This window comes from Passer domesticus, chromosome 4 (genome assembly GCF_036417665.1).
Source record: "Passer domesticus isolate bPasDom1 chromosome 4, bPasDom1.hap1, whole genome shotgun sequence".
NCBI lineage: Eukaryota > Metazoa > Chordata > Aves > Passeriformes > Passeridae > Passer > Passer domesticus.
The window spans coordinates 21,262,376-21,334,464 of NC_087477.1; the positions used below are offsets into that span (position 1 = coordinate 21,262,376).

The following is a 72,089-nucleotide window of genomic DNA, read 5'->3' on the forward strand; positions in this document are numbered from 1 at the left end:
GTAGAGATGGGAATATGTTTATGTGCAATTTTAATTCTGCTGTTTCCTATCTTGTAGCACATAGATTTTTTTTCTCAACAGTGAAAAGTTTGTTTAACATTTTTGCATCTGTAAATGTGTTTAGAATAAGAACTTGCTAATGTGTGTATGGGCAGGGAGCTGCTGGGGGAGACAGGCTGTGCCCCTGTAGCAGGTGTGCAGAGAATCCAATCTGGATAATTATATGTCCACATAATTTAAGGTTAATAGTTATTATTTACCCAGTGAGGTTTCAATGAATTTTTAACAGAGGTCATTGATGCTCAGTTAATCAAGGGGATTATTTGTGTTCCCACCAAAAGAGTGAAGATCATAAGTAGTTCTAACAGTGATTACCAGGACCTCAGGGCTTCATTTGTTTGCTTTACCTGATATGTGTCCTGTGAACAATGCAAATGAAGACTTAATTTTCAGTATCTGTGTATCTGTGAATTCTCTGACATCATACATCTTGGTGGTCTTTATTAATTTATATAATTCCACTAGTGAAATTTCACCAAGAGCAACTGAAAGGTTCTAATTATTTTGCACCAGATTTTTATCATATTCTGTGCTCATGTAATTAGCTTAGATTTACTCCTCTGTAATTGAGATCGTAATTTCACCCAATATGTTAATGACTTTAAAGTAATATGAAAAATAATGAAATAACTTAATGAATATTTTCAAATAGAGTCGCATACTTACTCATACACTCAGGCAAAATGGTGTTTGATTTGTTTGATGCAGGGGATGTACTGAATGTCCATGGGCAAAACTCATCTTTTGTTTCCCTACCTGCTGTCAGAAAGAATTCTTCATAGAGAGATAAAATGTGGAAGAAAGGAATAAGTAGATTATTGTTGACAATAATGAAATCAAAATTCAAACTGGAATAGAAATTTGGCAGCTGGAATTTATTTCAAGGAAAATAAAGCTGCCAGATCCCACCAGTTCACAAATGACAAAAATGGGAAAAAGTAAGCAAGATTACCCTGGGGGATAAAGGAACATTAGAGACATATACACTCTTTGGATGTACAGATGCTGAAATTCCTGCTCCCCATTCCAGGTGTTAAAAATGATCCAGTTCTAGTGAGTAATCATAACCACCAGTGACAGCAATGCAATTCACAGGCAAAATTCTGTAACCTGCCTGGTGCAGCAAAAGACAAAGTAGGACTAGAAAACTGCCACTTTCTTCCACCTTCAGAGAGATAAAATAAGTTTCAAATTCTGGTCCTTGCTCTTTGGTTTATATAATTTATTTTTTTCCTTTTTAAAAATCTATTCAATGGAAGGAAATAAAACTAGTTTGGAAAGGAAGAAAACAAATTTCAGAATTTTCCTTTCTATCCAAATAATGCAGTGTTACTGGTAGTTATGTCACTTTTTTTGTTCTTCATCTTTTCCAGCAAGAATATTGCACTCAAGGGAGGAGAACCTCTGATTTTAGTCCAAGTAGACCACTTACTTGTTGTATCTCCCACTAAATTGGGAAAAAAATAGATTAGAGGTGGTCTTGGAGGGGTTGTTTGTGTACAGGTGTCGCATCTGCTGCTCTTTTTTCAGGGAACTTAAGCATCTACCTTTTGAGGATGTCTGAGGAACTTTGTTTCAAGAAATCATAAGTTAATTATGTGTGAAAATACTGAAATTGTGATGATGTGATTACATGTTTTATATTAAATGAATTTGTCATATTCTTGATAAATAAGTTGATAGTTATGAATGTTGAACAAAATAAAGAGGTAGCTACTACATTTATTGAAGTATATTTATAAAGGAGTAAGTCCTGCTCTTGATGTCAAGGTGCTGTTTCACTTCTGCTGCATCTTGTCAGAGTCACACAGAAAGAAAATATTTTTCTGAACTGAGAGCTGAATCTGGGATGTTTGTAGCTCCCAACACAGGCCTTGTCCAAAGATTGTGGATTCTGTTGTCCTTCTGTTCTCGTGTGCTTCCTGATGCCCTAGAGAAAACAGAATTTTTCTGTTTTCTTCTTATTATTAGCTATTCATCCTTTGTGTGTGTGTCTATGTGTTGTGATGTTTTGAATTACATTTAGTATGAGTTCAGAGGGTGGCAGTCCATTTCAGGAAATACAATATAGTTTTTCCAGAAAAGTTCCTGATGTTTTCTTTTACTTTGCTTCCTTTTGCCCTATGGCCATGCACTCTATGTTATGGTGCAACAAGAATTACTACTTTGGATAGCTCAATGAATTAAATCAGTTTTTTTCTTTAACAGAAATATCCTTTAGAATCACAGAATCACATTTGTGGTTTCTTGTGTAGTTCCTAGAAGACTGGATTGCAAATCTATGAATCACAGTCGCCAGGTAACAGAAGTGTTTGGAAAATGTCCAGCAACTTAAAATCCTCCAATATATACAAATTAGAGAACAGAATAAAAAAGAAGCATGTTGATCAATCTTTGCAAAGATTGGTGCTGAATCTTCTGCTTTATTACTCCCACAGGATTATTTCACAAGACATCACTCAGGGTGATCTATTCTTTGAAACAAGAGGGCTTATCCCTTAGCCTTAACAATTTAACAAAGTCAAAAAGGGAGTCTGAGGTGGATCACCATTATCCTTACTGGGCTGTTTCCTTCAGCTTTCTTTCATCTCTCATTCTTCTACTGTGTGAGGCTCTGTAATTAAATTGCAGGCTTGGGAGTATCACAATTTGTGCTGCATTCACATTTCTGTCACAAAGTTGACACAGCAGGATGTATGGCTTAGCTCATGGACAATTTTCTTATAAATATGTGAACATTATGATGTTTGCAATTGCATATCTAAATTATGCACATAGACATAACAGTGACCATACACGTAAATGAGATATTTGCAGATGCAAATAGCTACTTATGCACATAACAGGCAACAGAAACACACAGTTGTTGTAATTATACTCATAAAATATATGAATGAATGAACAGGCATGTTATGAAAATCAGACTGCTGGCCAGAAAGATACTATTAATATTGCTACCTATCATGAGGCATGGCCTATTACTATTTGTAATGAGCTTTAACATTATTAAATGGGAGGTGCCAAAGATCAGAATTTTTTTTATCTGTGCCTGGAGGGTTAGTTTATTTCATACAACCCTCTGTTTGGATGATCTTGATAATTTACTAGTTTTTGCTTTGTTCACACTTGCAGAATTTTGTATCACAGGGCTGGAGAACTTGGGTATATGTGCATTGTTCTCTTACAGTCCTCAAAGGACTCCACAAGAGTGTGGAAATAAAATGCAGTTACTCTTTCAGTGTTTTTAAAACCTTCCCTGAGCCATGCTGTGCTCCAGCAGGCATGATGTGCCCGGATGTGAAGGATATTTTATTTTTTTTTGTACCTTCACAGCCATCCTTCAGGTGCTTCATGTACAGCCTAGTGGGCATGATGAAGTAGCAACAGGGGAGCAAGCAGAGCCAAAAGCAGGATGTCAGAAAGAGCTCTTTAAAGTCAATGTTCAGGTGGCTGAAAAATTGAACATCCTCCTTGGAGTTGTCTTTGAGGAAAAAACCCAAACCGGAGCACTCTGCCTAGGAAACCATGAAGCACTGCCAAGTACTGTGTCTAATTGCACAAGGGAGACCTGTCCACCCAAAGAGAGTGTCAGTTCAGGGAATTTAAACCATCTCTGTGCCCAGCTGTGTATTCTAAACAAGTACAATTCATGAGGCAGGACTTCCAGAATATCATTCTTCTCTCAGCCCATGGGCTGCTGTGTTCTACCAGAGAGTGATTAAGGATCAGTTATGCCTCAGTTGCTTCCATCGGGCCCATTTCTTTCAGCAGTTGCAATGAAAAGCTAAATATTTCTTTTGTCACATGTTCATTCAATAATGTCAAATCACAAGCAAAGATAAAAGCAATTATCCAGGAGAAAATAAGGTAGTGAAACAAATATTTGCTTAATAACATGAAGTTTTAATGATCTATTCTCAATTCTTTTGGATTAGGGCTGTATTTCTGGACAGACCTGCAGGCCTGCTGCTACACCCTATCTAGCTGACCTGCTAACTGCTTATGCTGGGGGAGGTGGGAAGTTTTTTAGCAACTCTCTGTATGGAAATGGTGTGTCAGAGGGATGTGTGCTTACATCTTTCCTAAGAGAAATTGAGGTTCACCCAAATCGTGACAAACAGAGCAATTTTTTTCCAGAACCATAATACAGATACAACTGTAATGATTTCCCCAATTACTAATGCCAGCAGGACTTTGTTTTTGCATTGAATGATTTGGAAACTTCCGGAGGACTTTGTTTTGGATTTGAATGTTTGTAGCTAGAAGTCTGTGAGAGATAATAGCTTACTTCTTTTCTGGTCAGTTTAGTTCAAATGTAATAAAAATAGTTTTTATAAATTAAGAAAGAAATATTTGAAATATTTGAAAACTGGAAAATATATACTTTTTAATAAATAAATATCAGTTTCCTTAAATTGTTCTTTAATGGAAAGCTAACCTGTATACTAGTAAAACAGTGGTTCATCTCTACAACATCTCCAGGCTATTTAATTGTAGTCTAGAAGTTGACTTTAATATAAATATATTTTTAAGATTTTTTAAATCCATTTTTGCAAGAAGATAAGACATACAGATTTAATTTGCTTTGTACTATCATTTCATTATTCTTTATATTAAAGTATTTCAGTTGCATGCAAGTAATTGAAGAGTATTATAATGGTCTAATGAATCTTAAATCCTGTTATAACAACATTTGGAGAGTATTGGGGTTTGTCTTTATTTTGATGTCTTGTTTTTTTTTTCCTTTTCCAGTGTCTGTGAGTGAACCTCTGAAGTCTGCACTATGTAGATGTAACCTTACTATTTTAATATCACATATAAAATTCTATTTCAGCTGATGTAATTGAGAGAACTTTTGGGATGAGGGCACTTGCATCCTCACATTAACTTGAACTGAGATATTAATAAGCGATCCCTATAAATAACATAAGAGGCAAAAATGTTTTAAAAAATTGGTAAAGATTTAGCTGAACCAAGTAAGAAGAATATGGTTTCTCAGTTTATCTCCAGAGAACAGCTCTTCATTTAATTTTGGAATATTCAGATGAATTTTGAATTGTGTGTAACTGTCTCCACAAAATACATCCTACTCATTGACGCTAATGGAATAATTTGGAAGTCTGAGAATCTTAGGTTTTTCTGATAATTTTATAAATTTAGCTTGTCTTGGGGTTTGTGCTCCCATTAGAAGTTATACAGTTACTAAAAAAAAAAGTGCAATCTTGTGATAGGAAATCTTCAGAAATTTGGGAGATTCAGATAAGCTGTGCACTGGCTCTCAGCTCATCAGAGCCCAAGTGAATCTTGCCAGGCTGGAAAGATCTATTAAAATGTGAGAAAGCTAAAAACTGTCTCTGATAATGAAAGCATAGAAGATGGAGGAAAGCTTGCAGTCAGTCCTGCCACTGACTCATTGAATGACCTTGGGTAAGTGTTCAGATGCTCAGGTTAAATGTGAGTAAAAATTATTCATCCTTCACAGTCACCTTTTTTCTCTTTCAAGCTAATGTAAAACAGTGTTTTCATCAGAGAATTTTCATAAATATAGCCCGAATTTCTAGCTTGGTGGTAGGACTGAGAACCTCAGTGCATACTTAATTTTAGGGGCTAGAAATCTCAAGCTGGTGCCTATCATAAGGTTTTACACAGCTGCTCCTCAGTACTCACAGGGCCTCTGAGGCTGAGTGCCCTAATAATGGTGCTGAGATCAGCAGTAGCAGGTTATGAGTGATTAGGAGAACCACCATTGTGCTACATATATTTATTTAAGTATTAGCTGCAATTTAATCAAGAATTGAAGAATTGTTAAAAACAAAACAAAACAAAAACCTAAGAGACCACAAAAACAAAACAAAACAAAAACCACCCCAGAAGTGGATTTTTTTAAAATCATAATGTAGATTTAATTTAGGAATCACTGTGAGATTTATGCCTATGTCTGCAAGTCCTCAGGCTACAAGAACCAGTGTATGTCTCTCTTGGATAAAACAGGCTAAAATGGAAAAGGGACATAATGTTAGTCTTTGTTCAAAGACCTTTTTGTTGTCTTATATATTTATTGCCGTATTTGACAATGAAGAAATTAAGTAGGTAACACATAAGGAATAAATTCTTTCTGAAAACTATTTAATCTTATGTCTTATGAATCAGAAAAAAAAGTCTGAGTACAAGCAAGAAATAAACAGCAGGATATGAATCTGGTAGACATTTAATGACAGAAAGCTATTTCAGAATTCTGTCTATTTTGCATAAATAATAAATACACCAAAAGTGTGTGTCCTAAACCCACTAACTGTATCCTGTGAAATTTATGAGCAACTCTTATTTCTACAGCTTAAGAAAATCACAAATACAAAATTCTTGTTTATATAATTTCATGAGGTGATTCAATTAAGGTGAAGTGTACTTAGTATAAAGATTACAAATATGCCTCTCTATGTACATGACACTTTTAAAGGACTATAACAAGATGGCTAAGTAGCAGACACAGCACCTCTTTGTCTGCATTGCAGCAGTAATTGGCTTAAGAGGCAGACAACAGTACTGAAGATTTGTCTGAGCTCCTTGGAAAATGTCTTCAGCCTTGGCAAATGTATTTGCTCCACAATTCATTTTGTAGGTATTAAGCTCAGTCCCATTTGCCTACCAAACCATCATCTCCTTAAGCAGATTATGGTTTATTGCTGCAAACACCAGCATCTGAAGGGGAAGGGATATTTCCATGACGTCACCCCAGTAGGTAGTGACATTTTGAATGCTTGATGACATTTCCTCTTGTAAATAGACAAGGGAAGTCAGTAGGTGCAGCATTACTTTACCTTTTGTAAAATGTCACTGCACTGAGAAAAGCAAAAGGACTCCTGTATATTATTTTATTGTTTCTGGGAAACAGAAGGAAATTACATCAAAAAGTTCATGGAATCCTATGTAATTCTAACACTATTTGGTGGGGTTGCTGTAAAGAAATATCATTGAACTTCAACTGCATGCATTGTTAGTTTTTATGATAAATAGCTTTCTTACTTAAATTCATGCCTCTTTACACTTCTAATGCTCCTTACTTTATCCTGTAGAAAGAATGTATTTTACAACCTTACCTTCCTCTCACATTTACTTAAAAAAAAAATTCTTCTTTTAACACCTAAAAATGTTCCCTTCCTTATCTCTTTTGTTTGTTTTCTAGCATCTGGACTGGTATGTTGATCAATAGAATAATGCTTTTCATTTTAGTCCCCACTTTTATGTCATCATTTGGGTCTCCTGGCTCTCACTTGCTTTCACTCAGCTGGCACCCTGGTACTCACTGAGAAGAGTAATGTCATTGGGGTGCTTGGCCTTAGCACTTTTTCCTCTCCTGTGGACATCTTGGGACTTCTGTGATTACAGATCACAGAAAAGAGAGTACATTTACTGTGAGTATAGTCATCCACAAGAGAAAACACATATGATCAGCAGTCTTATATTTTTCCCTGGAAAGCTGACCCCAATTTTCTGTGAATCCCACAGAAATTTAAGTCTGATATAAAAAGATTCCAGGAATAGTTTGTTGCAGTATTCTAAGTCTGAAATACTTCTCCTGAATGCCATCTATCTAACAAATCTGAGTTGCAGGAAACTGTTTTTCAGCCAGCTCTGTTTCTGCCAGTTGCTGAGAGCAGTTGGCACCATCTCTGTCTATCTCCTACAAAAAAGCAGCATGGAAAAAGATATAATCAGTATATTAATAATAATATTTATAGCTGAGGCTCATTAGATGACCATCCCCAATAGTTCTTCATCAAATTTGAACACAACCCCCAGATTATTCTGACCTTACAGGACCTCATGTATTTATTTAAGAAATACTTAAGAAATTTTATCTTCTAGGATCAGTCTAAAGAGTCACTAAGACAGGGGTGAAATATCCTGCATTTTCTATATCAACATCCATATGGAACAGCTGCACACTGCTGAGCCAGGCCAGCAGACACCCATCAATGGGTTCTGATGGTTTGTCCAGCACTCTTTCAGTCTCACCATTGCTCTTTCAGGGTCTTCCAAACCTCCTATTGCCTTGCTGGGCACCTCTTGAGGGTCTACTGCACAAACACTCTTTTTTTTTTTTTTTTTTTTTTTTTTCTTTTTTGAGCTGGTGGATCGCTCTGATGCTGTTGAGGACCAGCATTGAGATGCTCCCATGGACATCTCTGCCTACTCAACTCTTGCAGACAGACCCTATGTCATTGTGATTAATATTTCAAGTTCATTCCTTTATTCTGTATTAAAAGATCTTCTGTACAATTAATCAAAGAGACACCACACCCTTCTGCAGTGCCTTGCCCCTCACTGCCTAATCAATCCCTATGACATCAGGCTTTCTTTTACCAAAAGGTTGTCTCTGGAGGGAGGTTTATTTCTTGTTCTTGACAGATCAGCAGAAAGTGCTCCCACTTCTTATCTTGTTCTAATCCTACAACACATAGCAGGTGTTGAGTGTAGTCAGTTTGGTTGCTGCCTCGAGGCAAGATGCTGTCTTGGTCATTGCATTCCATCCTGACTTCAGCATGCACCCAAAGGCTACATCTCCCATAATTTTTAATTCTGTTTCCTTGATGACCTCTATAAAGTGGTGGTGCTGGTCCATCTGCCTGAAGGGAATTTTCCATCCAAAAAATCAACTTCTCTTAAATGGGTATGGGAGGGTCTTGGGAAAAAACAAAGCTGACCATCTTATGGTTTTATGGTTCTTCCTCGTGGTAAACACATTGTGGAATGTAGAGAAGTTTTTTTCTGTTTCTCAACAAGAAATTGTTCAGCGCCACTCACAGAAGACACAGGCAAGAAATCTCTGGGCTGTAATTTAGTACAGCTTAGAAGTCTCATGCTGATTAGCCCAATTTATCCTCATCATGTTAAAATGGCTGTGCCATCAATATCTAAAAGGGCACAAATCATCTTCCAAAGATGTGATTCTGTGAGTAAATTTTGCACCCACTCATTTTGAGGGGGTTGCAAATAGATTCACATGTTCTTCATAAAACCTGAGCAACAGCAGTATGTAATCCTTTTAAAAGAAGCAGGGAAGAAAAAAGTTGCCTCTAAAAAGGAAAAAAAGGCAAACTAATCTCTTGGAAACTCCTCACTGGAACATTGTAACATTAACTGGCAGTTTCCTCGATCCAGGTAATTTATTCATGAAACTTATGGAGGTTAATCAAAAGTTCATATAATTGTAATAAACAGAATACATAATGGACTAATCATGCAATGCAAGGCATTTTGCAATTTATTTGAAATATCAGATAAAAATAACTAAGAGGTGTGCCAGGAAGCCAGCAAATAATTTGGAAACTGATGAGCCTGGCATACCTGCTGAACTATGAATAGATAATGTAGTGTCTAAAAATATATAGACAAATATAATGAAGTACAAAGTCTTCCAGATGCTTTTTATTTTTTAATTTTATTTGAAGACTTTAATAATTATTTCAAAGCTTACATTGCTGCATCTTGCACAATCTGGGTTCCAGATATGCCTTTAGCAGCACTGGTTTGTGGATGGCAAGGATGGACATGAAGATCTAGAAATGCACCCACCTTACCAGGTATCAAATGGAAATGAAAATCAGCCACACTGGGATCTTAATATGTGAGCACAAAATGGACATTAATTTTTATTTGCTTTTTCTTTTCCCAAAAAGGATTTGTTAAAGATTAATAAGGAGAGAAGCTATGCTATGAAAAGGTTCAGAGTTCAGTGTAAGGTGGCTTGTGGTTATTTGTTTTTAATGAGAGAGCATGAAAAAATATATAGTGTGTGTTGCAAACACACAGATAAAATGTGTATTTTATCATAAATGCATGGGTTAAATAGATATCTATAAAATATCTGTAAAGTAGAAGTGTACATATGTGCAATGAGTACAGAGAGGTGACTGAACATGACAGAGTGACTGCCTGGAGAAGGTTTGAAGTTTCCATCACTGGTGATGTTTAAAATCCATCTGGATATGATTCTGCTCTGGGCCACCCTGCTTGAACACAATGCCCTCCAGGTGTCTCTTCCAACCTCAACCATTCTGTAATGCTGTGAAATTTTCATCTATGATAAAAATAAATTATTTGGTTGGATAAATACAGTATTTTAAAATGTGTTGTATGTTTTCATTATGTCAAACCCCAAATTTTAGAAATAGCTTCTTGATAATGATTTGGTTTTAAACATAAATTCTTCATTTTACATAAAACTTAGTAAGGGTGGGCCCTGAAAATCAAGGCATGCAATAATTAAATAATGTGCTATGTTGCAGAAGAAATATGTTCTCTAAAAAATAAAATTTCTGAAATAAAATGATCAGTTCTAAAAAACAAAACCCCAAGAAAATGATGCCAGTTACGGAAAGAGTGAGGAGATAGAATCCAATTTCCTAAAAAATCATAATTTTCCCAGGACACAAAGTTGAACAGCCTAATAAGGAGATCATACAAAAAGAAATATTAAACATTTCACAGGAAGGCATTTTTCAGACCTTGGTTGGAAGACTTTCAACTCAACAGTTTCTTTAATCAGTTTAGTCAATTATATGCAGGGGAATCACTTCAAAAGCACAAGAAAATTTCATGTTATGCCTTGTAAGTGATGAATAACTTCTAGACTCTGTTCCCTTCTTAAACCCATACAAAAAAAGATGAAAAGATTAGCACTTTTCATAGCACCCTTACTTTCCAAGATTGCTTTGAAAGCAGTGAGCAAAGCACAGTAGATTTGAAAACTAAAGAAGCTATTGTGCAGAAATTAATTGATGGCCTTGTTTTGACTGTGTTATAGCAGCAGAAGTAATGAGTATAGTCCTTGCTTCAGCGTTTTGCTTTCCAGCACATGGCAGAAAAGCCAGTGAGCTGAATCCTGGCAGGTAGATTATTTTTTTGGTAGCAGTCAGGCTTTTTGAAGTAAGTGGGTAAGCTCCTCTCCCAGGCAATGTTTATTTTCTTTCTAATAGGCACTTTTGCTTTCAGGCAATCAAATATTTTTCTGCTCTGTACATAAGCTCTTTCCTTTCAGGCAGGTAAACTTTTTTCTGCCCCTTATTTCCCCCGGTAACCAAACATAAGCTAAAAGAAAAGGACAGATAAAGTTGTTTGCCCATAAAACACTGCCACCTTCCTATCTTAGGAAGTTGTCTTGTGACCTACTTCCTTTCCACTGTTTGCTATTGAGCAAGGACAAAACCCAAATGTCATTTCACTACATAATCCACTGTCAAAACTGGCACTAGCCAGCAGGCCTGCTGGTGGTCACTCACAAATAATAACTGTGGAGCAGGCATCACAAATTAATTTTTTCCACAGAATATGGTAAGTCAGGCCTGAAGAGTATTGGGAAAGAAGGGTGGGAGAGCTCATGCTGTCTCTGTCATGTCTCATATACTCTTGAGACTTAAGTTTCCAGTACTTGTCAATGGCTTGTCAAGTTGGCATTCTTCAAAAACACACTGTTAATTGGTGTCACATAAACATGGTATCTCTGTTTTCTACAGTACCACTAGTGGGTTGGTTACTTACCCACTTCTCCATTAATGGTATTAATATACATATTCTAGATTTGTAATTATGATCTTAAATGCAGTTAAGGTTCTGAGTAGTAACTAATGCTTTAGAACCCTCATTTTTAACAGATTGTAATAGTTAAGCATTAAATATTGAAATCTTGAAAATACTACTTCTTTTATAGACTAATATACATCTTTTGACTAAGACCAAAGTGTACAGGATTATTATTTGAAGAGTCCTAAACATGTGCATCCTTCTGTTTATAAAATACATTGTACAGTAACAGTAAATCAAAATCCTTCTGAATATTGAGCCAAGAAAGACGTCTTGGCAATATCAAATGCTTTGGAAACTTCATTTGCAAGCCTTCATTCTAAATCATGTCAGAGTAGTAAGGAAAGGTGACTGTGTGTTTAGGAACACTGGAAGTATCTTGCTTTAGGATACTTCAGTTTACATCCACTGGAGGAGTCTAAAATTTAAATGCAGATGTCAATTTTGACATTTTTATATCATGTAATAAAATTCTTGATTCAGTAGATTTTTATTTTAGTGGCAGACAGAAGACAACTTTTTTTATCATAATTTTTTTTTCCATCTTTTTTTTTTTACTTTTTTCTGCATTTGAAGCACTCTTTAGGCTATTTACTAGCATTTGTTCCTGAAAGATCCTCTTTTTAGAGATTATGTAAACGCTTTTGATTGTGTAGGATCAACCAGCAGAATCCTATTCTCTGGTAGGAGATACATACCCTGTCATCTGCAGACTTTGATAGATGTCACTTAGTATCATGTCTCCATTTTCACATTTACACAAAAACCGGACAAAACTTAATTTACTTTATGGCTTTCTTGACAGGCATTTCCTTTGCAGCTCCACACCTCAACATATAAATTCATCTTAAAAGCAAGGCAGCATGCAAGGTGTCTGTCTGTAGGGTACCTCCTGTGATGAGTGGATGGGAGCAGTGCCAGACCCGACGGGCACGACTGGCTTTGTGCAGGATGAAATTATTATCAGCACTGCAGAGCTCCAGAGGACAGCTAGACAGCTGTGCAAAGGCCCTGGGTAACTTGCTGGTTGCCAGCAGCAGGGCAGAATATTTTCACAGTACCTGTGAAAGTACAGAAGATGTAGCACACCTACTGAAGAATACCATGCTTATTTAATTGACTTCCTCACCCAGTGAGTCCACTATGTCATTGGCTCTTATTCAGTGCCCTTAACACAAATCACAGACATCAGTTCTGTTTTGTCCTTAACATTTCATTCATGTGAAGTAGCTGCCTCTTGCTTTTAGTTGCTTGTTGCAATATTTCCTATGGCTGCAACAGGTGAAAATTAACAATCTGCTGGCTTTTGCAGGTGTTAGATAATGTCTCATGTGGACCTGGTACCTGGAGATAATTATACTCTTTAGTAGATTTACGTTGCCCATTTTACTTCATGTCACCTGGGGAATAATTATATGCTACCTAGCTGCCTTTTCATACTGTTTTATAAACTATTTCATTTATTTATGTACAATGGAACTGTGGGGACCAGTAACTTTTATTTCTTCCATTTATCAAAACATTTAACTAGCATACTCCAAGGTGAGTCATCATTAAATAATGGTTCAGGGCACTGCTGAGGTTAAACCTAAATCATCATAGTTGTTTCTCTTACTGCAAACCCCCAAAATCTCCCTTCTGGCAGTGCAAAAACCTTGACAGCTACGGGCTTAGGTCGCACCATTTAGTATCAAGGAGCTGTCAGATCTTGTTTTCTTTTTGCTGTTCTCCTCATTAGTTAAAGCAGATTCTTTCCTGCAACTGGTCTGCATGGTGCATCTTAGTCCAGCACATCCTCAGGAGTGTGATCCCAGGATGATCCACCAGAGTGAAAATATCAGTGCTCTGTCACAGTAAGCCAACTGTAACATCTTCCTGCATCCACTTACACAGACTGGCAGTTCTGCAAGTAGCTGTGTTAAAACAGAAGCTCTCAAATTCTCTTTTAGACTCTCTTTTAGACTCTCTTCTGTTGGTGCTGGACCTTGAGGAATTTGGGCTTTTCCCCATCCCAAATATGCACGTAGCATTTCCCTCGTTTGATGGAAGGTATCTGACAGTAGGTTCTTTCTGGATGACTTAAACAAATCAAAGACCTAGCCTTAATTAACACGTAAATAGAGAGAACTTCAGCGTATAAAACAATTTTTATATTGCCTTCATAATCTATTCTTAAAAAAAAAAAAGTGGACTTGAACTGCAGTATTTTTAGAGTATTTTAGAATATTAGACATTAAAAACCTTCACTGAGTTCCAGAAATGTGTCATTCTTCCAAGGTGAAGAGTGTACACATTTATAATTTTGGGCTTGTTTTATAAAAGGCTGAACAGATTTTTGGGGTGTAGATAGATTTTACATATAGAAATATGCGTAAAAGAACACTGCAGCACAAAGTCAAACACTGAGATGCTAGAAAATATCAGAACAAAAATCTACTATTCAAGGTATACCTAAGATGCATCTTACTTGTGGGGGTGTGAATGTAACATAGTTTTTCCTCTTGATCCTTGATTCATTCAGAATGCTGAGTGAACTATAGGAAACTGAATAAAGTATTTATAAAGTATAAGAAATATAAACAGCAGGTGTCACCTAGTCCACTGTGTAATCTTATGATTTATCCCAGCCCTGCTCCTCTGCATGTCCAAGCCTCTGAGTTGCCCTGGTGGGGCACTGTTAACTAAGACTCAGGGCACATTTATTTCAGCTTTCCATTTCCCATTTTTTCCTTGGAGCACTAGCAGTGTGGTTTGAGCATGACTTAGTAGAACTTCCTTATGCTTGCCAAAATTGTGGTTACTTTCCCTTTTGACCCTCCCATCACAGTTTGGGTTAGAATGGTCCAAAGACATGACTAATTTTCTATGTCACAACTCTCCTGTAATGAAGGGTCTCAGCATTTTATGGATGAGGAAATTAGGCTAGCAACTTTATAGCAAATAACTCATTTAGCATTACAAGTTGAAAACCTATCTTCTAGTATTTTGTTGTTGTTTTTAGATTTTAGAATACATGAAGCTGCTATTCATACCTCCTGATGAGCATCCAGGATCAAATAAATACCCTGTGATAATTATGAAAATATTACTGAATAAACTGAGAATTCATGGGAAAATGTAGAGATGTGTCTACAAACCACCACCTCCCTTCTTGAAGTGCACTTAATTGTTAAACATGTTGGGGTACACATGCCTTGCTATGAACACTGCAGCTAAGACACAGTTAACCTTGACTTTATGTCCTGGCCACCCAAAAAGTAGAGGGAAATAATGCCTGAAAGTCTCACTGCCTAAACTTTCTCCAGGTATGAGCACCTACTTGGAGTGTGTCCAGAGAAGGGCAATGGAGCTGATGAAAATCTGGAGTACAAGTCCTTATGAAAACAGCTGAGGGAGTTGGGGGTGTTCACCCAGAAGAAAAGAAGGCTGAGGGGAGGGCTTGTCTCCCACTACATCAGTTGAAAAAGATTGCAGCAACATGAGGGCTGAATATCAGAAAAAAATTCTTCACTGACAGGGGGATAAGACCTTGGAACAAGCTGTCCAGGGAAGTGGTACAGTCACCATCCCTGGAAGTGTTAAAAAAACATATAAATGTGGTGCCTAGGGACACAGTTTAGTAGAAATGTTATGCTAATGGCTGGACGTGATGAATGTGGATGTCTTTTCCAACTGCAATGGTTCTGTGATTCCACATTCTGAATGCAGTGATACGCTGTGGTTTTAGTCAATCTTTCCTCATTGTTTGTCAGGTGAGATTCACAGTACAATGCATTACAGTAACCCTCAGTAGCAGCTAAAGAACCAAAGTGTTATAACATTGTCTTGAACTGGCTCTGCTTTTTGTTGAGCAGAACTGATGTTCAGGGCAGGAAAATCTTCATCTGTGATTCCCATTGTAGTGTAGAACAGGAATGCACTAGCACTGTATTTTTAAATACATGTTTCACATGGTTTTGTTTTTAAAACAACTGAAAATAATAGCTATACAGTTACATATAGGCCAAGTCTAATGAAAAAATGGACTTGGAAATGTATATTATAAAGCAAATAAATTTTACTGGAACACCTCAAAATTGAAACATAGTATTTTAAAAAATAAAAATCATTGGATATTTTTTTCAAAAATGGTACTTTCCAATAATTTATAGTAGAAAACAAATACAATAATTTGGTTTTACTGCAGTAGCAACAAATTTGTATACTTGTTTCAATTTAAAATATGCTCTCGTTTCAATTTAAAATATCTGAGGTGGCATTCATCTCCTCAGGGTTTAAGCTGTCTGCAGAGATCCCCTAGAGCAGAAAGGCAGAGCTAAGCAGCCCCATAACATGATTTACCTTATGCTGAAGAAATAGGCCAGATTAAACACCTCCTCTAAGTGACTACAGCCTTAACTGCATGGTGTCAAGTTCAGCAAAGGTGTAGACATCCTGTCTATTTTTCTCTAAAGTCAGTTAGGTAAACCCTACTCCCAGTGTTGGTATACGTGTGGTTTAGAATTTATTTCTTTTTTTCATTTAAATTGCAGTTAGCTCTGTCTGAATAATACACAACTAGGAAGAAGACTTGCAGGAAGATGTTATGTAGGATATCAAAGTGGCCTCAAATGTCCTTTTGTATAAACAGCACCACTACATTAAATTGCTTTTGATCACAGCATGACATATATATGAAGAAATTATAAAATCCAAGCACTTGCATCCTTGGAGGGAAAAAGAGAAATAAGAAGGAAAAGTAAAAAAAAAAAAAAAAAAAAAAAAACAAAACAAAAAAAAACCAAACAAACAAAACTGCATAGCCAGGTCTTAATTTTTAACATTTTTCAGAATCTCTACTAATCCATAGATGCAGGCAGACTACGTGACCATTTCCACAGAAACCCACAGATCCACAAATGATCAAAGATCACTCTTAAAATGGGCTGGCACACTGATGATCCACTCAGCATTGGTCCACAGTCACCATATTTGATATATAAGGTAATGCCATCACTAGCAAATCAAACCTGCCTTGCCCACCACTTCTCACAGGCTTCTGCTGAGAGACATCTATGCTTTGGAATATCAGTTTCCACTGATGTCAATTAAAAAGCAAATATGAAAAGTAATATAGACTTGTTTGAATCAGATCTTTGACTTTAACATGAAAATGTTGTGTATATTCTCACATTCTCACCAGTTATTTGCCCCATGTAAAGCAATGCTGGTTAAATGGTTACCTGGGATTTTTTTTCTTTCATAGTGTTTCAAGTATCTGAGTTTTTACTTCTGTCACTGATGTACAAAATTGCAAATTGTCAGTGAAACTAAAGTAGGACTAGAATCACAACCTTCTCCTGTGGTGGGTGTTGCGGACTGCTTCAGGCTAACGTATTTTGAGACTTTATTGTTGAAAGAAGAACCACAATAACTTTTAAAATCACTTTCTGACTAATAATCTGAAAGACCAGTGATTTTCAAGGTCACATGCTCCAGATTTTATAACACAATTTTCAGGATTTCAAATAATACCATTAGAGAAAAAACAAAACCAAACACAAGTAAATAAACAAAAATCAAGCCAAGACTTGAAACTAGTCTCTTCTTCCCCCCCCCGCCAAATCCTTTCTAAGAAAAATTAGGATTTCTTTTTGCCTTACAGTTGGCACCCCAGCACTTTCCATTCAAACCACTCTACTTTCAGGCATGAATTACATCTACAGCTTAGACAACTCTTCAGCAGCACATTTAAGATTAAAAACATGAGTGTTCTCATTTTAAAAATATAAGTATTTGCTTACACTTCCTTATATTGTCAAGGAACAGTCTTTTTTGGAAATTCATACTTTCATTATAGCTAACAAAAGGATAGGTAAACTGATGAAAATTTTTCACCTTAACAAGTCATTCCTTCTCCTCCCAGACAAGGCAGCTGCATCACCTGGTGACCATAACCTTTCTCAGAGAGATGAACAATCTTACCACAGGTTTCCTTCCGGTACTTATGACACAACTACAAATCCACAGGGTTGTTCTGGAAGTTTAGCAGAGGGACTACATTGTTTGTAGAGGGACTACATTGAAGGTGATCAGTTTTAATTAAATGAAAAGTAACTTTAGATATGAATTTTGTGTCACTTATGCAATGTTGCTTTCAAAATGTGTGTGGTAGGTAAGGCCATGAATTTATTGTTAGCACTGTTGAAATAATGAGAGTTTAATTATTCCTAGTCCAGACAAAGTATGATAATACAGTGAGGAATTTGGATGCATATTTCTTTGTTTCTAACCCCTTTTCTGCTGCTGTGATCCCTTTTCTTCCTTTCCCTGGAGCCCGAGGTCAGGGGATTCCTGGTGGTGCTGTCAGTGAGGGTAGCATATGGAGGAATACTGGGTTGTTTATGTCATCAGTTTCTTCTTTTTCCCTCCAGCATCCATTCAGGGTAATTTTAATGTTTTTTAATGTACTTTTACACCTTCTTCTTTCTTCCTTGATCTGAAGCTCCATGTAACTTTTGACTTTGCTACACATATTGCCTTGTATTTTTGTTAGATACTAGTTCTTCATTCTCTTTGTTGCCCCTAAAACCAGATTTTTTCCAGCTCAGGGCTGGCTGCATTTCCTTAGGGAATCATGGATGAGTTGTTTATGGGTATAAAGTGTCTATGCCTCTTCCCCATCTCCATCTTGCCTTATGGCCCATTTCTAGATACAGATATTATGTGCTGCTGGACTGTGTGGTTACAGCAGCCAGGTACTTTATTTACTGCTAACATTCTTTTGTTGTAGTTTTTAAAATGTTATTTTTTATTTAATTTTATCACAGAGTAATGTCTGAGATGTTATGAAAGGTATATGCTATAGGAAATAATTAATGTGTCTTAAGTGTTTTGATCATTTAGTTTCAAAACAGACATGATCAAAGTAACCTCTAACCTGGAGGTGGTTTTACATTTTAGTAAAGAATCTGGGTATGTAAATTTGGATTTACGGTTAAACACCCTAATGAAAGTAGCATGATCTTCAGAGTCTGAATACAGGCTATTCCTATGTTACCCTGTCTCAGTGTCTTAGATGACTCTGGGCTTATTTTGTGTCATGACCAATAACTGTTCTCAGTTGTGGGCCCTGACTTGCCCATTAATGATAGCATTCCTTTCCAGAGGTTATGCACGTCTCAAAGTAATTGCTTTTGCAATTACTCTTGGGCTATTTTAAAGGATTGAGACTCGTTTCCAAAGAGAAAAATCAGGTAATTTTGAAGCGGGCAGTGGATTCAAGGTTGAATGAGAGCAACTAATGAAGATAATTAAAGACAATTTTTTTTTTCTTTGATGGTTTCAGGAGAATTTAACATTAAAAAAAGAGTAGAAAACTATGTAGATATACTGGGAAGCAAAACTCCATTGTAGTTTTCAATACTATGGAGCCAATACACTTTTCCAACTTCCTGTCATTTAAAATGGTGACACATATTTTACAAAATCATGTGCATTTTCCTGCAGAGTTACCTGTGTATCCATGGATCATTTAGCCTGCTTGCTGTAGATGGAAAAACACTGTCTTTTATCTTCAATAAGTTGTCTTAAACATGGTGGTAACCTTACCTGTGCATCAGTAGGCGATGATGACCCAGCCATAGAAATTGTCTGTCTCACCCTTTCTCTGTCAAGAGACTTTTGACAGGAACATAATATTCCCTTCAAAATCGGTTTGTTCCTTTGCCTTTTTTTCAAATATTCCATTTATTTGATTCTCCTTCTTCCAAACAGTCTTGAGCCCCACAGATTGATTAGATCCTAATTCTTTTGGCATGCTGTCAACTTGTCCTAGTCAGAATAACTATTAGGCCTGTGCTTTTGCTACTCCTCTGCAATTTTGTTTCCTTTTCTGTGCTTCACGTCTTTTCTTTGTGATTTTCACCTATTTTGCCTGAAGCTGTCTTCTGACAATATGCTACCACCTCTCTCTGTGAATTTGTTTTTTGCCTGCCCAAGTAATTTATTTATGTGTTAGCTTCCTCTTCACCATTATCCAGGCTGTTTGACTTTCTGTGAATTGCTTTTCAGAGTGCCTCCAATCCCTAGTATGTTATTAACAATTTGAAACAGAAGGGCTTTTGAAGCTTCTAATGCAACAACTTAATCATGCTGATGGTGTGTTTTTTAATGACTGAAATGCCTCATGTGCTCACACTGAGAGAACACCTTGCACGTGCCTCCAGCATCCAGGGTAAAGAGCACAGACTTCAGTAAGATTTAGGTTTTTTCCTTGGCAGTTAAATGACATATTTAGATTACATGACAAATTGAATAAAAATCAGCCTTTAGAATATTGTGTTTTGCTCCTATATTTTCATTTTATGTATTGGGGCATGCACACACATACACACACAAAACAAGTTAGAAAATAAAACCAAAAAAACAAAACCATATGACACTCTGTTCAATTGAAACAGCCCTTCAAAGCCTGGTATTTGGATGTGACAGAAATTTCATCCCATGGCTTGTCCCTAAACTCCAGAAATAAATGGAGAATCATATACAATCCAGGAAAGGGTTTCTGTTCTTTTTCATTAGTTCCTCTGTAGAAAGAAAGGCTGATGAAGGCAGACAGTAGAAATTCAACAGCAGCAAGATCAAAACAACCCTATCTTTATTCCCCCTGCACCTCACAGAAACTGAAATGCCAACATTGTATGGAATTGCTCACTCTAACATACATAATATGTTGATGGCATGCTAATTATGATTTCCTGGAAAACTGATGTTCCTGAATTCCTTAGGCTTTTTGTTACCAGAAATTCTAGTTACTAGCTGTCATCTGGAGTTTGGTTTTTGTTTTGTTTTGCTTAAAAAGGAAAACAAACTGGTGGGAGTCAGATTTCATGTGTGCTACTTTTCATGTAGAAACCATCTAAGAACCCACACATGGGAACATAATTTTAAACAATATTGGTAAGATTTGTATGGGCTTTTTCCAGCTTACCTATAAAGGGATTCGTCTGGGCCAGATGCTCTCTTTGTAATCCTGGTAAAGAAAATGAACAAAAAGTAATTTCATCTTCTGTATTTTGTTTTTCCTCTGTGGAATATGTCTGGAGAGACAGGAAAGGCTTGACCCTGTGGCAGGTGCTGGCCCAAAGCTGTAGATCATGAGACCAAACTCCTTAGAAGGCAACAGCCTGATGCAGACAAGAAATGTTTCCTGCAGCTTTGAAAAAAACATTTTTTATGAATCCTGTGTGAAAATATTTCTGACATATTGATTTTACCGATCAGGTCGTGAAAGATTATGTCCATTATTGTTGCATAAAAGGGTGAGAGCAATGTTTATCTCTCTCCATCGCCCTTTCAGGGATCTCTGTGTCTATCTGACAAACAGCAGTAGCAGCCAAGTGCCCAGACATTCATCGTGGAGTCTCCAGGGAGTTTTGGTCATTTGTCTTGAATATAGACTTCACTAAAATCTGTTGTATCTTTGTCACCTCCACGCTGGGCCCTAAAGTACTTTCTGCAGAGCTTATTGCATGGGGAACATTAAATTAGAACTCTATAAACTTAATTTACTCCCAGTGCTTCATTTGCTTCCATGTGTAATTCTTGATATTGATTTTAACTTATACTTAACTTTTATGGTGATAGTCATGCGTACTTAAGAGGCTGCTGCTTCTTCTCTGCTGTGAAACCTGACCTGACTATTAGATTTTAACCATTGGAAACAGGAAGGTTCCTTTCTCTGGAAGACATGTAAAGTATTAACATAGTAAATTGAAGCTCTCAAGACATTCTGCATAGCCTGTCTTCTGAGGTTTATATAGTGGAACTGGAAGACATCTGTAAAATGACAACCATTACTGGACTGATTTATTTATTTATTTATTCCTTTATCAATATTAGATTTTACTATTGAGAAATGTATTTTAATATGTATTCTCATGAATACACATGGATTTTACAACACACAGAAGACAGCAGACAAAAAAGCACCACTATTGCCTGTTCATGCTCAATCATTCCTCCTCCTGATGACAGTACGAAGAGAACAGTTGCAATGACCCTTTAATGACTTTCATCTATAGGCTTTAACTTTTCAAGCATATTTTGGAAGTTTCTTCATGTTGGCAATGTTAATACTTTGGTTTTCCTTCTAATTTTTTTTTCCAAAATTTAGTGTAGACATTGTTCAGACATGTTTTGATTCTGATAACTTTTAAAGTCATTTGATATGGATTTGACTCCATTCAAAGATTATTTTTGTAATCATCTTTCTTCAAACGAAAATTTAATTTTCTATTTTTAGAATGCAGACCACTGTGTGCCATTTAGGTGCCATCTGATGTTGAGCTTTAGCTCCAGAAGAGGAGTACAGTGCATAATGGGTGATTTTCTGGATCACAAGTAGGGAACTGGTGACCCTTGAGTCAGGTAGAATTAATTGATGTGGTATCCTCGTGCACATATTTAACTCAGATTAAGAGTAAGAGCAGTCCGTCTTCTTTCAGTCCCAGGTAGATTCCTAATGAAATTCTGGGGCTTATTTGGAACTTTGCTGGGGTTTTCTGAGACACATGACTCTTAGGAGAACAGTCAGACCTGCAAATTTCCCAGTAGTTGAATTTTTAAATGATGTATGTACTTCAGATGAAGTTATTACCAAGTGGTAAATGTTTTAAAGTTTTCAGATATTTTCATTATGAATCATGTTAGACCTATTGCTGTCAAACATAGATTGGCTTAAAATGTCAAAAGGAACCTGAACATATAAAAAGACTGACATACAGTTGTGATTTATGATTTAAAGATGAATGAATAAATCATGAGTGAGATTTTCATGACAAAATAAGTGAAAACTCTTTCTAGTAGAGAAAGCAGATATTGAGTAAATGTGGGTAAATACAAAAATTACGATAATTTCTGTATGGTAATGCATGGTAAATATTATAATCTCAAAGTCTGGAGAATAATTATCAAAATATTAAAGTGAATATATATTTCTGTAGAATGTTGTGAAATTGTTGTAGCGATAAATTATGACTACAACATAAAACAACAACAGAGAGAACAACAAAACAGAGAGATTCCATGCTTCCTTCAGAGGCAGCTCTTGAATCAGACAATCTTAAGGCTGCAAGGGAAAATGGGGAAGGCCAGAAAACTTCCCTCCAACACTGCCTAATATTATTAATGAAAATTAGATATTCCTCAGGCATTTTTTTAATTAGTGTAAGTCAGCATTGGCTGTTTGGTAAAAAAAAATTCTGCTGAGGTATGCTGCTGTAGTAGTAGTTGGTTTCTGGGAGGCAGGAAGATTTCCAGCTGCATTATGACTTTTCCTTTTCCAGAAACTCGTTGGGGCTGCAAAGGAGTGTCCCCATCCACTGCAGTAACCTTTCTTAGTTTGTGCTATAACTGGTAAGATTTTTGGCATGTGTGTGAATGAAACATAGGAAGTAAAAATGAAAAGCATATTCAATACTTAATAATGTTAAGACAGCCAATACTTCATTAGAAAAAATATGCAGCTGTAACAAGAAGATTCAAAGCATTATAGAAAAAGCAGCAGAGAGAAAATGTAATTAAAACTCTATAACAGTTTCTTTTCTGACATTGTTTTCACTTTTCTGCAATTTTGACGTTTTCTGTCTTTATTCTCTTCTCAAAATTACTTTTTTATTACGGTAAGCATTAAATACAGATAAGGAATTGAAATTTGTGAGTAAAGGGAATGAATAGAGAAATGGTAAAAAAACCAAAGTAATAAGAAGGCAAAAAAGTACATAAAATTCTGGAACATTGTTTTTCATAATGCTGGGGTGTTTTTCTTCTTGTTTCTAAAAATTTGTGCTTAAAATGTTCTAGTAACCATTGGTTCACTCCTTTCCAAAAGACTGGAGAGGTCTTTCTATTGTTGCAAATCAGCCCAGTTCAATGAAGTTAATCTGTTTTTTTATTGCCACAAGTGCTATCTTTAAAATATCCTGTATAGATTAGAAAAACAAACTGCTAAATCTGTACTGCAGTCACAACATCTGTGTTGCCACCTACCCAGCAGACACGGAATTTAAAATTGGGTTTTCCTTATAAAATGATGCACTGAGATTCTTATCCAGGCAATAAAGTAAAGCAAGTAAATTTCACAAAGCAAGAGTCCTGAAGCACACTGAGCAATTTATTTTTAATTTGCCTCTCATTAGCTAATCAAAAAATAGTGGGAATACTGCAAACCCTTACATGGGTGATAAATAGTTCATAAATCAAGATGACCCTTTGGGTTATTTACAGGCAAAACTTATTCAAATCTTGCCTCAAAAATTATGCTTATGCCATTTCAGAGACTGCACTTGCCAAAACATCAGCTGAAGTGAGAAGCTGCTCTTGGTGTAACTGGAGCTGCTGAGTGCCTGAGCGAATCCCAGATTAAAGTGAGTTGTAAATGATAATTGTGGTTGATGGGTGGATTTTTCTGCTACATGTGAGTCATGAATGGAGAGCCCCAAGGTGGTGGAGCTTATTAGAAATCCAAGAATATGAGAAAAATGTAGAAAAATTATCAGGTTTTGGGGAAAGAGGCAAGAATTCTCTGCACATAATTGAAAATATATTTAAATTATGGTTTCTAATGAAAGAGCTTTTAAACAGGCCTAGTTAAAATCTGTCTACCAGGAGTGAGAGTACACCAAAAGCTGTGCTGTGCTGTGCTGAGCTGAGGGGACTGTCATTTTGGGTTGGTGTTCTGCCTTGTTTCTACTTGCCATTACTCGTTTTACTTTTTGTGTTGTTGTTCAATTCCTTAAACTGACAGTACACTTCAAATGCCAAATGTCTGAAAAGAAACATAAATATTTCTACTCGCAAATTCCTTATTGAGAGGTAGGACATGTTTCAAAGTTTGAGGATTTCTGATATGTTGTTTGCATTGTGGTGTGAGAGGCTGGATAAAGGGTTAGCACTGCTGATTTTCTTATACAACCCATTTTACCTATCTGACTTTTAATTTACATTTCTAAAAATCAGATATTGTATTTCTTCTGTACCACCCAAAGCTGTCTTTAGTCTTGGTTAGTGCTTGCCAATAATTTATCTACCATTGGACATAAATGGTAATTTCTGAAGCACCTTCAATAAAGTAAAATACAACATTACTTAATATTTACAAATATTATTATTAGTTTATTTATGCTGTTACAACACAAGCAGAAATATGGGAGTAAATGTCTTTGTTATCATCAATTACATACATCAGAATTCCTGAGGTAACTTGCAGGACACAAAGGGAAATACTGAGAACCCCCACAGTTCTCACAGACTAATCCAAAAGATAAGCATTAGAGGAAGTGCAGGACTGCCAGTGAATGCAACACAAAGGACACAGTAGGATTTCATTATGGAGAAAAATGGCATAAGGTGCATGCAATAAGCAGAGGATTAGAAAAGGACATCGTAGACTAGATCTTAGCTATAGCAACAATTCAACAAAGGAGATATTTCACTCAGATCTACTGAGAAGATATTTTTAATCACCTTTTGACACAAGACTTAATTTTTAAGATCAATGCAATGTTAAGGTTTAATGCAGTCAGGTACAAAGTATGACATTATTGAAAAGCAGGGAAAATGTGATTATGCTTGCTAAAATGAATCACTTTAGTTAAAGAAATTTTGGGTATTTTTAAAAGTGGCCTAAGACATTGTTTAAAGAAATGTTAAGTATTTAAAATTCTTGTTAAAGAGAATAAATCTGAGGAATGAAAATAATACTACTGATCTCCTGAAAATACAGCTTTACTCATTTATAACACTTGGTTTAAAAACAGAATGTAAATTCTATGTTCCTTAACACGATAACTTGGCTAAAAAGGTAGTTATTAATAACATATGAATTTGTAAGGAAATTCTTCCCCTCCTTTCCAGAATTGCATTTAAGTGGTTTAACATGATTCATTTGCTAGTACTATTTGTTAGGGAAGGTGCTGAAAGCAAAGGTTGCGTAAACAATTTGCTCTTGATCATTTTTGATGTTGAAGTACTTCTCTAAGAGCCATTTAAATCTGCCAGCTCTGTGTGTTCCTCCATTTTCTCATTTTTCAGAAGTATGAGTGGATAATGAAACTACATAATGAAAAAAAAATCCACAGTGTTAACAGCTAGAAATGCTTATTGCAAATACAAAGAGGAAACATGTTGTCCATTTGATTTATTGTTGCAAATATATGCAATGGAAAGCATAAGTGTTTCTAATACATAAATTACCTTCTTCCTGTGAGGCTTTCTTCTGTGGCACTACCCCTGATGTATCACCAAGCATTCAAGACACCAGTTCTGTTGAAGTCCATTTAAAATTCCACTTCCTATAGTGCATTTCACTATTATAGCAAAAGTCTTTACTCCCAAGAGTGAGCACTGTAATACATTTTTGTTATGTAATTGTCCACAGCCTGGAGAGCACCTGTTAGCCAAATCTGATTTAGTACAATGCTGCTATGACTGGTAAAATGCAACACTGTTGAGTAAAGTAGTTAGGAAGTGAAGTTTGTTTTAATTTGTGTATGTGGGTGTGAGATTTTACAATAGTACACTTTGATGATATTCTTTTCTTCTGTTGCAAATCTCACTCTGTATTATAGCAAAGACGCAAAGACTCATTTTTGGTTTGCAATGCATTTTACAACACCAATCTTTCCATAGAAAGGAAATGTTAGAATAACATCAGTTATTCTGTGAAATCCCACAGACCCCACTAACACTCTTGTGGTCAAACTGCATCCAGCACTTGGATCATTATTACATCTAGCACCTTTTCTGAAACCTGCATCTTGAAAGTTTTATTGGTAAATGTTTCTCAAGATTATCATGTACAATTGCAATAATTGCATTTGCTACTTCACAACATACCCACAGTGTAATTACTGGTGTAATTTCATAACACAGTCTAAAGGGTTTTTATATCATTCAAGATCCTTTCTGTTAAGCTCCTCTAAATTGTCATGCTTGAATGAAAAATTTAATATCATTCATTCTGAGTTGTCACATATTTAAGACATATAAGCAGATGTCATTTAAGTGCAGAGATGTCAGAATAATTATTAGGAAGTCTGGAATACCACTTTTTTTAAAATAAGAAAATGTTTCTGCTGGATAATCTTTCAAACAGAATATTAAACAAAGGTCTTTCAGGACAGAATATAGGATTCCTGTTCATGTTTTTACACAGGTAAAAAAGAGCTTCTCCATCTCAGAGCTGTGTTTATGTAAAAAGATGTTAACAAACAGCAAGCACCCCCTGTTTTGCAGCTAAAAGAAAAAAAAACAACAACACACCAAAAAAACCGAAAAAACCCACTCATATGTTATAGTTTTGGCAAGCTCCTAAATAAAGGGAATTAAGTTTATACATTTGAAAACTCAAATTACCATTTTTTCTAAGTCTGTTGATCTTTATGACCTTGTTTGTGCTAAATATGGGACTATCTGCAAGGGACGGCATAATTTTATACTCTATGGGCTTAAATTAAATGCCAGAGAGCTTCAAAAGCCATTTTAATTGCTAAAATGAAAAGATGACACACATCAAAGCATCTTTATTTTTTTCACATCGATGCCTACATAGCTTTTTAGTATCCATTTGGAGCTGTTACTTAGGCTTCATCCTTATTATGGCATCCCTGTATTGTCTTATTTTTTAAAGACTGTTTAAAACATCACAGTTTCAGGAGGAAAGAGAAATTGAGGATTGAAATTGGCTTTCAATCACTGCGATATCTGGGTTTACATGATGCTTTTTCATTCCTGTTTTTCTCCCTTTCCTTCCAAGTCTGTGTATTCCTTGGACTGGAGACCCAGTGGTGCTTTCTGCTCAAGCCCAGGGTCTAATGCCCGGGATATGCCCCAAAAAGAAGCATGGTCAGGCACTCACCTCATGCACAGTGCCAGAGGATCCCAGCCATGGTACCACATGTACCTTGTTTAGCAAGAGTCTGTAAATGGAAATTTGTACAAAATTATGCAGACTTAATAACCTCTACCTGAGCGTCTTGAAGTTCTCTTGTTAGCAGACAAAATAAAAACTATTGTCTCTGAATTCCCAGTGCACTACATTTACAAGAGATCCTCTTGGAACAGATGAAGTAATGCCCAAATTCTTTATAAATTTCAAAAATGTCAAAGATTCTTTGGAAAGCTTTTCAGCATCTTTCCAAATTTAGTATTATAATCTCTTTGTGTATGTGTGCATATGCATAAATAAAAATAAATTTTCAAAAGAGCTATGCATTACTGTCAGTAATGTGGTTATGAAGATTCAAATATTACTTAGGACAAAGAGAAAGACCAAACTTATTTTTACCCAGAATTCTCACTAGTTATAAGAGATGTGATTAGCTTTTCCTCAGTTTTTTTTTTTTTTTTTTTTTTTTTTGGTCAAACTTAATTATTACTTTAGTTTATTTGGCCCTTTTTGCTTTTATTGTGACCAAACCAGTGCTGGCAATAAGGATTTTTTGGCTATTGTTGTACAGTATTTGCACAACATCAAGATGTTTTACTTTTTGAGCTGCCTCTGACAGGGAGTTCCTAGGGATGCACAAGAAGCTGGGAGGGGACACAGCCAGAACAGCTGACCCCAGAGAGAAATTAAAAACTGCTAAAACCCCAAATTATCAAATTAGCATGTAAAAAAAATGAGGAAAGAAGCACTAAAGCCTTTGTATGAATGAGAAGGAAGTCAAAGATAATTTATGTACTGGCTAAAGCAGAAATGTTTCCAGTAGGACAATAATCCTGGCAATTTGCTAAAATAGTTAATGGAAAATAGCTAATTGAAAAACAGTAGGCAACAGTATTCAGCACAATTATAAATCATATTCAAACATCCAGACAACTACAACATAAAAATATACATAACTGGAATTTTTAATAAAAATAACTAATTTCTTTATTTACAGGAAGGAGAAAGCATAGTCCAGTCAGATGAAGACTTTTAAGCTTGACCTCAAAAGTATGCAAAACTTTACAGCTTTTTACAGTAAAGTGAGATAAAATTCTCCATCAGTTTATAAAATATGGTGGCTGGTTTACTAAGTAAGGTGTTGTAGATGTCACTTATTCTGATCTTATTCTGACCTACTCTGACCTTAGCAAAGTTTCTAATTTGGTGGCTAAATGGTAAATTATTAGTTAACCTGGAGGAAAAGGTTGTTATGGAAATAGCTTTATTAAGGGTAAAAAATTAGAGAAAGCATTAGCTTTTGTTGAAAGGGAAATTAGAGAATAGGGAGAGAATTAATATCATTAATTATATTCTTCCAGGAACAGCCTTAGGTCTTATCTATAAAAAACCCCAAAACTATCAATAATTATCCACACAAAAGTCAATGCCATTCTCCAGTTGCATGTATAATAAATACATTTTGAGATATCTTCTTAATCTACTCAAGGTTATGAAAGGATTTACTTTGTTGTTTATTTAACAACAAAGGTTATTGATGACCTTTACTATTTTTCTCTTAAAGTTCATAAAATTTGAGAGAAGAAACAAGAAAACTATAAGTAGCTTAAACATGGAACAATCAATCCTTCCTTAGAGCCTCTCAGCTCACTGGCATAAGACAGTGATTGTGTTTATGTTAAAAATATTTCTTTATGCATTTGCAAATGTATAATAAGGCAATTTCATGTGTCATGTTTCAGTACTAATGATTTAGTTTTCTATGTGGACTTGAAGCTAAGATGATTAAAACCTGAATGAGATTAATACACTTGAGATGGTATGAGCCTTTAATGTTTGGATGTTTGCACACAGTGGATCAGACAGCTGATAACAGATATAAAGAAAGAGTTGGATGATCCACATAAATGAATGCACAATACTGCAGTCCATCACCCTTTTCAGTTCAAGATCATTAAGAACATGGGGAAAAATTGTTTTCCATCTAAAACCAGTGGAGTGGATGAGGAGTTTGATTCTTTCTCATTTACATTCACCATGTTTTCAGGGTCAGCTTGGCTTTTTCATTCTTCAAGCAGATGCTGCAAAGTAAATATTATGTAAGCCTTCATGACATGTACTGTAAATTCCATTCTGACAGGAGAAGGGTGAGTTATGTGTTACAGAACAACAAGCATCAAAATTGTTTTAACTGCATCTATTTCTGTAATTGCCAGTATTACAGACACTTTCACAATCTCCCTATACAAAATGGTTGGAAACCATATATGGTAACTATATTAATGAACTGATGAAAAAGAGAAGACATAACAATACCAAGAGAGTATCAGAGACATCTTCGGGTGTCAGGCTGGCTAAACACATGGAGCTGACTAATTGAAGCCTGATAGATTTTAGCATGTTATTGTTAATGAAGTGTACAGCTACACTGTGAAATGCATCTTCTCTCTCTCCCACCTCAAAATTTGAAATGGAAAAGAAAGTAACCATGACTGGAAGAAGATTATCTGTGCAGGAGTCTGAAGTGATGAATTTATGAAGATGGATGTCAAATAGAGCGAGTACAGTAGTAGTAGTTGGGAATACAGGATTGTCCCTGAGAGGACGGGTGGAAGTTGAAGGAAAATGTACATACTAAAACATATTGCCAGCAGCAGTGCAGGTAACATCTGCATGAGATTTAATTCTGGGTGTAAATTTTTCGCAAAACTCCTGCTTTCCATTTCACCTGTGAAGAGGATCCTTCTGCCAGGTGCCTTTTTGTAGTGACAAAAGATAATTAACTTTTGCATTGTATTTTACTTTTTTACACACAGAGTTTCTCAATCCATTCTGCCAGTTCTTCAATATCAAGAACTTGCAGTCTTTATAAATGTATTTAATGTCCAGTATGTCAGAAAGAGAATGCATAGGATATTTAACAGAAAAATACTCACTATCTGAGCTTTCCTGGCCACGCGAATTGAGGAAAATGGAAAATTATGTGCATTTAGTGTGGAGGAGGCAGACTACCCTTTCCTGAAGATGTTCAGCTGGCTTCCTTAGGATGAGGAGAGTTTTTGATGAAGAAAACACGTCATTTTTCAATTGTCTATTCTTCAAAGTTCATCTGTGGCTTCATATAACAGCACTGCACAGGATATAGTGCTGATTCACATTCCCACAAGAAAAGCACTCAGAAAAAAACAAACTCCTAAGTGCCTTTTGGGTATACCTTGGGGTGGCAGCAGCATTGTGAGCGCTCCCCACACAAACCATGGCCTTTCCCCTTCTTCACTGATTTGCTCCTAGGAAAAAAACTTCTGTTATGAAATGCCTTTGTGAAGGTGTAAAAAGAAGTCTATTTCCTTTACTCACTTCGGCTGTTTGAGCACAAATCCTTGAAACCTAAGCTAAAACACATGCAGAAAGATGCTACTTGCTTTTGCTCTCTGATATCAAAGTTAACTGATTTACTGACATTGAGGAAAATGAATCACAATCTTTTAAAAGGAAAGGATAGGTAACCTGTCCAGTCCCACACTGCTGGCTGGCAGGATTCTACCCAGTCCCACTGTGCTGCCTGATAACACTTGTTAACACAGACTTACATATCTTAAACCCTCCCAGAAGTATGAGCCTACGCGGTATGTGAGCACTGTTTGAAGCAATTCTTAAACACAGGTTGTGTTTGCATGCACTATAAAAGATTTTCATCATCAGGATGATGACACTTTATTGTCAATTATGTATCTTTCTGCTTAGCTGCATTCCTGCTGAATTTTATTTTAATACAGAAATGAGCTATAGTCAATAACTTGTCAAATTATTTATTCCTAATGGACTAAGAAAATTCTAGCCAAAGGATTTTGACATTACTCTTTGAATAAATTATCTGAAATACATATTTCTATTATTTGACCAGCTCTCTAGATTATTAAATAATATTCAGTGAATAATTTATTCAACATTTTTCCTGTCAATCTCTGAATAATTTACTCATGAATACATTATTTTTATTATTTAGCCAAGTATATTTCCAGCATCTGTGTCAATGTCTTTGTTGTGTGAAAGCATGGAGATCTCTGGAAAGGGAGATAAACTTTTAACTAGCATAACTTAACTTCTTTGTATTAAGCATTTTTATATACCCAAGTGCATAATTAAATGAATCCATTTTTATCTCTCTTAGTTTAATGAGTAGTTTTCTGCAAGTCTTTAACTCAATGATCCCTACTATTTTTATTGAAAACCTTGCACTGTTGCTATCCTGCCCATTTGTTTTATTCAAGTCCCCAACACCATTCAGAAAACTTTGGTTACTTTAATTTGTGTGCCGAATATATATAATGAGGTAAATATTTACATTGCTTGCCTTTTTCTGTTAACCCAGGTATTTTGAACATAATATTTACATGAATACACAGTGAATAAATGCAGGTCTGTGATATACAAACACAAGTGAAAAGGAATGAGCTGTTAAAAATACAGCTCTGACAGAGGAAGAGAAGTGAGACAATTGCAAGGAAAGACTGAAGAGGCAGGCCAACTAAAGTTGTGTTGTGGAATATCTGTATCTACTTACCAGATAGAAAAATGTTCCAATCATCTACACTGAAACAATGATGAAATTAAATGGTTTGAAAATGAACAATCCTCCTCCTACAGCACCCATTCTGCAGTTCCCATGCTGGGGATGTGAACATGAGGTGAATTTGGGGATCTTATGGCTGCAGCACAGTGACACCTATTCCTCTTCCCTCCTGAGTCAGAATGGGAAAGTAAGACCTGCTTTGATTACTTTGCAGCTCAAACAGCATTTTATAATTTCACTACCTAGCCATTTGGGATGGAAAGTAATTTTGAATACGTGACTCATGGCTCTCAAGAATGTAAAGGCAAACTGGAGAGCAGGGCTAGTAGCTAAAACCAAAATCTAGATCTTGTTTCACTTCCAGTTTAGCAATTGCTTTTAAAAGGATCTGATCCAGAGACCAGAGCTAGCATATACTGAGATACCCTGGACGTGAATGAGATGAGCAATAAATCTTAATTTCTAGCAGTAAATTCCAGTGAGTCTGAAACTATGTCCACTGGTCAATACATAATGCATAGAGATGCATAGCAAGAATTTAAGCCTCTCCAAATTTCACCTCATTTCCACATTTAGGAAGACAGGTCTCAGTTTTTACTTGCAAATTGCCAAGAACCAGGAGTTTGGCTAATTGCCAAAGGTCCTTCCTGAAATTATTGAACCTCATTGATAGCTTCAGTTCTGACAGCAATATTCCTTGACTTTTAGGCATGCTAAGAAGTAGCCTGGTTTGGATATATGAGTACCTAACCCCAGAATTTTAATGGCATCTGGGGGCTTTTAGGGTAACATCTGCAGCTCTGAACAGTACTGGATACCACCTTGCTACTGAAAGAGTAATATTGTCTTCATGTAGACTAAATAACTAAGGATTTACCCAAAAAGTATGATTCGTAACTGGATTTTAGCACCTAAAGTAGGTGACTGGAGAGAAACCTGGAGTTGCTGCTGTGCATTTGAAACCTAGGGTCAGGTCTGTATTTTCTTTTAAAATGGAAGGGAAGTGTTGTTACCATTGCTTGGCTTAGTTTGAGGGATATTTTCAATTAAAGGCCTGGGGATCTAGGCCTCTATTACCAAGTTTGAACCTTTCTACCTGCTGTTCAAGAGGCTGACATAACCATGGTGTATAGACTGCTCTCTCCAAGGAAAGAAGAAGCAGGAGGTGTGTTTTAGAGAAACGGGGGAGGCTATCACCATTATTTCCATTTCAATCCTTGGGCAGGCTAATGCCAACTGTATAAAAATTCGGGAATCAAGAGCTGCTGCAAAAGAGGCTAAGACTTCAACAGTTTAGTTAAAATTTCAGGGTTTGGGTGAGGATAGCCATAGATGGGCAGAGCACCCTGATCTGCGTTATGGAGGCAACAAAAAGTGCGGAAAACATGGCCAGGGATGGATGACAGAGTGCAGGCAACGCTCTCCTTATGGCCTGTGCTGGAACATGCCACAGAAAAGCAGAGCAGAAACAAAGGACAAGCCCTATTGTTGTGATTTGTCCACAAAGATGGTTTGTGGAATTATTGTTAGCCTGTGTGTTGTACTGAAAGGAACTAATGTTCTTTTTATGAATATACGTGTGATTCTGTAGAATGTTTCTTTCTTTCACCTACCCTCTCTTCTATTGTTGGGGGAGTTTTCCACCTTTTCTTTAACTATGTCCTAACTTTTGTCACACTGTAATACTTAGCTCTTTTTTCTGCCTTGATTTGTTTTAATTCTTAATGCCTCAAAGGTCATAAGGTTGATTATTGGATTATTCATGGAACCACTGGGTAGGGAAGCTGCAATTTAACAATGAAGAACTTCTGTGAAGTCCAATAAACTTTGTACCTTCTGCTTCTGTAAAATTACCTATAACATCAACTATGGAGGAAAAAAAAGGAATTTTACTTAGTGAGAAAAAAGGAGCTGTTCCAGAATGAAGTAAAGAAATAATTTATTTTATTTTTTGTATTTTATTTTATTTCATTTTCCCTAGTGGCCAGTTTTTCAGAGTAGCCTCTCTGAATAATGATAAAAACATTTTAAATCAACATTCTCTTTCCTATCACTGTTGTTTGGTTTTAGCTACTATGACTTTGTTCACCTTCCTTATAAGGAAAACTATAAAAGCTAATCTTAATACTAGATTTTGCAATGTTTACTGAGTTGCTTTTTAAAAATTTTCTGAGCTTGTAAAAGTATAATTATCGTATCCTAATAATTATAACAGACGACATTTCTCTTCCTCTTCACAGTGTTTGATCTAAACTGAAAATTTCTGATCTTCTTGTCAAAGACAGAGCTGTTTTCTTGGGAATATTTTGAACTTTGATGAAAGTTTTATGACACTCCCAACAAAACATGCTGCTCGTTAAAGTTTTATAGCGAGAGAGCTCTATCTGCATTGTTTTGAAATTGTAAATATCACATAATTGTCATCAATGAGTAGCTGATGAAATACCTGTTCCCTGAAGCTTGTGTCTGCAGACGGGAGTTTGGTCACAGATGAATAGATGCTTTTGCTGTCCCAGGGTTCCAAGACAAGGTTCTTTTCATTCTGTCATTGTGATGCTCCCAAAAGTCAAACCATGATGAAACTGAGGATTTATTTCTAACGTTTTGCAAGGCATTTGCAGAGGAAACAAATTCTGTAGTATTTAAAAATCTTATTCACTTTATCTTTACCCATGAGATACCAGGAGATTAGTGTCCCATTAATTTCCTTCATTCAGTTTTTAGGAGCCAAAACTTACACATCTGTCTTTGGATAGTAATGGATAGCCATGGTGCCTCAGTGATAGGAACATTAGCTGCAGAGCTGTTTTATTGTAGGGCATACAGCTCACACAACTGCAGTTGACACAAATGCTAGTTCCCCTTGATATTTAAGCCTTGGAGTCTCTAAAACAAACAGACAAGGAGACTTTAAATGTGTATATATATGTTTTAATGTTTAAAAATTCTTACTTGACAGGTTAGTTTCAAATCTCTTGGTGTATATTGTAGGTTTTCTGACAATTGTGGAGGGAAAATACGCCATTCAATGAAACTTTGTTCCTTTTCAGAAGCACTTGACTATAGTTTGACTCCCAGACAACACAAGGTTTTATCTCGTCATTATGAAGACTATGTGAAAATATAAAGATGTTACTCAGACAAATTGCTTTTTTTTCAAGAGACAGCCTAATTAAAATTAGAACATTATTATTTAATGTCATCTAATTAGAACAGATAACATTTTTCTTCCCTTCTAGCTGCATGAGGAATGCCTATTTCCCTACTAGCTCCATGGAATGTGAACACACTCAGAGGAAGCAGATCATCACTCTCGAGGGCTACGTACACCATGCAAAGCCCAAAGCAGCAAGCCAGGTGAGTTAAATGGGAGCCAGAATATTTTACTTCACATGGGATGCACACTTCAGCTTCTGACAATTGGTATTTTTCCCTGAATCACCTCCTGCAGGTGTGCTTTTTTGTCTTTATTGACAATGTAGGGAAGCTGGGGAAATTGCATCTGAACTGGGTTGACTGTCTAGAGCTGGGTGGTGTAAATACCTCTTGCACTCATAAAAGTAGAACATAGATGTTCATTTAAACTGTAGTGCTGGCAGCACTGCAAAACAATGATGATCACAATGTTATTACAATCCATATCATGTGAAAGTTATGTACACAAAAGCTCTGGAGTGATGATAAACTTGAGAAAGACGGATTTAAGGAAATGAGGGAGCTCATAGGAAAGCCCTAGGGAAAAACAAACTCCTTTCTTCTACTGGCATTTCTCCTACTTAAGGAAACAGTAGTAGTGTCTCAGGAGTTGTTGTGCTACTGAAAAAAAATGAGAATAAGAAAAACTTACATAGCTAAGTAGCAAATTTCAAGCAATGCAACTGAGAAAAGAGCCTTCAAAAATCTAACTCACTGTAGCCAACAGACAGGAAAATAAAATAAACAACAGTAGGAGTTGTGAGAAATACATGAAAAACCAAAACATATTTTCAAATTAACTAATGAATAAAAATTAAACCTATCTATAAATACATATATTAAAATAGGTAAATACATTAGAATTGATTGATAAAATGCTATTTTGCTAGTAAAGGTAAACAATTATCAGAGATTGTTAGAAAAAAAGGCAAAAACTGAAGACCAGGGATGGCTGATGCTAGGCCTAAACTTACTCTGACTGAACTCAGTGATGAAATGTCTGAAGACCTAGAACTTTAAATGATCATGACAAATTTGAGAAATACTCTGAAGCAAGCCAACCAACCAGAAGACATTTCCTACAAGTATATATATAAATATACACACACATATATACACATATATATTTATACACATACCCTTGTGCAGTAGTAATTGACTTCAGATAAAAACAACAGGAAAATCAGGGTGTGTGAGTGTTCAAGAAGACAGATCACATGTGTAGAGTGGTCCAGTGAAGGAATCAAGGAGAACCAAGCCCAGGGAAGACAACTGCAATTTAAAAGAGCTCTTTTTGAAACTGCACAGGAAAACAGGGTCTGAATGTAAAGTGATGTACATGAGGTAGGAAAACCAGAGAACAACTTCTAGATTTGTACGAACTCAGTTCAGTTAGCTTGCTGTTGTAGAAACATAAGGAAAAATCCTTTACTGAAAGCAGTTTCAGGAAAAAAAACCCAAACAATATTAGAACACATAAAGGCAGAATGGAAGTAAATATTGAGGATAATGGTATAATATATGTTTGTAAATGAGTTGTGAAGGTTTATTTGAGTTATATTGCTCATTTCTCTAAATATTGAAAATTATTTGACTCACTGAAGCATTCTATTTTATGAAAAGTGTTTGAAAAAACTGATAATACTATTTTAGAGAAGAAATAAACATTTTCTGCAGTTGGCAGAAAGCTGGCTTATAATTCACTTGCTTATTTAAGTATTTAAATACTGAATTAGAATTGAAATATCTATACTACAAATATTTTGCAATAAATACTGTAAAACTTATTTTAGAAACACAAATGTGGTTCCAAAATGACAAACGCCTCTAGGAGTTGATAGCTTTCCTTGTAATGGCTGTAACCTAAATAAGGAAATTCTCCCCTGTTCTTTCCCTTTCATTTGGTGTGCCAGAAGCATCTACTTACTAAAAAAAAAGCTGAAAACTTTAAACACTGAAAAAACTCTTGCAATTGCAATACCATAGCCTCTGATTGGACCATTTTGTATTTGGTAAAATTGGGCCCAGTCAAATGTGAGAGGGAGATTTTTGTTTTAACCTCAGGTTATAAGACATAAAACTATTTATGAACACTTGGGTCTGCTTGAATCATGTTTATCTTCTGATGAGAGGATCTGGACATTACTATTGGTAATTATTACAGATGCCTAATGAAGCACAAGGTTAAAAAAAGGTGAGTAAATTAAAATCTAAGGACGCAGTGCACCATCATTCAAGGACAGTAATACCTAACTATTAATATATTTTCAAATGAGTTATCTCTTGAGTGTACCACAAGGACAGTTCTGACTTGGGGCCAGCTGACACTGGCTCCATCAGACATGGGGAAGGCTTCTGGCAGCATCTCACAGAAGCCACCCCTATAGCACTCCTCCAGGTGCAAAAGTCTTGCCATGCAAACCCCACACAGCATTTTATATTTTACATCATATTTTATAATACAAGTGTAAATTTTTGGCACTTGTATTATAAATATAAATAAGAATAGAATAGAATAGAATAGAATAGAATAGAATAGAATAGAATAGAATAGAATAGAATAGAATGCAATACAAAACAATAATAAATATAATTAATATAATATAATGTATCAAATAAGAAAAAAATTAAAATCCTGGGCTATATTGATAAATTTAAATGTTTTACTTTAATGTGTTTATTTTCTCATTATCCTTTTCTCTAAGACATACTAGGAACAGACTCCTATTCCCTCCATGCCATGTCCCATCAATGGGAGTTAGGGCTGGTTTGCTAATTCAGGTACAGCCTTGCTTCGAGCAGTGTTGTGCTGCAGGCTTAGGAAGGCTTTTCCTCTCAGTCTGAAGGACTTATTAAAAAAAGAATGAGTAGCTACTTAACTCCTCCACTGTTGTAATTAAAAAAATATGATGTTTCAAAAAGCCAAGTTGAAGTTCTATGAACTGTTTGCTTGCCACATGAAGGTAAGATAAACACTACTTGCTTTCTTTCTTTCCAAGGCCTGACACAGCCTTTGTATTTAGTCTTTATGACCTTTTCCAAACTTCTAATCTCAGGTAAATTGCTCTCTCATGTTGTATTGTTCTGTATGGCTGTTTTTACCATGAGTGACTGGAACACAAAGATACAAAAATACTATGATAAAGACCCTACCCCTCTATGAATATCACACAATGGGTGTGTCACAAATGAGAAATAATGTCATCTTCGTGAAAAGGCAAAGTTAAAAGAGGATGAAGTAGCACATTACTGCCTCTTAACCTAGAAGATGACGTTTATAGAGATCTGCTGTGTAGCTTATGAGAGTGAGCTGCCAACACATATAGAAATTAGTCGTAAATGAAGTCCTACATTGACTCAGTGAAACTTGGACATTAGTGCTGCAATGCTTCCAAAGCATTCTTTGTAGGAAATCCACATAGAGATATGGGATGAAGTGGTAATATGAAATGAAATTTGTCACTCAAAAGTTGCTCCAGTCTACACTGAGGCATCAAAATATTGATTTTATTTTCAGAAATGCGGAGCATCAGCTTGACTAAATAGAAACAATACTGTGAAACAGAACTGAAATTAAAACAGCTGGTTAAACTTGCAAGTTTAAATACTTACAAGTATATCACAAGCAACTGCAGATATACAATGAATTCAGTTCTCTGTGGCATAAAAAATTAGGGATAGATGTTCAATCTCGGTTTAAAAGCTTGGCGCCCACTGTAACCATTATATTTTCCTACTTATGTCTAATGCTTAGTGTCTTGTGACTATTTTTAGTCCATATGACCCTCCTGTTATCCTGCTTACTTTTTCAGAAGTGTATATGTAAGACATTTGACATTCTACTTCAACATAGAAATGAAATCTATTGTCATTTAAAAATAATGAAAAAGAAGCTAGCACTTGAATTCTGGAACATTTAATACAATTCAAATTTAAGAAAACGTGGTTATTTACTTAGGTCTAAGTTCTGCAGAAATCAGCTTGCAGTGTCGCTATTCAAAATTACTTAAAGTGAATTTCTGAGGAAAACTTGAGTTAGGATTTGATTTGAAACAATTAAGTCTCTTAATTCTTCTGAGGATCACAATGGCTAAATAATTTCATTCCTCTTCCGCCCTCTTCCTTTTTGCTCCCAGCAAAGTGATTTGTGTAAATGACTTCCTACCACAAGTGGGGACAGAGTGGGATCTCTCACTTCTGTGCTCAGAGTCAAGAACTGCCATATTCCTACCAAACTACAAATCCAGAGATCATGCTGAGGGGTATATCATGAAGAATTCAATTAAAATAGACATATTTTTTGTTTGTACCGCTTGAAATTAATTAGTTATTAATAACAGGACTTCTTGTCACTGCTGTGTATTTAATGTGTTGAAAAGATTAATATTTGTGAGCTTAAAACTAGCTGGCTTATAACAGATTTATGGATGCTAGAATTTCAGTTGTAATTAATAGCAATTTCAAAACAAATTACTTGAATGTGCATGTGTACATATATAATATATAATATAATGTTTTTATTTTGGACATAGATCAGACCACTTAGTGTATTATAGACATCTGATCGTAGTGAAATAACCAAAACTCAGTCTATGCTACAGCATGCACAGTTCCCACTTGAAACACATGCTTAATTTCTTTTCCAGCTGCAGACAGAAAATGAGGCTTAGGCATGATACATGCCCCAAACCTATCTCATTATAAAGTAAGAGTAGGATCAGAAGATGGAACCAGCCTTTGGGAGAAATGAACTGTCCAGTAACATAGATTTTGTCTCTGTGTACCTTCTGCTTGTAAAAGTTACTTCTGGGGCTATATGCTACTCTTAGTTGATATCTAGTTTTGTTTTTTGGGGTTTTTTTAAAAGATAGCATAATTTCATACAAAACCAGCACCTTGTGCTGGGAAAATCATGACCCAGTGAATGCTTTAAATTAATGGCACAACCATGTTATCTAGTTATGCACAGGGGGGCTTTTTGTTGGAAATTCCCACCTTTCTGCTGTTGGGAAGGAGTCTACTGAGCTAGAAGTTCATTAAGAGGGGCCCAGGAAAGTAGTTTTAAATGTCATGATCTTACAGCAAAAAGGTTTTGATCAGAGCATGGTATCCAAGAGAAAAAATTTATACATGCATTTCTTCACTTTTGATATTCTGAGTTTTCCTGTGGAACTAGATACTAAAGTCCTTCAGGAGTCATGGTTTGAGCAGTTATCTCTGTGAATGTTACCTAAAAAATAATTGGGAGGTTTAAGAAGGATGTAACTTATTTTCTTCATTATAATGTTACTTCAAGCAAAGTCATATGTGTTCCAGAAAATAGAATGGTGTGCAATTTCCCAGGATCTGCTAGTCTTCCTGTTATCATCTTTGTAGGAATGTGGCCCCTGTTGATGGAGTGACAAAACTGTCCTTTGTCTCCTTAAAAAGGAAAAAATGTCCAGAAGTTTCTCTTCTCAATTAACTAAAAAGACATCTCATCGGACCTGGAGGACTTCACCTCAAACTTAAGGATAGCCAATTGGACTGGAGCCAAAAAGTCCCACCTAAGCAATTTACTAGAAAAATAAGAGAACAAAGAAACAAATTGCTTTTGTGGGGTGTTTTTACCAGGAGCAAGAGCTTCTTGCACCTGGCTCAGTTTTTGTCTGTAAGGAATTTTGTTATTTTGCCTTTTACTAAAACTTTTCTGTTTCCATCACCACCACAGAAGCTATCCTGCTGATTTTATGCCTTCTAAAGTAGCTGAGCTATCTTGGGTATGATATAGGTCTCCAAAACCTTATAAGACCTGGCTTGAGGAAACCCCTATATCGCATCTTAACCAAGGGACCATCAGTCTGACCCACATTATTCATGTTAATCTTTCTTCCTGATTTTAAGATAGGGATAGTCTAATGATAGAACAAGAGTACAGAGATTGTATATCCAATCTTTTAACTAACCGAGACAGTGGTAAATTTAAAATCTGACCATTAAACATTCCAGCACGTTCCCCCTGAAAACACTGTTCTAGAAAGTAGTTAATTGTCAGAAAAAAAGGAGTAGTCGATGTGTTGTATAATAATATGTTCCAGACATTGCTAAATTTAGCCTGTGGTTCTTTGAGTGCTTTCTGTTATGTTGTGTATGTACATACATATGTATCCTGTTCCTCAGAGATGAGGTTGATTAGCAGAATACAATAGTGGCAGCTCTTGCACAAGTAGTAAATTTCTTTCCTCTCACAGAATAATCTTGTAATTTAGTGCTTGGCCATGTCACAGCAGTTTAAAAGCAGTATAGATGCACTCTGTATGACAGTACCCTCTGTACACTTGGAAGAATATCATTGTGGTGCCTTTATTATTATTTTTGTAACAACAATAATCTATATTCACCAACAAACTTGCATCCTGACAAGTTTGGACTTAATTATCAGTTTGCATCCATGACTTATAATATGGATCATATTTGCTACATGATGCAGCTTTAGTGAGTGAAGATAATAAATCAAAATATGTATTGGTTTTGCAAACTCGTGTTTTGTCGTATGTATTCTTTTGATTACTGTTGATCAATATTTTAGTATTTCTGTTTATACTGTATGTTCAAAATCACTCAACTATCAATTCATTCAATTGGAAAAACATTTGTTCTTAGCTGTAAAGTAAAATGTGTTTCATAGAGTGGTGAGGGGCAGAGAACAAGGCTCAAGTTTGTTGCTCTGCAAATTGTAGTGGTTTTGAACAGGGGAAAGACACAGCCCTGGGGAAAAAAAATGTGCAGGAAGGCATGAGACTTCATAGAAAGACATTGTTTCTGCCATTTCCCTGAAAAAAAGAACCTGGATTAAAGATGCTGTGGTGAGGATCAGGTAGAAGGCAGAGAGCAGTGCAAAACATTGGGGAAAGTGGAAAAACTTCTTGTGGTGTCTGAGAAGATACATGATATATTAATTGGTTTAATTGCAGTGGAATTAAATGAGATTTCTATTTTGAGTTATTATCTTTCATGAGACAGTATCTGAGAGTGATTTATAGATCTCAATGAATTAAGCATGAAGCTGAGAAAGACCATTAGCACATCATTTACAAAGGCACACTTTTTCTTTAAGCCAAGGAAACTATGTCTTGCTCCTCAGTGAACTATCAAAAGTTCAAAGAAAAAAAAAAACAAAACTGTACCAAGCTAAAATAAAATCATAGACTCCAAGGCCTGGTGTTACTATGAAAAGCAATAACCCTTGAAGAAGGATTTAGGAGAATTGGAACTTTAGAGACTTGTTTCACAGCAGTTTTTACTACCTGAAACTAAGTACCCATATCACTGCCTGGAAAGGAAACAAATAATTTCTCTCCAGGTGAATTATTTTTAAGAAAACAGCAGAGTTCATTACAGGCAGCTGAAAAAAAACCATTTGTCATATGACTTTTACATCTTTTATCTGCTGATGGGTTTTACATGTTTTATATTAAAGGGACTCAACAGGTGGTATGCATGTATTCTCTGGGAGTTCCAGGACTTGAAGGATGCATTACTGTTCATTGAAGGTAGGGTCTTGCTGGGTGTGAAGTTACTGTGTGCTAGAAACCCTACCTTGCTCTGCATCTCAGACCTACAAATTATAGGAAACAGTTAGGGAGTGCGTGAATATTTCTTAGTTGCTCTTCTTCCTCCCAACTACAGCATAATAACTGGTCGTGGAGATAGGTAACTCACACTTAATCTCTACAGAAGGCTGTAATTGGATCTAACAGGACTGTTTGATGACTTATATGAAGTTTCATAGGTGGGAATTATTTTAATTCTTTTTCATTTTCTTTCATTGTATTCTTTCTACTTGACTGGATATTGAGTGTACTAAAGGTGTGACCTCACGTGCTGCTGTTCTTCAGCTTGTGTCTCAAGAGCTCAGCGCTGGACTATTCTGTCTAGGCTGTTATGGAACAAAGCCTAATGGTTCAGAAATCCCTGCTTTAGCTTGAGAGTTTCCACTTTGGTTTCTAAACAGTGAAAACTAGCTGTGCTCCCCAAGTCTTTATTTCCCCTTACACTGACTGCAGGGACTCAGCTCCATTTTAGTAATTCACTGGAAAATGCTGCAGGATGGAGTTTGGGCTTGTCTGGGTTTTTTTGTTGTTTAGTTTGTGGATTTTTGTTGATTTTTTTTTTGTTTTTGTTTTTTGTTGGTTTTTTTTGTTTTGTTTTGTTGTTGTTTTGTTTTTGTTGTTGTTTTGTTTTTGTTGTTGTTTTTGTTACTCTGTGTGTAGGATACACAGTCTGTATGTCATTCTTAAATTCATTGAGAACCTCACAAAATATGTTCTACCAAACCTAACAATGGATACTTTGCCAGGTGCTCTAACTCCTACTGATTTTCGGTAACAATAAGCTACAGCACTGGAGCTTTGCCTTAATTTGAGATGGTTATAAAGTGTGACAAAATTAAAGGGAAAACAAAGGATCACTTAGCTGAACTGTGGTGGTGCTGAGTGACCTTCTGTCATGACCCCATAGAAGAGAGGAAATTGTTGATAGATGAAGCACTGCAATGAAATCACTGACCGCACAGTATGGGAAACTGAGATGTTTATTAAAATGAATATGTTGCAGACATACCTGGAGTGTGAATTGTGCTACTGAGTCAGGTAATGGTAGTCACTGTCAGCAGAGCATGTAAAATTTGAAACATAGGTATGCAGTAAATCTTGATCTTTGAGCTGGAAGAATTATCTTTAAAAGAGAGGGTAGTTTTGTCTTTGAAACTATTTAAGAAGCACACAGTAATTTGGCCTTTCTTTCCATGCAGTTTCTAAAGTCCACAAACTCTATAATTTACAAAATAAAATGTCAAGAGTCCCTTTTAAGCTTTTTCCATTGAGTTTGTTTATACAATGAATTTCAGATGCTGACTGCTTTTTGAAAATAATCAAAACAAATTCTGTTAAGTGCAACTTGTCAGTGAGAGTGGCATAGCTAGAAATTCTCTAATGGCTCTGGTGATTACATTACTTTGAATCTGGAATGTACCTGTGGAACATACCTGAACTGGTCAGGCAGAAAGTCTTACATCCTTTTATTTTTGTAATCCTAGGAATAAGATAGAGTTTTTTTCTATTCTGATATCCTGGTACAATATTTCTGAACAAATAGAAATGTTCTGATTTATTCTGAAAACAAACATAAAGTGCCAAGTTTATATAAAGTTATGAAAGTTGATGTTAAAAGTCCCTCAGCTGCACCATTTCAGTTTGTTTGCTGAAAGTGAGCAGTTGTGATTATATCCTGAAGATTAAAAATCCACACCTTAAAACCTTCAGTACAGCATGCCTATTTCTCATGTATTCATAATATACAAAGGAATTTTGTATCCTTATAACCAGGAAGTACTTTGAGGAGCATCTCTGTGATTTGGAATAGAATAGTAAATTCAGTTTGACTTTGATATTTAATTTCATTACAGCCACAAGAAATAGTCAAAAGTAGCTCTCCTCTTCGAGGAGAAGACTGGATTCCCAATAAGAGATGTGGTTTTTACAGTGCTCCTGCCAGGTATGATTTGGATAGCACTGTCAGCCTTTTTTTTTCAGTTTATGAATTGTCCCTGGCATTGTGTTCCATAATCTTATTGTAGCTCAGCATGGCTTTAGCTTAAACTTATGCTGGAGCTCTTCTTATTGATTACAGTTGCTATTATTATTTTAATGTGTAATTACTGACAGAGGAACTTAGTTTCCTTGTTGTTCCCTCCTATGGTTAAATCTTTTTTGATGAAATTCAGACTTCCATCTGGCATGGACTAGTGTAACTCCATAAAAGTCAGTGTTGATTTGCACCAGAGAGAGGAACCTTGCTCACAAAATTATTGGGAGTTCTTATCCTCTTGAGTCAGTTTTTTATGTTCTCATGGGGTCCATTCAGTTTTGTTGTTGTTGTTATTTTATGCAAAAGAAATAATACAAAGAATTAACGTGTCCCTCATTGTTCTTGTGTCCTCATGAGATAAATGCCACTATGGCATCCCATAGTGGGAGTTTTAGCAGAACAGAATTATGGTAGTTTTGTTGCTAACTCGTGGAATTAATTTATGCAATGGGCACAACTTGCTCTTGTTTTTCTTCATGATTTAGAGACACATTTCTGTGTGTCATTTTACCCTTCTGAAACTGGAGGCAGTGCAACTGCACCACCAGGGCAAAAGAGCAATTTTATAAGTTCAGGGTTTTTCTACAGATAAAAGGTATTCAAAATTTCATTTCATGGGAAGCCTCTAAATTTCAGTGGTGAAGCTACCTTGACAAAATATGAATGATTACTCTAGAAATAAGAATACCATATTAAAGCAATTTGATTAAATGTTAACTAGTACAGTCAATCTTTTGTTATTTGACAGGACTCATATTTGGTTAGAAACCTTCACATTTAAGTCTGCTTGGCTGTTAGTAAAAAGATGGGAGGTTCTGTTCCCTTTTCATTTTCACTTTTCATGTATTTTGAAAGTGGAACACTATTCAAGCTTTCATTTTTTAATATTTTCCATGCTTTGCCTTATATTCTTGAACCTTTTTTTTTTAAACAGATGAGCATTTATTTATGAATTTATTTTTTTTCACATTGCAAAATGTACATTTGTACTATATGTTGCCTTTTTCCTTTTTTGTCTACTCCACAATTCAGTATTTTTTATGTGAACTGTAGCAACATGTTGAAAGACTTAGCTAATGCAATACGAAATGTAACAGTATTATTGTGAGAGAGAAAATAAGACTTCAATACAACATTAACTCTGTTAATATTTTTTGTGCTAAAGCATATGTCAGCAGAAGTGAGTTTACCTTCTAAAAATTGTATCAGAACTGCAGGGTTTGCATGGGTATGTGAGTAAATTTTTGTAATTAACTGGCACATCATTAAAACTAAATTGTATTAATATCTAGACACACTTAACATTAAGCATTACAAAAATTCACCAATTATCACTGGAAAAATCAGTCACATTTTGAAGATTAATAGTAAATAGAAATAGCATTTCTCCCTTTGATTAAAACTCAATGAAGCATCTTAATGTAGCCTCTTGCACTTTATTTTACACTTTAGCAAATGACTTTAAGAAGTGTAATCAAAGTTTATGTGCTTGCAGTAATGGCAGCATCCTTCTTATCTAGGCAATGGAACACTGGAGCATCAAATACTTATTCATGATCTTGCTTTCTCTGCAGGGCTCCTATGATATCATTAGAAGCATTCAACCTAGACTGAAAGTAAGGTTTGCAAAAAAAGGTTTCCAACTTGTAAATGATTTTTTTTTTTTTTTTTTTTTTTTTTGGCTCTTAAGTGGCTTAACCTTCAGGTAACCCAGTAATTCGTAGATGTCACTTTTGAATTGGCTTTATTTCAAAGGGGAAAAGAAAATATGACTACTGGGCAGTGCCTATCAATCAGACATAGATCCCTCTAATGTATTGCAGATTAGAACACAAGCCTTTTCTCTAGGCTTTTAGAGAATTAATTTGTGTGTGAGTCTAGATGTAATTCAGCTTAGAAAGGTTTTGAGAATAGAAGTCATTAGCAATAATGCAGAATATTTTTCTTAATATTCTGATACTGTTTGGAAAACCTCCCCTCTTTCTAATTGTTTTCATTTGTGTGAAGTATTTTGGTGTTGAAACTGAGTGCAGCTGGTTACAGTGAGGCAAATCAATAAATTGAAGTCTGATTTCAGGATGATTTATGTTAGAAATACAACACAATACTGTTTGGCTTGGAAATGTAATACTTTTTAAATATAGAATTCTGAAGTTCAATAAAAGAAAATAAAAAAGTAAAATCTCTATTGCCCAACACAAAATTGTGCAGTGTGCAATCTCTCTAGTTCCTATGACTCCCAAAATTTCATTCCCCAGCTGACTTGATTTCACCTGAAGATGTTTATTGACAAAAAACCACTACATCTGACGTACAGATTTGAAAAGACCAAGGTAGATATGAAGAAATGAAAGATAAAATGGCTTATTGATATTTTAGGACATTTTAGGAAATGGTTGCAGAGTAGGACGGGCTTCCTTTGTGATGTATTTTTTTTTCTCCAAAAGTTCACTGCTCAAAGCATAATTAAAATATTCTACTGACATTAGACCTGGGTAGGAATTTATTCCCTCACCTCTAGCTGAGATATGTGGCTGTAATTAGACTGGTGATACAGTAATGTTTGGCAGCAGATTGCAAATCCTGTGCAAGGTCTTTTAGCGATGCTCTATCAAAATTGATATATTCTTTCTATTATCACTTTGCTTGGAAAAGTAGAAAACAAGAGGAATGGACTTCACTGCACACTAAGTTAACAATTTTATGTCCTCTATCTGTTCCTCTTATCTGTTCTGACATGGTGCTATTTCCACTAGGCTGAGGAAGAAAATATGAACTTTAAAATTATATCTGAGTGGTAAGTACTGAGGAGGAACTACTTATAGTAAGGGATAATGTGTACTGAAAGGTTTATGTCAGCAATCTGTGATGAAAATGAAAGAAAAAAAATACCTACCACATGCTGATTCATAATTTGATTACAAAGTTTTGTGTATTTATTTGCTGCCTTCAAAAATCATTGTTCCTTGCTAGAATTTGTCTGTAGGAGCCTTCAGTCTGTTGCCATGTCACCTTGCACAGACTCAGCATATTGACCTAAATCTGAGTCAAAAAATGTTTGCCTGCACTCTTAGGTAATCATAGTGATTTCAGTGATTTTGCTTCCTTTGGATGTCTGTCATGTTTTGCAGTTAGGGATATATTTTGTTTTCTAGAGACAGTGGAGATGTTAAATATGGGAGATTGTTTTGGTTGGCTTTTTTCCCCAATACTACAGAGCCCTCAGACAACACTGTTACCCTTGATATCTACTGCTTAACTGCTTGTTGCATATTATCTGCAAGTTTTAAATCCTGGACTTTCCTTCTGTGCTCTTTGTGACATGTTAAGTAGTTTGATAAGGCACAGTGAACAAAGACTGGAGTAAACTTCCATCTTGGGAACTCAGTAGCTAGAAAAGAAAATTATATTTAGAAAATAAAGAAAGAGATTACTTCCTATTAAAATAATAACTTAGTAACAAAGATTTTCCAAAGATTTTTGTTTTACTTCCTACCCATGACTAAACCACCATGTAGATTAAGTTGTCTACACTGTAGTCAAAACAATATCTGTACTCGTTCAGAGGCAAAAACAAAACCTTTAATGTTTCTGAAAAAAAAAAATCACAAAATTTTGTGTAAGAGATGCACCTGTAGCAAACAGGTTATTAACAGAAAAGGTGTTGAAAACAGGAAAGGCCATAGAGCACTTTTAAAGGCGGGAAATTCACTGGATGATAGAAACTGGCTCTTGAACCAGGGCTGGAGAGAAACCTGCACAGAAAAGCACCAACATACAAACAACTGAAATGAGAATCTGAAGAAAATGTACTCTAACAATCCCCTTAAAATCAAGAACAGCTACATGTGAAGTGATGAATATGATCAACATTATAATTTTTGGCTTGCTCACAGTTTGCTCTACATCCTAGGATAGCAATTTTATAGCTGTAGGCTGCAGTACCTGAACAGGGCTGCCCCTGATACTGCTCTGCAGGTGGCTTTTATAATTTGTGCAATATCTGAGCCTTGCAAGCACTCCTGTTCAAGCTTTGGGAAAACACAAAGCTTGAACGGAGTGGAGTTTGCCTTGCATTTTTAGCATTCTACTTGAACCAATGCCAACTGATTTTTAAATCATGTCCTCAAAGTGGTTTAGAATTCTCTTGCAGTTTTTGTGAACATGAGTGACCATTTCACTGAGGCTCTTCAAAAAGCTCTTCTGTGCTTTTTTTTTTATACCATGTCACAAGTACACTGTATTTTGACTTAGCTTTGTAATAACATCAGAAGGAATTATTCTGACATCTTCTAAAAACGTATGTAAGAGTGGTGAAAATTTTTATTTAAACATTTTCATTTTGTGGATAAATATTCTTTGAAACAAGCTTTCTGTGACATGTCAGTTTTGAGTGATAAACTTTTATGATACACTTTCATGTTAAATGGAAAACTTTTGACAACTCCCCTTTTCTTAGAGAAACAAACAGGGTGGACTTGGCATGAAGCTAGACTGGCAGAGACCCAAGTCCAATTATCTATGTCTGACTATCTGCCTGAGGTCTTCCAGCTACCAGAAAAACATTTTAGCCATTTTTTCTTTTCTGGAATAGTGTTTTTGCTTTTCTCTCCTTTGCTTTGTTTCCATTTTCTTCTAAAAGTATGTCCTTTCCCTAATGCATTGAGAGAAACAAATAGAGGGAAACAACAGTAACTGGTGTGACATGGAAAATAAGCTTATCTGTACATCTGAATATAAGTGTGGTAGCATATATAAACACCTGTAGTAAGTGGAAAAACATGTCCTCTCATTTTCACATAGCTTTTAGTTCTTTATTGGAGGATGAAATGAAAAAGGGAGAATGGAGAAGGAGCAATAAAAATAACACAAAGCTAAAACCTGATAGAGCTCATCTTCTATAAACCTTGAAGAGCTTCAAGCAGTTTACTTGGTAGTGTTAGTGCACTTTAAAATTATAAAATGGAAAAAATATTTCCAAAAGGTACTGTGGTTTCTTTCATATGAGTATATTAGGCTGGTGTGGTTTGTTGCACTGTGTCACAATATGAATTTTCCTCTAGTTTGTTTAATGTTGCAGGGTGCTCTGTGCTGTCATATCACTGCAAGCAATACATTGAGATACTGAAAAATGTGTGGGGCAATAAAGCTGGTAAAAGATCTGGAGCACAAGTTTTGTGTGGAATGGTTGATGTAGTGGGGGTGTTTATCCTGGAGAAAAATAAGCTTACAGGGTGACCTTATTGCTCCCTATAACTACCTGAAAGGAGGTTGTAGCCATGTGGGGGCTGGCCTGTTCTCTCAGGTAACTACTGACAGGACAAGAGGAAATGGACTCAAGTTACACCAAGGGAGGTTTAGATTAGATATCAGGAAAATTTTCCTCACCAAAAGTATTGTCAGGTGTTGGAAGAGGCTGTGCTGGATAATGGTTGAGTCACCGTCTATGGAGATATTGAAATGACATGTAGATGTAGCACTTAGACACATGGTTTAATGGTGGCTTTGGTAGTGTTGGATTAATGGTTGGACTCAATCTTAGAGGTCTTTTTCAGTCAAACCCAATATGTAATTAATTCTTTGAGTACAAATTAATGCACCTGAATCATGTTTGAATTTTCGTTTTTAAAGACTGACTCCACTGCTATAGGCAATATGTAAGTAAAGCTAAAAGTACTTCTCATTCAATAGCAAAATGCTTTCAAAGAGAATGAAATTATTGTTCTCTGTGGTAGTGTACAGGCACCATGAGTCTAAGCAGACACAGTGTCAGTTTTGATTTCACTATTCTTCATTATTTTTCAGTATTAAAGTCAAGATCTTACTGCTGATGAAAGTGAGCATCAAGCAGTGAAATGTCAGGTTTCTAAACTGCTACCTCCCAGTGAAATTTCCTTCCTTTTTGTCTGTCTTGAAGAAAAGCGAGTAAATGGGTAGAAAGCTGTTGTGCTGTCAGCTACAAGAGGAGGCTGAGCTCCATGCAGGGTTTCCAGTAGTTTTGCTGCTATTAGGAAGTTTTGCTAGTCAGGAGGGGCGGTAGACTTGACACCAGGAAAAAAGAGCTTTGAAAAATGGAAGATTAATAAAACCTTGAAAGCTACTTGGATGTCTGGTTCTTTAGGGGCAGGATAAGCAGCCAGCATCTGGTAGAAAATATTTAAGAAGGTTTAGGACAAAATATATGTTAAAGAAAAGAATACTGCTGCTTCTTAAATTACTGTGAGGCCTCTGTGGAATACCTTGCTTCCTAATTGTCATCAAATTTGTTATTTTTTCTTCCCACATGCTGAAGTAAAGAACCTCACAGTAAATTTGTTGGACCCTTGTTAATATGTCTTATATACCAAACAATATTCTTGGCTGAAATAAAGATGTTTTCTATATAGTAAAAGTCTGCCTTCTGTTGTGATTATCTTTGTGTTTCCTGGGAAGAAGAGTAAGGATTCTTTCCTCTAGTCAAGAAGCTTCTAAATAATCAAAATTATATACTTTAAATGTTAACCACCCTGTGTTGATAATGACTTTGTGGCATTGCAATAATTGCGTGCTGACTCTGCGTCCTGCTGCTGCTGGTCAACCTACACTGCTTGGTAGGTGAAGTTTGCTGGTTTAAGTCACCAGTTTCCAGTATTAGGAGAGGAAACCCTAGATATATGTATATGTAATACATCAAAGGTTAATAATGAAAGACGTTTACAATGAATGGTATTTCATACATTTGTCAATGTCAGGCAGATAAGTCAGAAACAAATGTCTTTCATATACTGGAAAAAATTGCATTTGCTCTTGCATGATGGTGGCTTTTGGAAAGAAATTGCAGGATTTAGATAGAGGTATTAGCTTAAAAAATGAATGTGAGGTTTCCAGTATGTTGTTGAATGTTTATGCTATTTTTTAATGTTATGTCATTTTTGTGGCCTATGATAGGTCATCTATGCCTACAACAATGCTTAAAAGTCTCCACAAATGGCCACCCCAGTTCCAAGTTTCCAGCTATGCAGTTGTTTAAATATAAATGACAGAGTGAAGGGAGGGGAAAATAAGTGAATAATAACTCATTTTTTCATGGTGAATCCAAATAAAAGAGCACCCACATATACACACTCTTCTTAACAAGTTTTTTTACTTAGAGACTTTAGACCCCAGTTCCTCTTGCATAGTTAACTGGTTCATTTTAATTTTTGTTCCTTTCCTAAACATATGCACTTTCTGTACTTCAGCAACTGTTGTTGAATCTTTGATAATCTGCTTCTGTCTGTTATGACCAGAGCCCGAATAATCAATGAATAAATTTGATAAATTCTTCTGTACATATTGAAGCAGTAGATATTAATCAGAATATAATTTCTTATGAGTAAGAGAATATTAGTATTCTGTCAGTCATTTCATGTTCCATGCATATTTAGAATTTCATATCAAAAGAGAGAACAGCCATCTTAAAAGCAGGATAATTCTTGTTAAAAATCACAAAAGAAGGGATTTAAAGGTTGAAGTTATTGTGAATCTTTTTCATTAAATCTAATAATATGATTATATGTAATGAATAGATAACTTTCTATAACCTTCCAGCAATTTTGTTTAAATTTAAACTGGAAAAACTCTGCATATTTGGTCAAGTTGGTTCCTCCTCTGTTAGTCTATATTAGAACATAATTCCTTTTAGGAATTCTTGATAGTTCTTGTTTACTTATAAGCTGTATTTTGTTTTCCATTCAAAATTCTATGCTTCAATCTGACTCTGTGCAAGACAGATTGAGCACTTCTGGAGATACTTGATAGTACCGATTTTTGATCTCAATGACACATTGTCTTTTCACTAAGCTATGAATGCAATAATCACAGTATTCTTAAGTGAGGCACATATTTTAAGTGCAGATGTTCCCACGAAACCTATCAGCATAATAGACAGAAATTACCTATGGAATTCTGTTTCTAAGAAAGTAAATTATAAATGTCGAGTACGCACTGTTTCAAGAAACTGATAATACATAAAAAAGTTTCTTACATAAAATGTTAATTCAATGCCTCTCTTAATATCTTTAAAATGTACTACAGGTGTGTGCTATAAGCATATATATTATATATATGGTATATGAGCATACATATACATGTGATATACTTTGTTAAACTAAGAACATTACTGTGTCTGAGTTTAAAGTTGCCTTGAAATCACAGGACACAGGAGCTGGTATTGACCGAGCTCTGATACCATATTTGAAAGCTGAATTTAACACAATAAATATGAAAGGGAAACCTGATTAACAGATAAACGTCATTTTCAGAAAGAATTTTTTTTCTGAAAAGTATGTCTGTTGGTCCAGCAGAATATAGATTGAATAGAAAACGGTCAAGAGGGGATGAAATGACCTATCCATAGTGGGAACAACCCTTTTTTTGCCACAAATAAGTCAGTTCCACTAGCATAGGGAGATAGTAAGCAGACTAAGCTGGACATCAGGCTCTGACATTAGAAAAACTGATTTATAGCAATTATTAAACATGTGGTAGCTATTGTCTTTTTGACAGACAACAATTTTTGTTGCCTCAGGATGTTTATGCATATTAGGTTCAGGTAGAGTTAATGAAATACCATGTCATTGAGAGTCCAACACCTCTTCTGCAGAATTGGAGTATCAAATTATTGAGATAGCAATATTCTTTCTTGTATTTTTTTCCTAGCATAGTTTACTTTGAGTTGCTTGAAAAAATCGTAGATAATTATTGAAAGATAATCTAAAAAAGGAGAGGCTTAAATATTTTGGCTACATCTTTCTTGCAATAGATGCTATCTTGTAGTATGTTTTTTGTAAGAATTTATAAATCTTAACTAATTGTCAAAGATTTATCAAAGATTTATTTGTATTGGTGATATATTCCATGGAGCATGAATGACTATTGTCACCCTTTATCAGGATGGGAAGACAGCTTAGATCATAACTACTTTCTTGTGTTCCACTAAAGCAAAAACGCTTAAAAAAATCTATGTCATTTCTCAACTATACACACATGCCCAACCTGTTGTTTCACCTTTTTTCAGTACTGACCCATTGTTTTAGAGGTATTTTCATATCCTGAACATTTTATATATATTTGTCTATACTTAAAATCTGTTAAACAGTGTATGTTTCGAGGGGCAGGAAAAGAGTTCTGACCTTTTCCAGTTCTTCTACATGCTGAAATTTGAACACTGGAAATGTCATTTGAGATATAGACTTATGTGGATTAAAGTTATCTATAATGAAATTCAGTTCTTGTACAAAAGTACTCTTACCTAAAAAATCCTTGCCTCTGTCTTTGTGAGGAAATCTGATATTGTATTATTACTTATATGAAAACATGTAGTTAGGCCAACTGATATGGCATAGCTGAGTTCTGAAGCCTTAACAACAGGGAGTCATCAGCTTTTCTTGCCAAGATATAGATGCAATTTTGTGATTACCCTCATCTGATTCTGGAATGTTCAGAACAGAACAGCAGAAATGGGCTGCAAACTCAGATCTTCCTTAGTCTAGAGGTATTGTAGAAGAGGCAAAAAGGAACAAAAGGGAGAAAGTGGAGTACAGGAGAGGAAATATTGGTTGATCTCCCAACACAGAACAAGCAAAAAAGCAAAACAAGGGATCCTAGAGATTCAGAAAAGTTCTCAAAGAAGAAGATTCAGACAGGTTTTTCCTGGGTTTTGCATTCAACAGATGCAGCAGATTAGTAGTGCACGTTCCCAAATCACAGCTGCAATTGCCATGAAAATGTTGTCAATGAGATTCCACGAGTTGCCGAGCTACACAGCATCTCAGGAGAAAGGGAGATAAACCCGTGTCAGAAGCTGCAGCAGGAACTGGCACAGATTTTCCACCCTTTAGTCGTGGATCCACATGTGCCAAAATGACAATTTGGCTTTTGGTAAATGGCATTTTCTCAGTATGTCTCCAAAGTGTTTTAGTTTAGATGTCTGCCCTTTAACCACTTGCATGACAAATCCTTTGTTGTCTTTTCAGGGAGAGTTATGTATTTCTCCACCTTGCTCTTTTTTAAAGCCCTGCTAGGCATTTTTTCGAATAGACAGAGGTAAAAAAAAGAACTGTGTTATAACACAGTAATCATAATAACCATTATCATAACTATTATTCATTGCAGCAAATATTTTACAGCAGCAGACGTATGTTTTAATATCAGATTGCCAGCAAGTGCCTAATCCCAGACCAATACTAAATACAAAGAAAAGTGCTGAACATGCTTGTTGGGATTATCCAAAATAACTAAAGAGTATCTAATTCCATTTTTCCAGATAACTGATGGAACAAACTATTATGTCTGAAAACATTTCAAAAATAGATGGTCTTCAGTAATAGCCTCGTGTTCAAGAATACATCCTTTATAAACCTCTTTTGCCGAAGAGCTCCGGCTTAAGCCCATTACATTGCCTCCAGACTGCCTAGGTACCTTACTTTTGTAGGTTTGTTGTTTTAAGGCTTTATCCTGTATTTTAGGCACTTCAACATATAGTCCAGCTCTCAAAGCATTCCCTTAGTTTTAAAGGAGCCTGCCAACTTGAATTGATGTGTTTTTATTTGCAGTCCACATAAAAAGAAGTCATCTGGTAGAAATATACCAATGCTTGATAAAGATGCTAGTCCATTTAACTGTTCTGTTGTGCTGTTTCTTTCCAAGTAGCAGCTTGACTGACTGAGGAAAGCTCTGCAGTAAGAATTCCTCTGTTTACATAAATTGTATCTCAAGATTGTCCAGGTGTAATAGAGGTGACAGTCCCCCAGACTGTGGTTGAGATTTAGACAAACATGGTTTTTTAGGGTAGAATACAAGGATGGAATATCAGTGATGACTTCCAGGAATCAGTCCTTTACTGTTACCACTGCTCAGACTTATTCCCTGCTAGATCACAAATAGTTTTTCTGAACAATGAAATGCATGAGGTGGGAGCTAGTTTGCAGTAAGAGCATTTTTGTTCCCTTTCTTTGTGATCCTTGTTCCCATGAGCAGTGAACTGCAGTGTTAGCACTTTTTTTACACAGGGACTCCCTGGATTTCTTAAACATGGATGAATCCCATTTTTTTTACAGTAAGGACAGGTAAGGAATGAGCATTAGCAGAGGAATCATCCTTATCCTGCCTCATTATAGAGTCCCTGTACTGTGCTGGAGAATTCACCTCTTCAGAACCTCTCAGGCTCAAAAGGTACTTCATTAGTCTCTGCTCTGAGATTGACAACGAGTGCCAATTAGTTCCAGGAGGCATTTGTTGCTGGAACAGAAATTCCTTCTTGGATAGAAACAGTAATGGTAGCAGGTGAGTCCTGCCATGGCTGGGCTCTCCAGGTATTTTATATAATAATGGCTTTACCTCAGATGAATATCTTTAGAGCTGCTGTAAGCTGTGGTAAGTCACACTGTTTGGGCTACATGCAGATATCTTTCATGTATGATGTGCCTGAGTCAGTTTTCTGCAATTCATATGTACTCCTTGATCAAGGTTAGTATCTTCATTTCTATCAATATTTGCCTGTTATGTCATTGTAAATATACTGAACATACTTTGGTTTTATCTGGTCTTGGATTCATGTAATTTATTGCTCTGCTTCTATTAAGGAAATAAATTAATTCTATTTATTATTAAATTAATTTTATTAAATATATCCTTATTTGCTTTATATTTATTCTTCTGCATTTTAACAGCCACCTGTTTAGTGGCTCTTAGTTTTCATTTCTTATTTCTGCCATTCCAATAGACCTTTCTTCCTAACATATAAATATTCCTCTGGAATTAATTCAAATTTGCAGTAAGATGTCACTTTACTACTTTGTTGAGCAATTTTGCCCTCTTTCTGATTAGGAAAGGTATTTCTCAAATTTGAGCCCATTCCAGTCGTTGTCATCATTAGTCCATAAGAAGAAATATTTTACGCCTTTTTTAAACTGGATTAATTTTTCCCCTTAATGTTCTAAAACCTCTACCAGTTCAAAGTGTGCTCTATTTCTTTTGAGTTTTTTTCCTGGTAAGAAGTATTTACTAGAGTGTGCTAAAGCCATGGGAATATATGAATTGTCATGGGGTAAATTTGCTCCTGTCTTCTACCAGTATATTTATACTTGTGTTATAAGACTTACAAGAGGAAAAAGGCAGTTCTTCAGTCACCAAGCTAAAACAGAGAGTTAAGGCATATTATCCAAGCAATTTCACATGTCAATTCTCATCCTTAGGAGGGACACTTATGAAAGAAGTACCACTGGAGGTGTCCTGTACCCTGCTGTTTCACAGGATGGGGCCAGTTTTCTTATGCTTCAGGCATGTTTTACTATTTTGATAAAGCTCATCTCGCTGCAAACAGCCGCCCCATGAAGCCCAAGTCTGATAATTCAAAATTAATAGATAGCTCTGAACAAGCCAGTTAGTGTAAACAGAAAATATAGTTAAGCTTGAAAGTTTGTGTAGAGGAGAGTTAGGTTGCTGCAGAAGAACACTGTTGACTAACAGTATTGTTACCATGCTGGTTTCTGGAAAGGTCTTAATGTTGGTTCTCAACTTATCCAGGCTGTGAAGGAAAGCATCCTGTGCACACACTTTGAGGAGCATGTTTTATCCTCCAAAGGTTTGCCTGGGAGCACATGGAGGATGTACAGTTGTGATTTATCAGAGTTGTGATTTATTATAGAACCACAGAATAGCCAGGGTTGGAAGAGACCTTAAAGGTCACCTAGTTCCAATCCCCTCACCATGGACCTTCCACTTGACCAGCTTACTCAACCCCCCCCCTTCCAGCCTGGACTTTACAGACTGTTTGTCACCTTTTTTCTACACTGTGACCACAACTGCCTCTGCACATAAACTGTCTGCATCCATGCTCAGGCACGAGATTATATTTACTGTCACTAGCAGTTGATACTGAAGTCTTCTCATTTTGCTGATTAAACCTATCATAGCATCTGCTTAACAAAGGACCAGAATCTGGGAACACAAATGTTGTGAGAAAAGAAATGAAAGGCAGCCATAAGCTGCTCTCCAAAATTGGAACAACAAATGATCAGAGATGTGGAAATGTCATCTTTGTCCTGAAAGATGCTCAATAATCTCCTGGACATATTATTGTCATGGGAGAAGGTTGGATGGAATGACCCCCTGGAGTACCATCCAACCTATATTCAGCCAGTTCTGACTGATGGATTAATTATTCCTTTGTAAAACTTGATTCCAATGTGCACTGTCTTCTAAACTAAGAAGAAAAAGAGAAGCAAACTAATAATCCTCTCTTAAATTTTAACTGCCAACTCAAAAGTCATCCCTTTGATCATCTGAATACACTATTTGGACCTAGAATCTATCTTAGTAAGTTCTTAAAGTACTATTCTGGAAATATTTTTTTTTTATCTCGCCCTTATCTCTCCCTTATATCTTTTGGATTTACCTTTTTATTCTGCAGGTTTTCAAGCACAAGTACTCTTCCTCTATTATTCTTTTCATAATTGGAGTCTGGTTTTCTTAAAGTTCCACTAGTACTACAGGATAATAATAATGTTTGGTTTTGTTTTTTTTTTTAATTTAATTTGGTCTAGACTCGTATCTTTCTTGCAATTATATATAGGTGGGAAGGGACTAGAAAACAAAAAGGGGTGACAGTCACAACCCTGAACAAGCCAGTATACTATTGACAAAATCAATATAGAGACCCTATATAGATGTGGTATAAGAAATTTTAGAAACTAGTATTTCACAGACACTACTTTTTATTTGCTTGGGAACAGAGAAATCCTGCTAGGAGCCAGGGTGTGAGGAAAAAAGAACTTCCAGGTTTGAGGCAAAGATTTGATGCTTTTCAAAGTTTCAGATTTGAGAATAAATCACACTTTAAAGAGAACTGCTGCCTGTAAAAAAAAAACAGATGGTGCTCAGGGGAAAGGCTTATAGCTCTGTAAATTAGGAATTATCTAAGCCAGTTTTGTTAGGTAGTTAAAAGCAAACATCTGCAGAAATGGTGAAAAAATAAAGGGAAAAATTTTGAACACATAAAGAATTTTTCCTTAACTTTGAGAAATAACAGCTTGGGAATTGCAAATGGATTTTTATTTTTTTTTAAGATTCAGTTGGGTTTAAATGTACACTTCATAAAAATATCTGGGTTTTTTACATAGCATCTCTACACTATTTCACTGTAAATGGCTACAAAAATTTCATTTTCCTTTTATTCCAGTTGCTTGCTTAGCCTACGTTTCAGCAAAAGTTGACCTTCCTCTTTAGTGGTGCTTTGAAATTCTACAACTATTTTTCTTGTATAATTGTGTTTTTAAGTAGATTTAATTCAAAGTTAGGTGTATTATCAATCTTTATTGGGCTGGTTTCAAGACCAAACCAAGACAAACAATGTGCAAGTTTCCACTGTAACATTGCAACTCACCCAGGGTGGCATAAAATGCTCCTCAGTGATAAAAATAATGACATCAAGAAACAAAGCAATGAAATGAACAATGCTTGGATAACACCCTAGTAAATGGAGAACCCCAAATGCTTATCTAATTTTCAAAAGGATGCACACATGCCAGGCAGTGTGTCTCACCTCTAGAATAGAGGAAGTTGATTCTGTAAAGGAGAAAAGAATTAGATACTCCTAAATAAGTGCAAATCTGATCTATTTTATACTAGTGAAAGGCTTGCCCTTGGAGAATTCAGTTCAATCTTCTTGGGATTCATAAAGTGGTAAGTTATACTTACTGTATCCTATTAAGGAAGGCAAACAAGCTGCTCAGCCTGCCATAAGATATTAGATGTGATCTTGCATTTGCATGAAATTGTTGGAGCCTTATGGATTTGGGAGTCTTGGCTTGTGGATTGATCTGTTCTCGTGCCTCTCAGACAGGACACTGAGGGTTGAACACTTTTTGGGAGACTTGGGATATCTGTGGAGGCTGCTGCTGCTCCATGCAGCCTTTCTGCTAAATTTACAGCTCTTGGACTGGAATTTCTCAGTATAGGATCTGTGTCCTAGGAATGTTCTTTCATGGGTCTGGACTCAAGTGATCCCTAGTAATTTCTGATGATTTCCACACCACCTCCCAGTCCATCAAGTCATATTAACATTGGGTATGGAGAGATTTTCCTCTAGTGCTTTTACTTCAGTCTGGTATTTTTACAGAAAGTTTTTTGGGGCCCTCAAGCTGTTACTTGAGTAATTTCCCACAATTTTCATGGGTCTTCCTTGACCATAGCATGCCCTAAATATTAATTACATTATATATATTTAGATTCCAATAGTATAGGTAGAATATTTTGGTTCTAAATAAGTATACTTATAGGTTGCAGGATCTTAAATTTTTTTTTAAAGATTTCAGTAAAAATAAAACAAAAAGACCTCATCATTACAATTTTAAGGACAAAAAAAAAAAAAGAAAAAGAAATTATGTCCTCTTTTCAACTTAAATGTGTCCATTAAATATTGAAAACTGTCAACACTAAGAAATAGTTTAGGAATTCATTTAATTTTCCTCCCTCGGAGTTTTGCTAAACTTCCTCCCGACAGAGAGATGCTTTTATGTATCAATTTCTGGGAATAGTTTGCTCTGAAACACCCAGAGAAGATTTCCCTAACCAGAAGATAGACCTAAATACATAGACATTTTTCATCACTAATGCATTTCATCGCTAATGAATTAATTAGTGCTGTTCTCCAGAGGGGAAACATTTTCCAAGTTTTAATGCAGATTTCTTTGAAATCCCACAACTCAGCCATGGAGCCATTTAGGTTGGAAAAGACCTTCAGGACTATCAAATCCAAACATTAACCCAGCAATGCCAAGTATCTTCTTAGTGAAAGAAGACCTCAAAAGGATCAGAATCCTCACCCAGCTTGGTGTCACCTGTAAATTTGCTGAGGGTCCAGGCTGTCAATAAAGATGCTAAATAAGACTGAGCCCTGGGGGACACCACAGGTGACCTGGGGCCAGCTGGATGCAGCACCTTTCATCACCCTGCTCTGGTGCCAATGGCCAACCAGGCAGATTTTTATCCAGCAAAGAGTAGACCTGGAAGTCCAGTTTCTCCAAGAGAATGCTGCAGAAAACAGTGCCAAAGGCTTTGCTCAAGTCCAGATGGAGACATCCATGGCCTTTCCCTCATCCACTAAACATCATAGAATGAGATCAAGTCAGACAAGCAGTACAATGTCACTAAAGCAGGAAGAGTAGGGAGAAAGGTGAGAGGTTCTTGGTAGTTTTGTAGGGTTTAGGTTTGGTGTTTTTTTTATTTGAGGTTATTTGCATGTTTGGTTTTAGAGGTTTTGTTTTAATTGTTTTCCTTGTTTTATTTTCTGTCTTAACAAGTACACATCACATAAAATCACAAAGAGCCTCTTGGGAAAAACTCACCATGTTCAGTTCAGTCATTCAACCCCATGTTCAGTGTTACATGGGGTTAAATGACTGAAAGTTGAGAGCTCATTTCCTTACAAGTATTTTGCTACTTGCTACAGGAAGGAAGTATTTCTGTTTAACCAACGTGTCTATTTCAGATACCAAAGCAGGTTTTTTTTGCTGGATTTTTTCTATTAAGCAAGAGCTTTCCTACTGAAGAGTACATTAATTTTGAGATATTGTTATAAATAAGAGCTTAATATAAGGTTTCTGCAGGTTTAGTTGATTTTACTTATATCTGATTTGGGGGAGGAAAAAACCCTGAATATTTTAAAGCACACTGAAGATGAAGTTCATGGAATTTGTGTTCATCTGCCAGAATTTAGTTTGTGTATGCATCTGGTCCAGTGAACTAAAATCTTGTATCAGAAATTTGGAAGAGACATCAGAAACTGCTGAATTTTTTAGTTCTTACTCATTGGTACAGTTTAGCTGAACACTGTCTTACCACTAAAAAGGCATAGATAAAGAATGCTTACTTTGTCTATTTTTAAAGAGAATAAAAAACCCAAAAAAGGTGTAACAGATGGCTTAGCTGCTACGGGCAAGTGAAAATGCAAATAATCTGAAATGATATTAAGTTATGGTTAGTGGTTACTCATCAGATGAGGTAGTTTATGTTGGTACAAAAGCAACTCATTTTTTTCCCTTAGCAGACAAATTTTCCCAACACAGTCCTTGTAAAAAAAAATTCCTCATAGTGAAATAATTCCAACATTAAAATAAACAACAAAGCCTCTTTCCAAAGAAAGAGTAATTAGTATTTCAATTTATTTACTAGACTAGGCAGCTAATACAGCTTCTACAGAGTATTCATTGAGTGCATTTTTAGGATGAGATAATGGATTTTCAAATTATGTACTCTGACAATATCAACAAAGCAGCTTTATTAGTCCTGTTTGGGCCCTGTGGTATCATTAAACCCAACATTTGTCTACAGTTTGATTCTGTTAATGGAAATGATGATCTAATTTTTAGTTGTTGCAAGTTATCTATGACTCTCAGATGATATCTAAGTCTCCTGCATGATTTATTGAAAATTCACACCTGCAACTTGCACTAGAAAAGGATGTGTTTGTTTAGATGCTTTAAAATATTTTTTTTCCTTGTTTGTTATGTATAATCCAAAAGAAAATAAAATTATTTTAATTCTAGCTGCTAGATCTCGCTTTCCCACTTGAGGACATAATGACTTCAATAAGTTATTCCTATGTTAAGCTGGAAGCACATGGCCCCATGAGGGCTGTATATGAGGGGAAGACAGTAACAAATTCTCTGATGAAGAGACAAAGCTTTATAGTCAAACTCCACAGCATAGTGGAGGTTTTTTAGAGCCCTTATGAAGCACTGAGAGAGGGTCTGTAATGGCAAAGCTGACATTAAGTGGGATGATGTGGAGGGAGCTTTGTGGAGGGATGTTTTGTGGCTGTGAACTGAAATGTAGGCTACACATCTGGAGAGAGGCACGTGTCACTGACAGTATGAACCTTGGTGACTTCTTAAATGACATTAAAATTAATGCTATACTTCATCACTTTGCTTCTGCTACCATGCCACATGGTTTTCCATATTTTACAGTGCACACATCATTTGAGTTCTGAAGGAAATTTGCTTAGTCAAAAAGTCAGCTGTATTCAAATTATTCATAAGGGAAATTGCATCTTAGGCAATTAAAATGTGTGCTGGGTAAAAGAAAATCTTTCTTCCTGAAATGAAAGAGCGGATGTTTCATCTGTGAGAAATGTTATTACAAATCCTTTTCTGTTACTAAGCACCTAATATTAAAAAGGAACTTGTTTTAATCAGAGAGGAACCATATGAGGCCATAGTGGAAATTCTTATTTTAGGTTAGATTGATGCTTTTATTTTTTTCCCACACATGATATTTGCTCTTCCACATCTAGTCCCCTTATCCTTCCAGAAGCATTGTTGCTTGTATAAAGGGTTGTACATTAGTTCTATTTTATCTGTATTTTATATGTTAAACATGATCTCTTATGTTCAAATTAATGTTCTTTTGAGCTGCAGTTATATGGATGCAGGGGGACCAAGAGTGATGTGATCAGGTTTGGACAATTTGCTAGGAAGGGAAATGAGTTTGGCTGTGTTTGAAGTTGGTCAGAGAGATTAAGATAGTGCATTATGTATCTTTTGCTCCCTTAAAATATAAATTAGCCTCTTGATCCATTAAAAAATTAAATTCTGTTAGATTCATGTGTAGTCACTGATATACAATTCTTACAGAGAATTTGTATTATTTGTGTTGTCTTTTCCTTATAAATGACCAGTGCTTATAAGCATTTTTCCAAGCTTTCCTTTACTGAAGTTTGCAAACCTGCATTGTAAATGTGGATAAACTGATGGTATCCCTTGCCATTCACGATCTGCGCGTGTAGTGGCTGAAGGCTGATTTTTTTCCTGTTAATTCTGTACCAACCAATGCCACATTTTTAAAGACTTATGAAGTTTCTGGGTCCTAGGTATTTCTCAGTTGTGTGCAAGATTCTGGCTGCAGAAGTGCCAAGAGCAAAAGATATGAATACACACATGCAGTCACATATATGAAATGTCTATTATTTCCAGAGAAACTAGAGAGAGGTGGTGTCCTAATGAAGGGGAAGCCATGAGATAATAAAGCCCATTCTTTTTTTCAGAAAATTGTACCTGGGACATAGGGGCGCAGCAGTGTCTGGGGGCCATGGGGATGGGGTTTCAGTTTCCCTTTACTTGAACAGTGCACCTCTTGGAGAGGCAGGAGAAAACCTACTTTACCTTTTACTGGCAGAAATCATTGGTTCAAAGGAGATTTTTTTTTTTTTTTGTCTATTTGAAGCCTACCTGCTGATGTTTTCACCCTTTTTAACATGTTCAGTCCATCTCTGCAGCCAAATAATGGAATACTTAAGGCCATATGATACCATCGATTTCCAAGCAGAGCCCTGTTGCCTTCTGTGGGGAGTTCTACTTTAAAAATCAATGGCATAATAGGATTTAAAGTAATAAAAAGAGAGAAAAGGGACAAGGAATTTAGTTCATGAGTGCCCCATGACATTGGAAAAACACATTAGCTGCAGCAAACAGAGCGTGAACTGGGGAGAGCTGTGCATCGCTCACTCAAATGCTCAAATTTTAAAACACCTTATTTACTTTATAAAATGACTTAATGACTTATATTGGAGTTACAGTTTACCAAGTTTATGAGCTAACTATAAATTATAGATGTTTTTCACTGAAATGTAATATTTTGTTTATTATTGTTATTATAGGTGCTAATATTTAAGATTATTCAATATTGTAATTTTTTCATACAGAAGTATCAGAAGAATATTATATTGAATATATATATATATATATAATATAAGAATACTTGTAATCAAGAATCTTAAAATGACTGCTCTTAGGAAAATATGTTTCGCTGCTTGGAAGCATTGCTCTAATCTTTTATAGTGCCAGTTTGAAGTACATAATCTAATTGAAACCACAAAAGCAAAGTCACAGCTATTGTGGATTTTGAAAAGTTTGTAGGGGTCTGAAGCTGTAAGCATGGTTTTATTAATTTTATAATTTTTTGTAGGCTTTGTTGTTCCTGAATGACATAGATATAGCAAGAACAAAATGTTGGAAGAGATACCTCTCTCCTACTTTATATCCCTCAAAATCTAAGGCCTCCATTTATCTCCGACTTCATGATATTCCAACTTAACAATTCAAACCTCCTTCCAGTAAACAAATTTCACTCTTTGTTTTTGACTCTTAACATATTTTCCCTTTTGTAACAATTCCTGAGCCCATTTTCACTTCCATTTTAAAGAATCATAACAGAGAATCTGTTTCTCAGTGTGGATCTTTGTAACTTTCTTTGGCATAGATCATCTGAGGAAAGTTTAGTTGATATCCATGATTACAGAAAAAAAAAGGGTACAGGCAAACTTTATGTGTGAGGTAAATAGTTATAAGTAGGAATTTAATTGGGCTGTAAGTAAGAATTTCATCTTTTGTTCAAAGAACATGTTATTCTGTGCTATCAAAACATGAACATGTATTATATAAGACAGCTTCTTAAATACCACATGCAGCCACTGAGTGAATATTAAAATGTTTGCAACCTTCTTTGTATATATAGCTGGCCTTCCAACAAAACAGGAATTAATTAGGCTTGGGGGGCAAATGCAAAAATAAAACAAAATAATAATGAGCACACTTCAAACCAATTACCTTGTTTTATTGTTCAAATGGGACAGTAAATAATACAATCTGAAGGAAAATATGATAAATATAGAGGGGGAAAGAAGAAAAATCTAAGATCTAACCACCTTTTGGGACATGATTTTCTATTCTAGAGTCTTTATTAAAAAACACTTTAAATATAACTGTATAACAGCTGTTGAGTCTTTCCTCAATTTGTTGAGGTTTTTCTTTCAGTTGTCATACCATAAGACTGTTTAGGAGAAAATTCCTTGAATTTGGGTCCTGTCACGCTTGGAAGTAGTAAACACAGTCAATATTGCATTGTTCTAGAGATGGGAAAACTGTTCTTTCTGCCATTCCATCTTCCTCCTCCCCACCCCAAAACACACATACAGACACAGAGTCTTTCTCCTTCATAAAAGACCTTTACATGGGATTTGTTGTATGCTACTGGGACCTTGGAATGAGAGGTCTCCTGGGGAGCCAAAGACTGGCAGGACAGTGCTGTAAGCAATCTGTTTCCTTGAGTGTGTCGTATGTATTGAAATATTCCCTGGGAGACTTCAAAATGAGTTTTTGAAAGGGCCACTGCATCAAACTTTTTTTCATATTTCTTTGACTTGAAGTGATGCCTTGAGAAGGCTGACCAAGAACAGAGACTAGATGGAGTTAAAGAGTAAAGTACCTATTTATTAGGAGGCCTCAATGGATCCACCTTGGGCAGAACAAGAGCCCAGTCAGGGCTATACCCAAGATGAACCCAAAATGGTCACAAAATGGATGACTAGTCACAGGGTCTCACACTTTTTTAAGTTCTGGTCCATTTGCGTATTGTTAATTGTCCATTTACAGCTTTAGCCCATGGAGTCCCATCCTTTTTGTTTTTCTGTCTTCAGTTGACATTGTTTTTGCTCTTGGGCTTGAAATCTGGGATCAGTTGTCCTTGTTCCCCAGCTAGAGAAGGAATTGTTTTGTCCTCCTGTTCTGTGAAGAGAGTTCACAATCCTCTTATATGGAGCCTAGACTTACACACTAAAGCAGAACAGAATCTGAAAAATATAAAAGTTAAAACCTGAGGCATCAGAAGAAGCAGAGCTCCGATAATCTTATCCTTCTTATGATTTTTAAACAATACAGAAACATGAAGACACCTTTTGGGATCTGAGGCTCAGAGTATTTTACCTTAGGAGGGAAGATACATGTAAGAGAGGCAGTGGATATATTATAAGAGTTTCATGAAACTGCCCTTCTGGATATTAGAAAGCACTTATGGGAGAGAAGTGAAAAGGGTGACAAGAAATGGCTGCAAACAGAATGAAAGCTAATAAAATATTAGATTGTAGCTACTGATCTCTAAACTGAAAACTTCAGCTGTGAGGTCTTATATAACAGCTTGCACTCGTGCTTACACAAGCTTACCCATGTTCAGGTGAAAAAAAGTGCTGAGAAAATCTTCATGTCTTTCCTCCTTTTTCTGTAAACTCTGCCTTGCTTAAATGTATCTGGAATCTGTAGATCAGTGTGGGAGTCCAGCTGTGCTTGCTACTGCCTGAAGATAAACAAATATCAAATAAAAATCAGTGATCCTGGGGATGTAAAGCATAAAAAAAATCAATCTATCTATCTATCTATCTATCTATCTATCTATCTATCAATCAATCTATCTATCTATCTATCTTTCTGTTTGTCTATCTATCTACTTTTGAGAAGAGATGAGGCTGGTTTAAGGCAGCTAAATCAGTATGCAGACACACACTGGTGACGACTAGAGAAGACAGATCATCAAAGTGTCTAATCTGGGGAGTCCTAGTGGGCTTTCTGGCATTTTCCTGATGTTTTGTAGAGGAAAAACTGGGACATTTTGCCCCCACACAATAAAAGGTCAGGGCCACCTGCTTTTGTACATGATTGATATGAATCATTGAGGAGATGGACAGCAAGTACAGCTGCAACTGTGACATATTTTGGTATTTATATTTTAAAATCTCTGAATTAACCACTGTGTTTTCTTTCTGTATGTAAATAGAACTTTAAAGCTGACAAGAAAGACAGTTTTAGTTTGTGGGATGAAAAATAAATAGATGAAAACAAGGAAGGGGAATTGGTTGAGTTTATTTTATTTTTGATGCCTTCCTGTGTAAAGCTGAAAAATGATCAAAGGCAGATGATGCATGTATGTGTTTCAACCTTTTCTACCCCATATCTATTATTTGGAGGCTTTTTTTTTCAATTTTAAAGTGGAAAGTTGAAATGTTGCATCTTGAAAACATTCATAAAATATTGTGCATCTCCTGAAAAACATCAAAATAAAACACATCCAAATAAAACAGACAGTTGAATGTAACCACATTGAAAGTAGGCAATGAAAAAAGTTATTTTTGCAAAATTAGATTTTTTTTAAAATGCATAAAATAATAGTAGACTTTACTGTTTATTCACCCATTGATATTGGGCCCTTTTTACATCTTTCTAACCCCGATACACTTCTGTGTATTTTTAGTGAATTCTTTGGGATGAAATTCCAAGTACTCTTAAAGGTCTACATATGTTCTGTCATGAAATGTATGTTTATCAGAATGTGCAATTATAGGGCAACATCGCACTATTCAATGAGTGTTCAGTAATTTATTTTTATCTGCATGCTCTAGAAATACCTTCAAAGTCCTGAATCTCTTTAATACCTGCTGATCTTGGATACCACAAAGCAAGAAAGACCCTGACAATTGCAATTTTTAGGCTTGTTCCAGCTTCTACTGAAGCAAGTAATAGCCTGTATCTTAACTTAAATGGATGATGGATCTGGCACCAAATAAAAAGAATATGCCAGACTTCTTGCTGGAGAAGTGCATAGTGACACCACACGTACGTATTTTTAAATGTCTAGGGTTTTTTTTCTTCTTCTTTTTCTTTTTTTTCCCCTTTGACCATTTTGTTTTACCTATTGGTATTTTTCCATACGTGCTGCAAAATGGAAGAGAGATTAGAACTGCAGCATATCACCTTTCAAATGGCCTCTGCACAAAGGTATGACAGAAGAAATTGATTTTCACTTTTCATCAATATTTCTAAATTGTAACACATATTTTACAGTAAAAGAAGATGCATCACCCTGGATTTTTTTGTCAGCATTCCTGAAACAAAGTGCATTGAAAGCTACTAACGTGGAAGTCTCAGCTTAGAAATTTACAGCCTACAAATGGATTTCCTCCTCAGAATGATAAGTCAGTCAGTGAACCATGTATTGTACATAGATGATGAGCAATTCACTCACTGGATGCAGGGTTTTAACATTTCTCCTCAAAGTTTGAGACCTAGAATGAACTTTGGCTAAGACTTTCTGGACCTTTCCAAGTTTTCTTGCATTATTTAACTGTTACCAAATGGGATCTGGTAAACAATGATTAACTGATCATCCTCATCGTAAGCTAGTGGCAGAATTCAAAGTATTGGTTGGATCAGTTTTGTGCATCTAATGATACCTCATCTCCAAAATTCAGAACACAAAAAAGGTTAATTATTGTTTTTTCTTCTGTTCTCATCCATCATTTTTAGCTGGCTGGCAGCACGTCTTATCAGCTGCTCTGATGCCTCACACATGCACTTACAGGGTGAGGCAGGAGAAAAGAGTTTTTGGATCTCTTAGGAGACTGTTTACTAGCAAGCACTAAACCTGCTCGACATCTTTTCTGGATGAAGTTTTCTTGGCTATATTTGTCAAAGTTTTTGCTTTGATATTTACATCCACATAATTGTTACTGCATATCAGATTTCTCTTCCTGGAATTAGAAATGAAAAATAGTTTCTGTGAGAGGAAAGGCTAAGGCAGCTCATAGCAGCTTAACAAGACAGGCATACAAGACACCTTTCCAATCTCATTTATCTATTAAAGTAATTTCATAGGGATCTTGTCAATCAGAACGGTGTTAAGGCTTCCAGAAGTCTCTAAGTTGGGTTCTTATATTGAAATACAAAGTGAAATCACTTATGCTTATAATACTTTTTCTTTGCATGAGGAGTAATGAAATATAGATGTATATATATCACACAGAAATATTAACACAAATAATTGGAATCAGAGGGGAGATGACAGAATACACAATGTGTTCCCAAAAATATGTTTCTCTAATGGTTCTACGGAGATCTAATGACAGAGAACTAACTATATTCTTCATTTTGTTTCCAAGGGCACTCACTCTTCAGTTACATAATTTTTGTTTTATTTTCACTTACTAGGTAAAATATGTTTAAACTGCCAGACTTAGCTTAGAGGAATGATATTTTCTATACTACACACTAATTCTAGGGAATCTTAAAATTAAATTTGAAATTACTTGCCTCTGTGTTTCAAGTTTCCATGTAGTTTCTCTATTTTTGTTACAATGCATCCCTGTTGTAAGTGTATACTTATTAATAATGAATTGCCATAATAAATTCACTCATTATGGGACCTAGGTATTAAATGTGGTCTGAAATATGTGGGTCATGCAGGCCTGGAAATGAAACTCAGATTCTAAAAGGAGAAACTGAAAGACTTCATTCAGGGGCATCACGACTGCAACTTGAGCCCTTCTTCTCTGGTTTCAGCATCTCAAGGTTGCAAAGCCCACACATGGGCTAGCAGTCACCTCTGTCTGAGTAAAGGCATGGGGGCTGCAACAATTCATTAACCTTGTAATTAAATTTAAGTAATTATGATGGGTGACAGCAATGAAAAAATACCACAATGAATCCCCTCATTATCTTCAAATCTAATACTTGATAGATGCAATTCTAGTTAACAGCTGAGCACAGTAAACTATAGATGTGGCAGCCAGGTCAAATCAGAAATATTTGTTTGCCTACTTTTTAAAGTAAAGCATTGTGAATAATCTATACCATTTTAGTCTTTTCTCAATGTTAAAGTAAATTAAACTCTGTGGGCTAGGCTGCACATGGAAGCACAGGAGCACAGGCCCTGAGGAGGAATGTTTCTGGAGGAGAGGGGAGGTACCAGAGGTGGTGAGTTGTTGTGCAGGCCCGTGGGAGTGGAGTCAGTCTGCACTGAGATGGGAACAAAATGCTTTGGGGAAAGCTTTAAGCAAGGCAATGCCCAGCTCTCATTATTGTTTCTACTAATAAAAATTGTATGCACATCTCTTGTGGGCTGCATAAAGGAGGGTTGCCTTTCCCCAAAGTAGCTGGGGACAGACACCTTCAAGTATGAAATACATTTAGTCATCCAACCCAGCAACAAATTTTCCATTTATTTATTAATTTTTATTTATTTTCTTAATTTCTCTAGTACATGGATTTTGGAAAGGTTTTCATTTTACGGGAAGTACAAGATGTCAATTTTCTTTTTTAATCAGAGTGAAAAATAGATTTTTAGTTTCCTGGAGAATAGAAATGCTGCCTTTCATCCAACCTTTATCAAAGACCTGGGAGTAAATTCTCACATGTTCTATTAACCCCAAAAATGCCGTGAATCTTAGCATCAGCTAAGGTAGAGCTTCCAGCATGCTTGACCTCAGCAGTCATTCCAATGCTGGCTGGCAATAACTTGCCAAATGATTGAACAGTAATTTTGGAGCCATAATTGCTATTGGCTTGCCTCACCTCCTTTTCTTCACTCCACATCTTCTCCCTTTTTCCTTTTGCTGCTCCTCTATGATCAATGTGAGTATTAAACTGTTAAGCTGGTACGGATTAATTAACTTATTGAGAAAAACAAGACAGAAAACATTTGTGTGTTCCTAGTTTTGCTGAAGGTTTAGGGATATGGTGTAGTACCTGCACACATGGAAACACACTCATTGTATAGTGCATAAATCTTTCCAGACCACACATGCACCTATATGGAGTCTGTTCAGAGTATTAACATGGTTTTTGTTGTGGAGGATGGGGTGAGAAAGTTCAAAACCTCTTTTTATAACCATAAAAGGTAGTTTCAGTTTTGTACTTATCAAACACATGCACAAAATATGTGAAAACAAATGCATGCATTTCTATTGCTGAAACATGTTAAACTGCAGGTACATTAAAAATATAAGAAAGAAATCAATTTTCTGATATATTAAAATGGAAACAACAACCTCTGGTTTTTAAGTAAATGTAGTTGCCATTTAGGCAATAATAAGAGAGAATAGGTTTAATAATTTGTTGTATACCATTGTATTAGCTATAAATCAGAAATGAAGTCTCCACAATATGTGGTGAAATAATTGTAGGTATGTGAAAGATGGTTTTACTTTTAAAATAATTCGGCTGAAATTGGAAGATGTGAATCAACAGGGTGCAATCTATTATAAAAATTTTATTTTTTTATATTTCCGGTGCTTTATTTACTTCCTTGTTTGCTGATAATCATGTTGTATTTTATTTGGAGAAGAATGGGTGAGGTCTTCAGTATCTAATTTAATACCTGTTATTACTTATGGATACAAATGTGACAAAATGTTCTTATAAATAAACTTGCTCCTTAAAATTAAAATTATTTTAATTTTTTTTGAGCATACACTGCATCAAGCTCTTATTTTTACTTCTC

The 72,089-nt window shown here is 35.8% G+C and overlaps 1 long non-coding RNA gene across 3 annotated transcripts; it reads right to left on the reverse strand.

Annotated features, from left to right (window-relative positions):
- Positions 1–17,608: 17,608 nt before the first annotated feature.
- On the reverse strand, positions 17,609–34,639 carry LOC135299932 (uncharacterized). 3 transcript variants are annotated; one of them, XR_010361774.1, is made up of 6 exons: positions 34,591–34,639; positions 32,136–32,313; positions 30,786–30,858; positions 27,542–27,602; positions 20,615–20,656; positions 17,609–17,659 (listed from the first exon to the last, which is right to left on the reverse strand). It is a non-coding gene; the product is annotated as an uncharacterized LOC135299932 (long non-coding RNA). The 3 variants fall into 3 exon arrangements; XR_010361772.1 differs by lacking the exons at positions 17,609–17,659; positions 20,615–20,656 and adding an exon at positions 25,881–25,976; XR_010361773.1 differs by lacking the exons at positions 17,609–17,659; positions 20,615–20,656; positions 30,786–30,858 and adding an exon at positions 25,881–25,976.
- Positions 34,640–72,089: the final 37,450 nt, after the last annotated feature.